Here is a 72,089-nt window from a genome sequence, read left to right as displayed (position 1 = left end):
ACGACTCAAGGTAGGGAGATCTTCAGGGGGCTAGTGTTAGGTTTATTTAAGGGGGGTTTGGGTTAGAGTAGGGGTATATGGGTGGTGGGTTTTAATGTTGGGGGGTTGTATTTTTTTTTACAGGCAAAAGAGCTGATTACTTTGGAGCATGCCCCGCAAAAAGCCATTTTAAGGGCTGGTAAAAGAGCTGGTTACTTTTTAATTTAGAATAGGGTAGGGACCTTTATTATTTTTGGGGGCTTTTTTATTTTATTAGGGGGCTTAGAGTAGGTGTAATAAGCCTAATATGTTTTTTAATCTTTTTTTATTTTTTGTAATTTAGTGTTTTTGTTTTTTTTGTAATTTAGTTTAGTTTATTTAATTGTATGTAATTGTAGTTAATTTATTTAATTAATTTATTGATAGTGTAGTGTTAGGTTTAATTGTAACTTAGGTTAGGATTTATTTTACAGGTAATTTTGTAATTATTTTAACTAGGTAACTATTAAATAGTTAATAACTATTTAATAGCTATTGTACCTAGTTAAAATAAATACAAAGTTGCCTATAAAATAAATATAAATCCTAAAATAGCTACAATGTAATTATTCGTTATATTGTAGCTATATTAGGGTTTATTTTACAGGTAAGTATTTAGTTTTAAATAGGAATACTTTAGTTAATAAGATTTAATTTATTTCGTTAGATTAAAATTATATTTAACTTAGGGGGGTGTTAGGGTTAGGGTTAGACTTAGCTTTAGGGGTTAATACATTTATTAGAGTAGCGGCGAGGTCCGGTCGGCAGATTAGGGGTTAATAAGTGGAGATAAGGTAGCGGCGACGTTGGGGGGGGGGCAGATTAGGGGTTAATAAATATAATATAGGTGTGAGCGATGTTAGGGGCAGCAGATTAGGGGTACAGGGATAATGTAGGTTGCGGCAGTGTCCGGAGCGGCAGATTAGGGGTTAATAGTATAATGTAGGTGTCAGCAATAGCGGGGGTGGCAGATTAGGGGTTAATAAGTGTAAGGTTAGGGGTGTTTAGACTCGGGGTTCATGTTAGGGTGTTAGGTGCAGACTTAGAAAGTGTTTCCCCATAGGAAACAATGGGGCTGTGTTGGGAGCTTAACGCTGCTTTTTTGGAGGTGTTAGGTTTTTTTTAAGCCCAAACTGCCCCATTGTTTCCTATGGGGGAATCGTGCACGAGCACATTTTGCCAGCTTACCGCTACCATAAGCAACTCTGGTATTGAGGGTTGAAGTGCCGGTAAATTCGACTCAACGCACCCCTTTTTGAGCCTAACGCAGCGCCTCAGACAACTCTCAATACCAGCGTTGTTTGGAAGCAGCGGTAGGAAAAAAAGTTGCATTAGCTACGCAGGTCTTTATCGACAAAACTCTAAATCTAGGCCATAATTTCTACAGCCAGGAAGCTGCCTTGCAATACCTTTCCGACCGAAAACTTCAGGGAGTATATACAGAACATCAGACAACTCGCTATGGCAAGATCCTTCACTGTACATGTGCTTTCTTGAGCAGGGGGACCTTGCGGGCACAGCAGGATTTCAGTCCTTCATGGAGTAGTGTGTTACCAATTGTTTTCTTGGTGACTATGGTCCCAGCTGCCTTGAGATTATTGACAAGATACTCCTGTGTAGTTCTGGGCTGATTCCTCACCGTTCTCATGATCAATGAAACTCCACGAGGTGAGATCTTGCATGGAGCCTCAGACCAAGGGAGATTGAAAATTATTTTGTGTTTCTTCCATTTGCGAATAATCGCACCAACTGTTGTCACCTTCTCACCAAGCTGATTGGTGATGGTCTTGTAGCCCATTCCAGCATTGTGTAGGTCTTTAATCTTGTTCCTGACATTCTTGGACAGCTCTTTGGTCTTGGCCATGTTGCAGAGCTTGGAATCTAATTGATTGCTTCTGTGGACAGGTGTATTTTATACAGGTAACAAGCTGAGATTAGGAGCACTTCCTTTAACCCTTTAAGTGCTAAGCCATTTCCCACCTCGGTGCTAAGCTGGATTTGAACTTTTTTTTTTAAACTTTTTAAATATTTTTTTTTTCCAGATCCCCAAGACTTATACAGTTGAAAAGGTTAGGTCTTGGGGGTCTGTAGCTGCTTAGATGCCTGAGATACAGGCTTCTAAGTAGCATTCCCCCATTCCCTATATTGTTCATTGTAAATTTTAAATAAAGTTGTGCGGTGACGTCATCACCTTATTGCGTGTGACTTTCCACATGGAAACATGAAGCCCCAGCGATGCCTGGCACTATAAAGGCCAGATCGCCAGGGTGAGAGTCATTGGGAGCCCCCAGATTGCCCTCAAGATGGGTGAGTGCTAGCGACAACTCTGAGCCGTCGTCAGCACCTGACTGGGACAATTTGTGAAGGCTTAGAGCCGTCGTTAGCACTCAAGGGGTTAAGAGAGTGCTCCTAATCTCAGCTCGTTACCTGTATGAAAGACACCTGGGAGTCAGAAATCTTGCTGATTGATAGGGGATCAAATACTTATTTCACTCATTAAAATGCAAATCAATTTATAACTTTTTTTAAATGCGTTTTTCTGGATTTTCTTGTTGTTTAAATAAACCTACCATTAAAATTATAGACTGATCATTTATTTTTCAGTGGGCAAACATACAAAATCAACAGGGGATCAAATAATTTTTCCCTCACTGTATATATATACAGTGAGGCAAAAAAAGTATTTAGTCAGCCACCAATTGTGCAAGTTCTCCCACTTAAGAAGATGAGAGAGGCCTATAATTTTCATCATAGGTATACCTCAACTATGAGAGACAAAATGTGGAAACAAATCACATCACATTGTCTGATTTGGAAAGAATTTATTTGCATATTATGGTGGAAAATAAGTATTTGGTCACCTACAAACAAGCAAGATTTCTGGCTCTCACAGACCTGTATCTTCTTCTTTAAGAGGCTCCTCTGTCCTCCACTCATTACCTGTATTAATGGCACCTGTTTGAACTTGTTATCAGTATAAAAGACACCTGTCCACAACCTCAAACAGTCACACTCCAAACTCCACTATGGTGAAGACCAAAGAGCTGTCGAAGGACACCAGAAACAAAATTGTAGACCTGCACCAGGCTGGGAAGACTGAATCTGCAATAGGCAAGCAGCTTGGTGTGAAGAAATCAACTGTGGGAGCAATAATTAGAAAATGGAAGACATACAAGACCACTGATAATCTCCCTCGATCTGGGGCTCCACGCAAAATCTCACCCCATGGGGTCAAAATGATCACAAGAACGGTGAGCAAACATTGCATAACTACACGGGGGGAGCTAGTGAATGACCTGCAGAGAGCTGGGACCAACGTAACAAAGGCTGCCATCAGTAACACACTACGCCGCCAGGGACTGAGATCCTGCAGTGCCAGACGTGTCCCCCTGCTTAAGCCAGTACATGTCCGGGCCTGTCTGAAGTATGCTAGAGAGCATTTGGATGATCCAGAAGCGGACTGGGAGAATGTCATATGGTGAGATGAAACCAAAGTAGAACTGTTTGGTAGAAACACAACTCGTCATGTTTGGAGGAGAGAGAATGCTGAGTTGCAACCAAAGAACACCATACCTACTGTGAATCATGGGGGTGGCAACATCATGCTTTGGGGCTTTTTCTCTGCAAAGGGACCAGGACGACTGATCCGTGTACATGAAAGAATGAATGGGGCCATGTATCGTGAGATTTTGAGTGCAAACCTCCTTCCATCAGCAAGGGCATTGAAGATGAAACGTGGCTGGGTCTTTCAGCATAACAATGATCCCAAACACACCGCCCGGACAACGAAGGAGTGGCTTCGTAAGAATCATTTCAAGGTCCTGGAGTGGCCTAGCTAGTCTCCAGATCTCAACCCCATAGAAAACCTTTGGAGGGAGTTGAAAGTCCGTGTTGCCCAGCGACAGCCACAATACATCACTGCTCTAGAGGAGATCTGCATGCAGGAATGGGCCAACATACCAGCAACAGTGTGTGACAACCTTGTGAAGACTTACAGAAAATGTTTGACCTCTGTCATTGCCAACAAAGGATATATAACAAAGTATTAAGATGAACTTTTGATATTGACCTAATACTTATTTTCCACCATAATTTGCAAATAAATTATTTCCAAATCAGACAATGTAATTGTCTGGATTTGTTTCCACATTTTGTTTCTTATAGTTGAGGTATACCTATGATAAAAATTACAGGCCTCTCTCATCTTCTTAAGTGGGAGAACTTGCACAATTGGTGGCTGACTAAATACTTTTTTGCCCCACTGTATATATATATATATATATATATTATATATATATTTTTAGAATTGTTTACAGTATCTATACCAAGAAAAGAGAAAGTCAATTTAAAGGTTTCTTCAAATAACATGCGCTATCTGAACCAAGCAAGTTTTAAATTGGTCAGGATTGGTAAAAAAGAAGTCAATCTTACAAACCGAAGGTAGTTATGAATATTTTACGTTTCAATGTTCTCCAAATAGAAGAAAATGTTGTATTTATTTTCCAGAAATATCTATTGTATTTTTTTCCAGAAATATCTATTGTATTTTTTGTAAAATATATATCTATACCTATATCTTTATATGAATATGTATAGATATAAATATATACAGATACATATAGGAATATCTATCTAAAAATATAAAGAACATTTCCCCTATGTTAAAAACATTGGAAGGTAAAATATTTACAGTAAATACACTATAAAATACATTATTAAATATTAAAATTGATTAAAAATATTTTTTCTTGTTTTCATGTATTTGAGTGCAAAGGGTTCCAAAATATATATACATATGTATATTTGTGTATATATGTGAATACATGTGTGTGTGTATATATATATTCCACTCGTAAGGAGTTTACACAGAACGGCTTTTACTCAGGATCTTTTAGGAGACGTTTGAGCTCTGTCATTACCTCATATGTGATTGAGGTCCACTCTTGTAAGCAGTATATTAAACGACGAGTGTTGCACTTTTTAGAGTAAATAAAAGTTACGGTCTTCCACTATGTGTCTCTTCTGCTTTCCTTACATGTGACACGCAATATGTGATTGGAAAATAACTCAACCATCTCCAAGAAGCTGAGAAGTATGGATTTCCAAGGTCCAACATGGGCTCTCTTCTTGACTGTGTGGCACTTGAAAGAATGAATGATGATTGGGGTAAGGAGTGTAAGTAGGAACCCTGACGGGGGCTTGGCTATTCTTCACTTATTTCAGGATACTGTTTAAGAACGTTTTTTAACACTTCACTGCATTAATGAAATTATGGATTAACAGAAAAGAAAATAACTTTTAATGTGAAATTTTGTTTATTCCTATAAATATAGTTGGTTTTTTTGTAGGGTGCATTTTTATTATTTGCTGGCATCATAGACAAACCAGTGCAGTGAGATTTGCCCAGCAAGTATACGCTGTTGTACTGAAAATTTGTTTCTTACACCTAACTACTGTATGAGTATTAGGAAACATAACATCACAGAGGTTCCCAGTATTACCAATTCTAGCACCCTCCACACTTTTCTTTTATATATATATATATATATATATATATATATATATATATATATATATATATATATATATATATATATATATATATATATATATATAAAGCAAAGCAAAAGCAAAGCAAAAAATAAAAACATAGTTGAAAGAAGACAACCTGTTCATCCGTCAGATATTATTCAAGCATGTCCAGTGTAGTAACATCCTACATATCATGCAACATTCTAATACCTTTATGGCTATCAATTACCTATATACTCAAGCTGAAAATTTTTCAAATCATTGCTTAAACATATCTTGTATATTTATAAAAAAAACACTGAAAATCTAATATGGTATTTAAACCTTTTGGGGTTAGGGTGTCTAAAAGGTATATCCACTTACTTTCTCTTTGAAGGAGTATCTTATCCCTATCACCTCCTCTATTTAATGGAGGGATGTGATCTGTTTTGATATACCTAAGGTCAGAGACCGTATGTTTGTGTTGCAAGAAATGTCTAGCCACTGGTTGCTCTGAGCTACCTGAATGTAGGGCCGCCCGGATAGCAGACCTACTGCTTGTGTTGGAGTGTACTGCATGATGTCACAAGAGGAAGCAAGTGTGGTACAGGATACAGATGAAGTCAAAGGAGCACAGGTGTTTAACTTCACTCATGAGGATGCGGTGCGCATCCGTTTTGATGAGATATCGATCAGAACTAAGAGAGAACAACCGAAGCAACTGTTTAACCATCTATTGAAATTAAAGACTTGGGAAGTGGATTTTAAACTCCACGGATGTTATCTTTCGGAGTACCACAGAAAAATGTTTATACCAAAAGGATTCTGCATCAAAATTATACCATCAATTGGACTTAATTATGCCAACTTCTGTAAAAAGTGGTGTGGCATACTCAATAAATGTTCTCTAGATCTTATACTGCTTGTTGTAGAAGAAGTGGGGCAGGTTCTACAACAAGTAGAGGGTGGGATAAAAACCTTTGAACAAAACCACATACATAAACTAGAAGAGGGTGATTGGCTGAATAAAATGAAACAGCAGGTGGATGAATATGAAGCAGTGCTTATTGCTTTCAAAGAAAAGAAGCGGGAAGTTGTGACTGCAGATTATATAGAACAACGAGTATATAGATAGCAAACAGGGGCAAATAATGAGAGATGCCTACCATTTAGGTAAAGGCGCAATCGTTTATTTAAGCTAAGGACCTTAACCACGGTTGATAGCTCGGACAATAGTTCTGACAATGAAAATGTGACTACACGAATGGCTATGAATAAGTCCACTGTGTCCAATACTGGCATGGCTACTAGATGAAAAAAAGGAAGAGGAGGTGAAGACGGTACACACAGAAAGAGGGAGATGCAAGAATAAGAGGCAGACCTCCAAGACTGTGGAGGAGGAGGTAAAAGAGAGCACTATCATGAATTTGAGCAGCCACCAACTTACACCAGCAGAAAGAAGTGTATTAGAGAAGGGCTTTACTTTTGTACCAACTACAAGATTGGATGAGTTTTCACTACAAGTGGACCTTTATAAGTTTCAAAGGTCAATATCCAGTGAAGAAATGGATAAACTCAGAAGTAAAGCTACATTCGAGCTAAAAAGTAATAACCATAGTATACACATTTTCATGCAAATGATGGGTAATGATTTCAAGGACTATACTAACAAAAGGAAACTGAGATGTCGACAGAATCTAACTCAAGATGAAAGAAAAGCATTGGAGAATCTGAGGGATAATCCTCAATTAGTTATCATGGAGGCTGATAAAGGTGGAGCCCTGATACTACAAAACTATAAGGATTATGGGCAAGAGATGCTGTCCCAACTATCTGATACAGCTACATACAAAAACTTTAGTGGGGATCCTACTAAAGGATTTAAAAAATAAATCGATGTGTATGTATAGGAACTAATCAGCCAGGGCCAAGTATCCAGAAAGCTGGGCAAATATCTGACGGTGGAATTCCCTTCTAATCCGGTATTATATACCCTGCCAAAAGTGCACAAAAATCAGACTAGTCCTCCAGGCAGACCGATTGTGTCTGCAAGGGACTTAATCTTGCAGCCTCTAGTTACAGTTGCGGATAGTCTCCTACAACCAATGGTGAGTAACCCTCTTGGTAACCCTTGATGTAACCAGTTTATACACTGTAACTCCATACCTGGAGAGGGTGTCTCCTATCAAGGAACATCTGTTAAAATACCCTTATATTGGTCCCTCCTCTGAAGTGATATTGGAATTATTACAGTTCTGTTTAAAGTATAATTACTTCAAATTTGAAATGGATCACTATCTACAAATCTCTGGCACAGAGATGGTGTCAAATTTGGCCCCATCGTATGCCAATTTGTACATGGCAGCATTTGAAGAAAATGGAACTCCATTGTTTACAGACCCTAGAGTGGTACTGAAGAGGAGCTGGAGAATTTGTTCAACATCTTGAACTCTGAGAAAACCAATTTGAAATTTAAATTAACATACAGCAAGGAGTCTATAGACTTCTTCGATCTAAGGATTTTTAAGAGTGATAATGGTTTGCAGACAACTCTTAACCAAAAGACCACTGACCGAAACTTGATCCTTGATGTAACGAGCTGTCACCCTCCAAGCCTCAAGTAAGCGTTACTGAAAACGCAATTTAAAGAGTCGTACGAAATAATGCGAATCCACAGAACAAACAAGCACAATTGAGTGATATGTACTCAAAGTTTATGGAGCGTGGCTATGGGAAATCGTATCTACAGGGAGCTTTTGAAGAGTGCCACGGGATGACACAGGAACAAGCATTGCTAAAGAGGGTGAAAACCAGGAAGTTGTAGAGACTGGTATTTTGTACAGAGTTTGCATATGACAAAGTGGAATTTCCAAAGATTATGAAAGTACATTGTGACATTCTGGAAACTGATAATACTCTTCCCTTTAAATAATTTGTTGCTCCAATGATGAACAGAAGGGGCCGATCCATAAAGGACATGATGTTAAGACCCGATTATAGACCCTGCTATATACAAAAAACTTGGATGGGTACTAATAGAAATGGTTGTTACCGGTGTAGTGGGTGCACAACCTGTGGGGATTAACACAGAGCAAATTTTTTGTACACCCATGAAAGACAAAAAAGTATGTGATTAGGTATAGGGTGACGTGTAGGACTAAGTACATTGTGTACATGTTACATTGCCACTGTGGAATGTTCTATATAGGCAAAACCTAAGATGACCTGAGGACAAGATAGTCTGCTATCCAGGTGGGCCTACATTTGAGTAGTTCGGAGCAACCAGTGGCTAGACATTTCTCGCAGCACAAACATATGATCTCTGATAAGATACTCCTTCAAAGAGAAAGTAAGTGGATATACCTTTTAGACACCCTTGCCCCAAAAGGTTTAAATACCATATTAGATTTGCAGTGGGTTTTTTTTCGGTATCTTTACTAAGATACAAACAGAAAATACAGGAAATATGTAGACAATTTTAAGAACAAAATGGCTTCTCAGGCAAAAGTTAGTATTTAGTGTGACCTCCCTAGGCACTAATGACATCTTGAACTCTTTTGAGGAGACTGTCCTGAAGTTTTTTGAAGTCATCTTCTGGTATATTATACCAGGATTCTTTCAGCACTTCCCAGAGTTCTTCTTTATATTTAGGTTGTCTTTTATTTCTTTCTCTGTCCAGGTGATCCCATACGGCCTCTATAATATTCAGGTCTGGACTCTGGAGGCCAGTCCATGACTGTCAGTGTATTATCAGCTGTTTTTCTCTCCAAATATGATTTCACTTCATTAGCAGTGTGCTTGGAATCGTTATCATGCTGAAAAATAAAACCATTCCCAATCAGGTGCTTTCCAGAAGGAATGGAATGATGGATTAAAATCTGTTTGTACTTTTCAGCATTCATGATCCAATAAATTTAGACAATATCGCCAACACCACTGGCAGAAATGCAGCCCCAAACCAGGACAGACCTTCCATCATGTTTCACTGAAGGCTGCAAGAAGTCATTCTTCCATCTTTCTCACAATCTTCTCACATATTGTCAACGATTGGGCCCAAACATTTTAAACTTGGATTTGTCACTCCATATTACTCTTTTCCACCCTGTCCCCCTTCCAAAAAAAGTGGTTTCTTGGCTGCTACCCTTCCATAAAGACCATTCCTGATCAAGCTTCTTCGGACTGTAGAAGAGTCAACTTGGCATCCTGATGAAGCTGACAGATGCTGAGTCAGGTTCTTGCTAAATTTCTTCCGGTCTCTCAAAGAAGAAACTCTGAGAAACTTCTCATCAGATTTTGAAAATTCACTTAGCCTTCCCGTCTTTTTTTTGTCATTGACGTCTCCTGATTCTTCAAATTTCTTTATAAAAGCTTGAATACCACATTTGAGTATTCAGTTTTTTTGCTGAATTCCCTCTGAGAGTGTCCTTGCTGATGCAAACGTACGATTTTATGTCTGTCAAAATCTGTGATCTTTGACATTTTAAATGGAATGATGTTATTTAAAGTTGGTCTTATTATCAAGCTTCCAATGAATTAAACTTATACCACATGTTTATGTAATGCTCAAGCATATCTTGCATAAACCTGGTGTAATAGACCTTTATTACAGCTGTCATTTTGACATAAAATAGTAGGACAAATACAGGTGTTAGCAATGACATTAATTAGGGTTCAATTTTATTTAGGTTTACAAGAGTCAGGTTCCTGCTATTGCTCAATACTTGCCACTTTAGCCTATAGAAGCAGTTTTTTTCTCATATTTTCTGTTTTTTTAATATGCATACAAATATCCTGTATTTTCTGGTTGTATTCTAATAAAGAGACTGAGAAATAATTATATATGGTCATTATACCATTACTAAAACAACACGTTTAAGTGTGTATATATGTATGTATACACATATAAACATAAATACACATGTATACACATACATACAGTGCCCACCACTAATATTTGCCCCCTTGGTAAATATGAGCAAAGAAGGCTGTGAATAATTTACCTTATTGTTTAATTTTTCGATCTTTTGTTAAAAAAATACACAAGGATGCCAATGTTAGAGGAGAGCACTGTATGTATATATACATACACATGTATATGTTTGTATATATACATTATAGCCTTTCCATTCAAATACCTTATCATATACCGCATACCTTTTAACCCTTATAACTTTTTTTAATATTTATATGAATATTTTTTATTAGATAGTGTATTTCTGAGTGTAACTTTTAAATTCAATTTATTTATCTTGCGCTTAACGGAACTTTTTTATTAGCTCTAACCTTAGCTCTTCAGTCGCGCTGCCCTGACGAGTGCAAACTTATTTTACTTTCAACTTGTAATATGCATGCAAATTGATACAGGCACGATAATTTAATATTGCGCACTAACGTTAGTGTGCCACTTGTAATCTAGACCTATACAAGTGCCACATGCACAAGCAAATCAAATAAATACATGTCACTAGCCATGTGCATTCAGCAGTTTTATTCACTGCAGCATTCGGTTCTTTTTGGAGCCAGTTTTCTTCTTGTGAAAGTGCAACAAACCAAGATCTGGATGTTGCACTTTCACAAGAAGAAATACGGCTTCTTCTGCATTAGGCAGTAAATGAAACTGCACATCTCTAATTCATATGAATTGTGAGTTCTCATATTGTTTTAATCCATCCATAGGGGCCGAATTATCATGCTGCGAATGCAGCATTTTCCACTCGAGCCTTCAGGCTCACTGGAAACTAAAGTTAAGAAGCAGCGGTCGTAAGACCGCTGCTCCTTAACTCATCCGCCACCTCTGAGGTGGCGGATAGCAATCATCCTGATTGGATACGATCGGGATAATATGCTGCTGGCATTTATCGATGTCGGGCGGACATGATCCGCTACATTGGATCATGTCCATCCGAAAATTGATAAATCAGCCCCATAATGTCTACTACCATGTTTGATTTATCTTGTCTTGTCAAAAACGAACTGTAACATATTTTATTTTCAGAAACAACCTAATTCTATAGCTTAAAATAAGGCAATCTGAGTAAGACTAATATAAGGTGCTAGCAAAATTGTTAGTGCAAAGCTTATCTTTTCACTTTCCTCCTCCAGGGAAAGGGATAGGTTTTGCCATGTAATGTTAAACACTATTATATGCTAGTAAAGATATTATAAAGGTAACAATTCTACTATCCTCAGACTGCAACATCTCTTACAAAATCTAGGACAGCAGATTTATAATGGAAGGCTGATCGCTATCTTACAAATACTGTTTGGGAATAGCTGGGAGCCTTGTAACTGTTTTTCTTCTTGCTGCTTTGGGTGACCTCATTCCTCACTGTCCACAAAGTTAGGCATATTATATTGATTTAGTGTCTTGACACATGTACCTGATTTATGAGAGTGATTACATTGTTTTATGATGTTTCATGAAAATCCCACACCACAAAAGAAATGTCATCAGTTCTTTCTTTTTTTTCATTCTTACAGACCATGTCATTTATTAAATTGAACTCTTAGAAGTATAAATACAAATATAAAAGTTAGTGATGTGAACCCTTTACGCTGCACAACCCTTACAGCTGGTGCCTGGGTAACCTGTTGCTAGAATTTGTAGTATGAGTTTTAAGAAAAGGGGTGTTATTTATTTAACTGTAGATTTCAATCTTATTGGTAGCCACATATGAAAATTAATTTTCCTGTCACTGGGAAATTGCTTAACACTTCAAAGGTTATCTAGCTGCAACTTTAGTTCCTGTGTACATACACATTTTACAAAGGTATGCAATGTTTCTCTGGACATCTGTGTTGTATTACAATATAAAAAATCCACCACTGTTTAGAAATTTACTGCCACTACCACAATTTCTGCTTATCTAAAACTCCTACACACTGTAAATATCTACCCCCAAACATAGGCCTAGATTTAGAGTTGGGCGGTAGCCGTGAAAACCAGCGTTAGAGGCTCCTAACGCTGGTTTTAGGCTACCTCCGGTATTTGGAGTCATTAAAAAAAGGGTCTAACGCTCACTTTTCAGCCACGACTTTTCCATACCGCAAATCCCCTTACGTAAATTGCGTATCCTATCTTTTCAATGGGATTTTTCTAACTCCGGTATTTAGAGTCGTGTCTGAAGTGAGCGTTAGAATTCTAACGACAAAACTCCATCCACAGGAAAAAGTCAGTAGTTAAGAGCTTTCTGGGCTAACGCCGGTTCATAAAGCTCTTAACTACTGTACTCTAAAGTACACTAACACCCATAAACTACCTATGTACCCCTAAACCGAGGTCCCCCCACATCGCCGCCACTCGATTAAATTTTTTAACCCCTAATCTGCCGACCGCCACCTACGTTATACTTATGTACCCCTAATCTGCTGTCCCTAACAACGCCGACCCCTATATTATATTTATTAACCCCTAACCTGTCCCCCACAACGTCGCAGCCAGCTACCTACAATAATTAACCCCTAATCTGCCGACCGCAAAGCGCCGCCACCTACGTTATACTTATGTACCCCTAATCTGCTGCCCCTAACACCGCCGACCCCTATATTATATTTATTAACCCCTAATCTGCCCCCCTCAACGTCGCCTCCACCTGCCTCCGCTTATTAACCCCTAATCTGCCGAGTGGACCGCACCGCTATTATTATAAAGTTATTAACCCCTAATCCGCCTCACTAACCCTATAATAAATAGTATTAACCCCTAATCTGCCCTCCCTAACATCGTCGACACCTAACTTCAATTATTAACCCTTAAATCTGCCGACTGGAGCTCACCGCTATTCTAAGAAATGTATTAACCCCTAAAGCTAAGTCTAACCCTAACACTAACACCCCCTAAATTAAATATAATTTTAATCTAACGAAATTAATTAACTCTTATTAAATAAATTATTCCTATTTAAAGATAAATACTTACCTGTAAAATAAATCCTAATATAGCTACAATATAAATTATAATTATATTATAGCTATTTTAGGATTAATATTTATTTTACAGGTAACTTTGTATTTATTTTAACCAGGTACAATAGCTATTAAATAGTTAAGAACTATTTAATAGCTAAAATAGTTAAAATAATTACAAATTTAGCTGTAAAATAAATCCTAACCTAAGTTACAATTAAACCTAACTCTACACTATCAATAAATTAATTAAATAAAATACCTACAATTACCTACAATTAAACCTAACACTACACTATCAATAAATTAATTAAATACAATACCTACAAATAACTACAATGAAATAAACTAACTAAAGTACAAAAAATAAAAAAGAACTAAGTTACAAAAAATAAAAAAATATTTTCAAACATAAGAAAAATATTACAACAATTTTAAACTAATTACACCTACTCTAAGCCCCCTAATAAAATAACAAAGACCCCCAAAATAAAAAAATGCCCTACCCTATTCTAGATTACTAAAGTTCAAAGCTCTTTTACCTTTCCAGCCCTGAACAGGGCCCTTTGCGGGGCATGCCCAAAGAAGTTCAGCTCTTTTGCCTGTAAAAAAAAAACATACAATACCCCCCCAACATTACAACCCACCACCCACATACCCCTAATCTAGCCCAAACCCCCCTTAAATAAACCTAACACTAAGCCCCTGAATATCTTCCTACCTTATCTTCACCATACCAGGTTCACTGATGGATCCAGAAGAGCTCCTCCGATGTCCTGATCCAAGCCCAAGCGGGGGGCTGAAGAGGTCCATGATCCGGCTCAAGTCTTCATCCAAGCGGGGCAGAAGAGGTCTTCCATCCGATTGAAGTCTTCATCCAAGCGTGATCTTCTATCGTCATCCATCCGGAGCGGAGCGGCAGGATCCTGAAGACCTCCGACGCGGAACATCCATCCTGGCCGACGACTGAACGACGAATGACGGTTCCTTTAAATGACGTCATCCAAGATGGCGTCCCTCGAATTCCGATTGGCTGATAGGATTCTATCAGCCAATCGGAATTAAGGTAGGAATATTCTGATTGGCTGATGGAATCAGCCAATCAGAATCAAGATCAATCCGATTGGCTGATCCAATCAGCCAATCAGATTGAGCTCGCATTCTATTGGCTGATCGGAACAGCCAATAGAATGCAAGCTCAATCTGATTGGCTGATTGGATCAGCCAATCGGATTGAACTTGATTCTGATTGGCTGATTCCATCAGCCAATCAGAATATTCCTACCTTAATTCCGATTGGCTGATAGAATCCTATCAGCCAATTGGAATTCGAGGGACGCCATCTTGGATGACGACATTTAAAGGAACCGTCATTCGTCGTTCAGTCGTCGGCCAGGATGGATGTTCCGCGTCGGAGGTCTTCAGGATCCTGCCGCTCCGCTCCGGATGGATGACGATAGAAGATCCCGCTTGGATGAAGACTTCAATCGGATGGAAGACCTCTTCTGCCCCGCTTGGATGAAGACTTCAGCCGGATCATGGACCTCTTCAGCCCCCCGCTTGGGCTTGGATCAGGACATCGGAGGAGCTCTTCTGGATCGATCGGTGAACCTGGTATGGTGAAGATAAGGTAGGAAGATCTTCAGGGGCTTAGTGTTAGGTTTATTTAAGGGGGGTTTGGGTTAGATTAGGGGTATGTGGGTGGTGGGTTGTAATGTTGGGGGGGGGGTATTGTGTGTTTTTTTTTACAGGCAAAAGAGCTGAACTTCTTGGGGCATGCCCCGCAAAGGGCCCTGTTCAGGGCTGGTAAGGTAAAAGAGCTTTGAACTTTAGTAATCTAGAATAGGGTAGGGCATTTTTTTATTTTGGGGGTCTTTGTTATTTTATTAGGGGGCTTAGAGTAGGTGTAATTAGTTTAAAATTGTTGTAATATTTTTCTTATGTTTGTAAATATTTTTTTATTTTTTGTAACTTAGTTCTTTTTTATTTTTTGTACTTTAGTTAGTTTATTTCATTGTAGTTATTTGTAGGTATTGTATTTAATTAATTTATTGATAGTGTAGTGTTAGGTTTAATTGTAGGTAATTGTAGGTATTTTATTTAATTAATTTATTGATAGTGTAGAGTTAGGTTTAATTGTAACTTAGGTTAGGATTTATTTTACAGCTAAATTTGTAATTATTTTAACTATTTTAGCTATTAAATAGTTCTTAACTATTTAATAGCTATTGTACCTGGTTAAAATAAATACAAAGTTACCTGTAAAATAAATATTAATCCTAAAATAGCTATAATATAATTATAATTTATATTGTAGCTATATTAGGATTTATTTTACAGGTAAGTATTTATCTTTAAATAGGAATAATTTATTTAATAAGAGTTAATTAATTTCGTTAGATTAAAATTATATTTAAGTTAGGGGGTGTTAGTGTTAGGGTTAGACTTAGCTTTAGGGGTTAATACATTTATTAGAATAGCGGTGAGCTCCAGTCGGCAGATTAGGGGTTAATAATTGAAGTTAGGTGTTAGCGATGTTAGGGAGGGCAGATTAGGGGTTAATACTATTTATTATAGGGTTAGTGAGGCGGCTTAGGGGTTAATAACTTTATTATGATAGCGGTGCGGTCCGGTCGGCAGATTAGGGGTTAATAAGTGTAGGCCGGTGGAGGCGACGTTGTGGGGGGCAGAATAGGGGTTAATAAATATAATATAGTGGTCGGCGGTGTTAGGGGCAGCAGATTAGGGGTACATAAGGACAATGTAAGTAGCGGCGGTTTACGGAGCGGCAGATTAGGGGTTAAAAATAATATGCAGGGGTCAGCGATAGCGGGGGCGGCAGATTAGGGGTTAATAAGTGTAAGGCTAGGGGTGTTTAGACTCGGGGTACATGTTAGGGTGTTAGGTGCAGACGTAGGAAGTGTTTCCCCATAGCAAACAATGGGGCTGCGTTAGGATCTGAACGCGGCTTTTTTGCAGGTGTTAGGTTTTTTTTCAGCTCAAACAGCCCCATTGTTTCCTATGGGGGAATCGTGCACGAGCACGTTTTTGAGGCTGGCCGCGTCCGTAAGCAACTCTGGTATCGAGAGTTGAAGCTGCGTTAAATATGCTCTATGCTCCCTTTTTGGAGCCTAACGCAGCCTTTATGTGGACTCTCAATACCAGAGTTATTTTTATGGTGCGGCCAGAAAAAAGCTGGCGTTAGCTACGGGGGTCCTTACCGACAAAACTCTAAATCTAGCCGATAATCTTCCTCTGAAACCCTATTATACCCCAAACACCGCTCACCTGAATGATCCACTTAATCTAATTATTTTTTGCACACAAAAAAATACCAATACCTCAATGAAACGCAGCACCCAAGGCATTCCAAACACAAGACTCATCAGAGCCACATCCAGCAGTTGGTTTTAAATTTTGAAGAACTCAAGGATTTTTATATTTAACCTCAAAAAATGGAGCTCATCTATCATGATTTAGAGCAGACTGGCCCTGATAAGAAAAAAAAAATCATTAATACTTTTAACCCCAAAAAATTCTTATCAATTTAATAAACTGTGTGTGTTGCAATAGTAGTGTAGCAGTGAGTGCATTTGACTGGAGTCATTCTGGATGATGAAGATATATTTGGTTGTTAATTTTAAAATAAAGAAACTTCTTGGATAGGGTTGTTTATGATGGGGTCATTGCAGAAAGGGTTAGATGTGGAATTTGTTGTGGGATCATGGGTACTCATATGCAAATGCATTGGGATGATTCTGGCAAATATGGTTCTTCAAAAATTAGGTTGTATTGCAGTAGAGAAAATATGAGAGTTTTAGTGATAAGCTTTAGGTTAAGGTGGTTACAATGATGACAAAAAGGTATATTAAGAATGGAGTATTCTTAAAATGGGCTAATTTGGGATTTTTATGTTTATGTTTTCATTGAAATTAACCTATTTTAGACTAGATTACAAGTGGGGTGTTATAATTAACATGCAGAGCATAAACACAATTGTGGGATCACAGAGGAGCTTTTTAAATTACTGTGAATTTGTTTATGCAAACTCTTGGTAATTTACGCTCCCCATATTTTCTGTGGGCAGCATTGAGCGGCAATGTCCGCAATTGCATTTAACACTCAAACTATTTACACAATCTGAAAGTTTACATACAGAGTTTGGTAGCGGAAACAGTTGCACTAAACTACTCTTTTAACCCCTAAACTGCCACACCCCTACATTGCAAACTACCCCTCTACACTATTAAACCATAAACCACCACAACTCCCTTTAAAAAATACCCCACTACCCTATTTACCCATAAACCACCACATCCCCCATTGCAATATATCCCACTGCACTGTTAACCCCTAAACTGCCACAACCCCATCACAAAATACCCCACTACATTATTTACCCCTAAACCGCCAAAACCCCATTGCAAAATACGCTACCATCTAAACCCCCTAACCAGCTAACCTCCCTAACCTAACACCCTCTAATTTAACCCCCCAAAAAATACTAACCATAATTGAAAAAAGTAACCTAGCATTACATTAAAAAAAACTAACGTTACATTAGAAAAAAAAAAAATACTAGTACATAAAAAAAACATAAACTAGTACATAAAAAAACTCCCATTAAAGAAAAAATTACCAAAAGAAACAAAAAAAAAACAGTTATGCCTATTCTAAAGAATAACAATAGCCCTCAGAAGGGCTTTTTGTAGGGCATTGCCGTAAAGTGATTTAGCCACCCACCCCCCAAAAAATTATGTAAAACAAGGGCATTTGATTGGGCATTGCTCATAGAGGGACATTGAGCTATTTTGCTGTAGCCCCCCACCCACCCAAAAAAAAAAAAAAAACATACCCTGCTCTACAGAGAAAAAAAACACCCAAGAAATCTTATCACTAAACCCCAAAGATTGTACTCAACAAAGTTGAATCCGGCCTCTACGTAGTGGTAGCGGTCCATCTTCATCCCAGCGGCAGTGGCCCATCTTCATCCCGACAGCGGAATTCTATCTTCATCCATCTTCTTTTCTTCTTATCTTAGGATCATCTGTCCTGACGTCCTCTACCTGAAGTCACCCTCTGTACACTGAATTTTGAGTGAAAGATACCCCCTTTATATAGGGGTACCCTTGCTTTCAAATTGGCTGCATTTCATTTTTAAATTCAAATCAGCCAATAGAAAAGCTTTTCTTCTATTGGCTGATTTCTGATAGTCTTTTCTAGGTAAACAAGGCTATAGAACACAGAATGTAATGTGATAATTATTTGATTATAAAGTTGTAATTCTTAACAATCTGAGAAGAGACAGGTGCTTAATAAATCTGCCTATACTTTTCTGCCTTAAGTTGTTGACATGCAGTGGTTTCTATTATTACCTTTGATGAAATTCAAAAAAGTTCTCATATTCTGTGACCAAACCAACAAATCTAACAAACATAGACTAAAAGCATGAAATAACATTTCACTGTGAATGGGCTGATCAAAAATAATTTAATACAAAAAGGAGCTGAAAATCAATGGTAAACTAGCTTTTATAAAAAGTTAGTGGCTTACATGGTTGTTTACATTGATGTTGGGTAATTTTATGTGTACTTTTCTAAAGAAATACAAATTCACAAGGCTTATGCTTTTTAATAAATTCCCTGTCATGATAAAAATGAAAGTTTGCCTTTGGGTTAAGCTATATGGTTTGCACACCTTACTTCTGAGACCTCTTCACAGAAATATTTTTACATACTTCAGCTATGCTTTATCCCTGTTATATTAGACATTCTTCCTGATCTGCCTTAAGGAGATAGATTTACTGTTATCTCTTTTATCTGACTTTCCTGTAATACAGCTCTTCTACAGGGATTTTACAATATAATTCAGTAAACAGAATTTTGTTTTTATTTCCCTGAACACTAAATTATACTTGCAAAATACTAAATTTGCTGTTGCTCATATTTGTTATTCACACTGACCTCTTCAGTTATCTGAAAAGTATATGTATGACAAAAAAATGTAGAAACATTAAATAATTACTAGAATAAATCCTAACAGACAGAAACTTTGATATTTGAAAGAGTAGCTATAGATTTTAATGTGAATATTTTTTTAGGAGCAGTAAAACATCATTGGCAACACAACCCGCAGCTTCTCCTATGAAGTTCCACATGGTTTAGAAGAGACTACTATAACAAATAAAGTGTTACAATCATCTTAATAACATAATATAAATACCAGACAAAAGTTAAACTGTATAATTGAGCTTTGAAACATCAAATTGGAATCTCGTATTGGGCAATTGACTAAATGTATAGACATGTTTGAGATTGCTGAGGGTCCTTGTTTTAAAAGTGAGATCATGATCAAAATTAATTGAGCATCGTTGGATTTATATTGTTCACAATTTCATTAGTTGACATTCCTGACCTTACAAGGTTCCAAATAAATGATATCTCACACAACAAAAATGAACCACTAGCAACTTGGAAAACAAATAATTACAACCACAAACTTAGATAATAGCTTTGAAAATGTTTATATGAATGTATGTAATTGTGCAATATGTGGATGTATGTTCTGTTATGGTAAAATAGTCTCTCATTGGATAGAAAACAATTCTCTCAGCAATCACACACGCATGATTGGCCATGGGATTTTTCACATAGGCCTATCATGTAGAATTTATAAAGACCCCATTGTCTGTGTGAAGCATTTTTTCTTGTGCTGGTGTCTTGCTATTTCTAAGGTAGGCGTTTCTAGGACAAAACGTGTCTCAGCAATCTCGCATAAGCAAATCAGGACTGGTCATGGGATTTTTCACTGAGGCCACTCATAAGGAAATCATACTCTATAGCATTTTTGTTTCTTCCTGCACCTGTCTCCCTATTTCTAAGCTGACAATTTTGTCTTGTATGTTCTCTTTTATTATATCTTATGTTTTTTTTCTGTGAGAAATTAGTTTCACAAATGGATTTTTATTGTATTTAAGGCTCCTGCTTGTGCACTAAATCCGCTAGGAGTTAGCTTTTTGCATGTGCCGGGTAGTGCTCATACTACACGTTTAATGTAAACTGTTTTTGCACGAGCGTTAACCTGATACGTGAAAAAAAGCCAAACTCTGAATATCGCATTTGCATTAACGTATTCCCCAATAGAAGTCAATGTAGCAAAAAAGTGGGAAAAAACCTAACATCCTACTCACGGGTAAACCCGATCGCATTCTCTCAAGTGCACTAACTCGTGACATTCCAATAATCTTCGCATTGCTGAATATGTTCTATTTATTAATAAAAATATATTTATACATATATCTGGTGGTATTTTGGTACAATATATATCTATACATTCATCTACTTAACTGCAAAGGGCTCCAAAGCACACATATATATACAGTATATATATATCCAAGGGGAAAGAAAGCACTCACTGGTCTTAGTTCCATAAAGCATAACTTTTATTAGCGTATAAAGTCCATAACGTTTTGGGTCCGGGTCCGGTCCCTTTGTCAAATTGCAGACAGAAAAAACATGCACTGCATGAATTGTTATATATATATATATATATATATATATATATATATATATATATATATATATATATATATATATATACATATATATATATACATATATATATATATATATATATATATATATATATATATATATATATATATATATATAAAACAGTATATGTATATATATATATATATATATATATATACACACACATATGTATTTATGTGTTAATATGTGTATATATGTCTGTAAATACATATATACACATATAAATATATAAACAGACATCCCAACTCTCCCTGAAGTTCAGGGAGTCTCCCTGACTGTAATAGTGACTCCCTGATGCCAGCAAATGGAATGCAATCTCCCTAAAACTCCAAGTACCATGATACAATGTGGCCAAAATCCAGGAAAAGTGTTTCTTTAAGGAATGCCTTTAGTTGCTGGGACATTATAGAACCCTCAAAGCATGCACCAGTAACCAAAAAGCCCCCACTGATTTTAATAAAATAAAAACACAAATACTACCTTATTTACTGCACGCAATTAAACTTTGTATTCTAAAATATTTCAGCATTCAACAAGTGTACGATCACTGGAAAATAGGTTTGTTGTATGTGGTTGTACAATAAAGCTACTTTTTTAATGTGACTTTAGTGGGAAGCTACTTTAATGATAAGTCTCTGTCTTATTTAGGGTTTCAAGGTGTCCAATATATAACTGGGGGGGGGGGGGGCAACGCAGTAGCGGGTGAAGCCACCTCCCTGAAATAAGTTTTTGCAGGTTGGGATGTCTGTATAAATACATATGTACACACATATAAATATATATACAGTATATATATATATATATATATATATAGTATATATATATATATATCAAGAAATAAATACGGGAGAGAAGCATTTGCTATAGGCTAGTATTACGAGGGATGCCGTAATCGGCTCTACCTTGGCTTATAAATAAATGCGGTGCAGACCCTTATAGAGAAATGTAATGTGAAACACAACAAAAGAACTCATCCGGGAAAGTAACCTGGATGAAAAAAGACAGGGATTACAGCACTCTTTTGAGAATAATCAATACTTTACTAGCACAATATTATATGCATAGACTACAAAGGAGTTGGCATATGGGGCCCTCCCTCTATCCACGCACTGCAAAGGAAGGTAACATTCACAATGTGAACATTCAAAGTCAATTTGCAACAAAAATATATTACAGAAAAAATTGGACCTATCAAAATCCAATAGACTAAACCTGACCGGTCAGGGGATGTGCGATACAATTTGCCCAGAAACATTAATACAGCAAAATGCAGAGTTGGCCATAGTAGGACCAGTCACACTTTCTACACCCTGCTGCACACAGCACCCCTGGGCAGGTTAAAACGGTAAGTGGGATCTAAGAAAGTGGTGACAGCCTTACAATAGACGGTATAGAAGTATTAGGCATACCTTGCGAAAATGTACAATATATAAAGTATATTCAGAGGGTAAGTGCGTTTCAAAGATCAACTACACCCTGCTGCATCCGACACCTCACTCAGGAGGTATACACTGTCGGGCAGGTAATGGAAGTGGGATCTAAGTGATCAATGGCGGCACGCCCTCAGGATATGTACATACGTTTGTGAGCCAAACATTAAATCATCATATGAAATGGCATTTGTAAACTTAATATCAAGGTATAGATGGTTAACTGCCTGGAATCCAAGTAGACACATTCAAGCAATAGCGTAGGCACATGCTATGCAAGTAAGCAAAGAAATATGTTAGTGCTAAGCATGCATTCATCCATTATTATTAGGTAAGCTGTGATCCTTGAAAGTTCCTAAGGAAAGCTGTACGCCCTCTCGACAGAGCAGCGTTTGCCAAGGTGCAAAGTTAATGCACAATATCCAGAGCTGATTAGTACAGTTAGTGGCAAGGAATCTAATAACAATATGGAACCATACGGCCTGAGTGAATCAGTAAATTGTAGGCCATGCCAGGTAGCCGTAAATCAATGACAAGTATTGCCAAATGTTGATCCGAACTTCACTTTAGGATGTCTGTAAAGTAACCGCGAAGGCTTGCTGTGAGTTACTTTCTCCGAGATCCACACACGCACATCACGTGATCCGGTCGGCTGGACCTATGCCGACGTGCGTTTCACCCGTGCATCCAAGTTGCTTAACAGGCTTCGTCAGGGCGTAATATCCGAGGTATCATTGTCTCTATATTTATACAGAGAGTATTTAGCGCCTCTACTGACGGGTGAAAATGTTGCAAGTAGATACAGAATGTCAAAACTTAAAAACATAATGTCGATACTTATATTTAAGTAACATGTAAACTTATTTTACTATATGTTACATATTTACAAACACAAGTGTAAATTAGCTATATTGATGTTGCAACCTTAAATTTGACGTTAGTATACTTAGTTTAATTTTACAATGAACAAGACCCTAAGAATATGTATTTACAAAAAACAGGCCATGTCCAATTTATCGTTAAGGCCTGCAGGAACCTAAAATAGAGATCCACCTGCATTCCTTTAGGAGGGGATAATGACAAAATACTCCTCCAAAAGGAATGCAGGTGGATCTCTATTTTAGGTACACAGCCATTGATCACTTAGATCCCACTTCCATTACCTGCCCGACAGTGTATACCTCCTGAGTGAGGTGTCGGATGCAGCAGGGTGTAGTTGATCTTTGAAACGCACTTACCCTCTGAATATACTTTATATATTGTACATTTTCGCAAGGTATGCCTAATACTTCTATACCGTCTATTGTAAGGCTGTCACCACTTTCTTAGATCCCACTTACCGTTTTAACCTGCCCAGTGGGAACCTTTTCACAGGGGTGCTGTGTGCAGCAGGGTGTAGAAAGTGTGACTGGTCCTACTATGGCCAACTCTGCATTTTGCTGTATTAATGTTTCTGGGCAAATTGTATTGAACATCCCCTGACCGGTCAGGTTTAGTCTATTGGATTTTGATAGGTCCAATTTTTTCTGTAATATATTTTTGTTGCAAATTGACTTTGAATGTTCACATTGTGAATGTTACCTTCCTTTGCAGTGCGTGGATAGAGGGAGGGCCCCATATGCCAACTCCTTTGTAGTCTATGCATATAATATTGTGCTAGTAAAGTATTGATTATTCTCAAAAGAGTGCTGTAATCCCTGTCTTTTTTCATCCAGGTTACTTTCCCGGATGAGTTCTTTTGTTGTGTTTCACATTAGATATATATATATACACATACAAATACATATTTAGACGTGTATATGTATGTATCTCTATGTTAAAGTCCTTTACCTGTCTTTTTTTTCTAATAACTGAAATGTCATATCTTTTAGCCTTTAGAACTTTTTTGTGCAATATTTTTTTAACCCCTTAAGGACTGAGTATTTCAGACGAAAACTTCCCTAAAAGACCAGAGCATTTTTGCCATCACTACATTTAAACAGAAATAGAGCCTTTTTTTATATTTACCTATCAAAATTATATATATATATATTTTTAGTAGACAACCCAAAGTATTGATCTAGGCCCATTTTGGTAAATTTCATGCCACCATTTCACCGCCAAATGCGATCAAATAAAAAAAAGTTAACTTTTTCACAATTTTAGGTTTCTCACTGAAATTATTTACAAACAGATTGTGCAATTATGGCACAAATGGTTGTAAATTCTTCTCTGGTATCCACTTTGTTCAGAAATAGCAGACATATATGCTTTGGCATTGCTTTTTGGTAATTAGAAGGCCACTAAATACCCCTGTGCACCACACTTGTATTATGACTAGCAGTGAAGAGGTTAATTAGGCAGCTTGTAGGGTTAATTTTAGCTTGATTGTAGAGATCAGCCTCCCACCTTACACATCCCACCTCCTGATCCCTCCCTGACCCCCCTCAAACAGTCCTATTTCCTCCCCCACCTTACAATTGTCACCGCAATCTTAAGTACTGGCAGAAAGTATGACAGTATGAAAACAAAAGCCTTTTTTATATATATATATATATTTATATATATATATATATATATATATATATATATATATATATATATTATTTTTTTTAAATATACTTGCTACAATGCAGGTTCCCCCCTAACCCCCCAACCTCCCTGATCCCCCCCCAAAAAAAGCTCTCTAACCCTCCCCTCTCTACCTATTTGCCACCATCTTAGGTACTGGCAGCTGTCTGCCAGTACCAAGTTTGCTGCAAATGTGGCTATTTTTAAAAAAACATCGATATAACACAATTTTTTTTCTGTAGTGTAGCTGCCCCCCCTCAATACCCTACCACCCTCCCCCTCCCAGATCCCTTTATGGCGACGATCCCACTGTGGATCCCCCTCATTTCCCCTACCTCCCTCCTTCCCCCTCAGTGACGCCATCTTTATTTATTTATTTTTGTATTATTGTAGCGTGGCTGAGTGGTCCTGCCCACTCCCGCCCTCCTCCCGCCTCCTCCAGCGATGTGCCACCCACCCACCTCCCTCATTGCGCTCCTACCCACCAACGATCGGCACCACCGCTGTGCGATGCAGAGAGGGCCACAGAGTGGCCCTTTCTGCATCTACAACTCTGCAAATCTATTTCAGCAGTGCCCCACTCGTGGGGCATGCAGAAATAGCACAATCTCACTATTCTGAGCGAGATCCGGGCAGAGAGAAGCCCAGGACAGGGTACGTTGCTAGTCCTTAAGGGCATAATGACCAGTGTTGTACAGGGTACAACGCTGGTTGTTAAGGGGTTAAATATGTTTTATTAGATACTGTTATTATGAGTGTAATTGTACTTTTTAATATATTTTTGATGTGTTTTGTGACACTTTTTTGTTTCACAAAAGTTAACCAGAGCTCTGAGGACGCAATATCCTGACGGGTGTTAACTTTATTTGTGTTCAAGCGATCACGTTTACTTTCAATTTGTAATATGAGCGATAAACCTAATGCCCGCAAACACCCATGATAATCCTCTTTTTACTTTTTATTGACCCTGTGAAGGTCCTCCACTTGCTGTTGTGTTTCTATTTCAAGTTTTGTTGTTTTATTTATTTATTTACTTTTTTATTTTACTTTTTCAAAGATTTCTCTTGTGCATATGATAAACTAGGTTGTTTTATAGACAGGTTCTATTATTTTTTTTTAAATTGGTTTGTTTTCAAGGTTTTGTGATGCTAGTGTACTTCAAATTGGATCTTGTTCTGTGAGGTGAGAAGTTGATAGTTACAAGATAGATGCCATTCCACTGACTAAAATGGAGCTGCTCTCACAACTCAAAACAAGGTTTTATTTAATCTAGATCACTGGTTATAAGCCTGTACTCAATTCTCCCCAACAGGCCAGGATTTCAGGATCACCTTGTATGAGGGCAGGTAAAATAACCAGGTTTACTAATCAGCTGATTATTTCACCTCGGCACCAGTTCAGATATCCTCAAAATGTGAACTGTTCGGGAGCCTGAGGGCAGGTTTGAAAACCAGTGATCTAGATCAATGTACTAACTGATGTGATTCTCCAAAATATAAAACTAGAAAAATAAACACAAATACAATCAATTGCAGTTAAAATTAGAAATATGCACGGGTGAAAATTTCAGATAAGAATTTTGTTAAAAATGTATTCTATAGCATTAAAGCCTATGGGAAGCCCTCAAAACAAAACAATCCAAAGATTCATTGCTAACTGGGACACAAACACTTACAGGAACTAGAAACATAGAACATTCAAACAATAAATTGAAATTAAAAGCACCACTACAATCTTTCTGTACATTTTTTTTCTAGTTTGTAGTTACAATAGTTAACTTAGAGACTCAATTCAAAGAAGGGCCAGCGCAGCAGAGGCTGCACCAGCAGGTAGCTTAATTACTGAACAATGTAAGCCTGACACGATTCTATAAATCTAAAACAATACACCTCCAGGAAAGGAGGAGGGCAAACACGTGACTAGAGTCCCTTGGACACAGTGGCCAGCATTTTCCTGAGGATTTGGCTTTGACAGATGATGACCACCACAGAGCAGAAAGGGAAAAAGCAGAAATGGCAGCAGCAGAGTTACTGAACAAGGTAGGTAGGCCTGAAAGTACATACATCTCAAAAATACACCACCAAGGCAGAAGAAGGGCCTAGAGCCCTTTGGAAATGGTGGTAAGCAGTTCCCCAAGGTGGTAAGCAGTTCCATTGTCAAATGATAGCCACAGAGAAGGAAGAGCAGGAGTGGCAGCAGATTTACTGAATTAACTAGGTAGGCCTCTGGTACAAAACGCCCACAAATACACCTCCATGGGAGGAGGATACAGCAGCCACCAGTTTGGTCCAATTATTTACTTTAACAGATGATGACCAACACAGAGCAGGAAGGGCATTAGTAGGAGATGCAGCAGAAATACTGAAGTAGGCCTCTAGATTATAGTACACCAATCCCATAAATACACCTCCAAAGAATGTGACAAGTGGAGTGAAAGCAAAATGGGTAAGAGGTAATACAGTTCTCACATTCCTCACCATCCCACACACCTACTCCTTAAATACATTTTTAAACTATCCTTGTAGACTAAATTCAGAGATCTGTACTGTGAAGTCAGGATCAGACTGATATGCTTCAGGAAAGTTCTTATCTGTGAAAGGCACATGTTGAGCAAAAAGAGGCTGCTTCTTGGGTAATAACTAGCCATAGAACAAGCTATTATGCTATTGTTCGTTCCCAGGTTGAGCGCTTCTCTCTTTTTAATCATGCAAATTATGACACTTAGGGAAGTCTCCCTAAGTGTGATGTGGGAATCCAGACGTGGACCCGTTGCTCAGTGTGCCTAGAGGGATATGGCTGCACCTCACTGACGAGGCTCACAAAAGGCCGAAACGTACATCTGGGGTTTTGCTGTTTCTCTCGTTCAGAGAGGGATTGCTTGGTATTTCAGGGCTGGACTGTACTGTGAAGTCAGGATCAGAGTGATATGCTTCAGGAAAGTTCTTATCTGTGAAAGGCACATGTTGAGCATAAAGAGGCTGCTTCTTGGGTGATAACTAGCCACAGAACAAGCTATTATGCTATGGTTCGTTCCTAGGTTGAGCGCTTCTCTCTTTTTATTTATGCAAATTATGACACTTAGGGAAGTCTCCCTAAATGTGATGCGGGAATACAGACGTGAACCCGTTGCTCAGTGTGCTTAGAGGGATATGGCTGCACCTCACTGACGAGGCTCACAATAGGCCGAAACGTACGTCTGGGGTTTTGCTGTTTCGTTCAGAGAGGGATTGTCTGGTATTTCTGGGCTGAACTGTACTGTGAAGTCAGGATCAGACTGATATGCTTCAGGAAAGTTATTCTCTGTGAAAGGCGCATGTTGAGCACAAATAGGCTGCTTCTTGGGTGATAACTAGCCATAGAACAAGCTATTATGCTATTGTTCATTCTCAGGTTGAGCGCTTCTCTCTTTTTATTTATGTCAATTCAGAGAGCTGTTTGAAAAGTCCTTGGGAAATGTCTTTAATGTGAGCAAGATCAGTATCCAACTTACACAGAAGAGAGAGATCTACTTTGAAAATGCATTGGAAAGGGGAGGGGACTTCAGAGAGATGCACAATGATGTGGAATGTGTGTCAGTACTGCAGCAACCATTGTCTCTTTTTTTTTCCTTACTTGTGTGTATCCCACATATTAGCGAAACATCTTATTGGACTTCCCGGTTGGCCTCCAGCCTGATGTTGTCATCATTATCTCCTGCCTCTATGACATAGGTATGGCATGAAACTAATGGAGGAATCAAGTGAACAAAAATATGTGTAAATACTCCGTTGTACACTGTACGTAGCTGTTCCTCAAGGATTTGTCATTGGCTGATGACCACCACAGAGCAGAAACAGCAGGAGCAGCAGTAGACCACAGCTTTTCTGAAGTAGACTGCACTCTAGATTTTAGTACACCAACCCCAAAAATACACCTTTAAGTAAGGTGAACAAAGATTTTTCAATTCCTGATGCAAACTTTAAATCATCCTTAAACCATCAATTAGTGAAATAAAAACTTACATTTGAATCCTTCTTACGTTGTTGCAATTATTCCTTGGTCTGCTGCTACAAAACCCCATTTTGCTTTAACAAAAATCAGAACCATGTGGTGCAGAAGGATTGCAAGCCACTTCCACAGCAGTGTTCAGGTCATAGCCTTCTTCCGTCATCTGTTGTTCAAGGTGGATGCCTTTCTCGAAAATCATGAGCCAAACAATGTCAATTCAGCACTACAACTTCAGTTTCCCTCATGTCCTCTTTATTTTTATGGGTGGACTTAGAAGATTACTGTTACTGCTACTGGTGCTGCTGCTACTAGTTCTGGTTGGCCGTGCAGATGCTGAAGATTACCCTACTGCTGCTGTCACAACTGCCGATGCTACTCTAGATGATTGAGCTGGAGGAGCAGACAATGGCATTCAAAATAATATTTGACTTTGTAAAACAGAGCCAACAGTGTGTGTCCCACTTCCGCTCTTTAGACAAGTAGAAGCAGACATGAACTCAGCATTGGTAGTGCGGGTACTATTGGTGGTGGTTGTGGTGGCAGCAGCCCAAAATATAGTACTTTCTGCCAAACTAACAATTTTATGATGGAATTATATTATCATAGAAGGATTTGTTTTGGTTGGTGCCCCCACTGCAATAGCAATTATGGTTTCTATTAGATGAGGGTACACTGGATTTAGGATTATTGGTCATAAGACATATGGTCATAGCTATATAGTCATAAGGACTTTTGGTAACAAGGACTTTTGGTCACAAGGACATTTGGTCACAAGAACTTTTTTTTTTTAAATAATTTTTTTTATTGAGGTTAAAATAGCATATACACAACAGTCTCATCAACAGGTTACACTTCACAATATACATTATACTGACATGACATCATTTTAGGCACCTCATTTTTTGAATCTTGTAGGTTCGCAATGTCCTCAGACAAACAGGTCCAATCAAGGGACCAGAAACTAAACAAAGCAATTGAGGGCAAGTTAATGGAGATAATAGTAAATATTGCAGTTTCAGCGTATACAGGGTAAATACAAATTATGGAATGAACACACAACGTCAAAACAGAGAAGTATAAGGAGGGCACCAATGTAACTCTGTAATTCGGCAGTTAATAAAAGCGAGGTGCAGTACAGTCCTCAGTTACTATTTTAAACCAAGTTATCTATTAACGCTGAGCAGTTATAAAAGTATAAACATTATTAAGACTATTTTCATGGGTACACTTCAGGGAAGCAGGAAATCATGAACAAGCTTAAATTTCCTGTATTGGAACCCCGAGAGCCATTTTACATAAATGCTGGGAAAGACTGGGTCATGGCTCTGTGGGTTGCACAGAGACTACTATACTCTGTCAAAAAGATATGCAGAGGAGAAAGGATTAAACCGCAACCACACAAGAGTGGTGGGGGGCGGAGGGTAGGTCAATAATATCATATCCTTCTTTTGCTAATTAACATATCTAACAAGTTAAACAACCCTGGAATCACACTAAAAAACATAGAATATTAATATAGTAACTTAACATCATTTAAAACTGGTCACGAGGGTAGTGGTTAAGTGAGACTCACGGTTCTATGTGATGGAGGCTAAGTCAATCTACCAAAGAATTTTCTTAACTAAATAATAAACCTATAACACAGAATAGCAAATAGTACACAGTTAATATGTACGACCGGTTGGTCTCTGAATCCAGATCCCTATACTAGAGTATAAAGCAATCTGTGTAGATTTGTGTGCTATGAATAATAAAAAACTATACTCTTAGTTAGTTATACCATAGTTATAGAGTAAGTTGATGTCACCCTCAGTTACAGGACTGCAGGGCTGCTCAATTAAACTCACAAGTACACCATAGGGAAGGGCTGGGAGCTATTAGGTGTCCATCTGCATAAATATATAAACCATGGGGCCTCTCTCAAGTAAGGGTATGTGCTCAGCTAGGTGAGGGTTCATAGATCAGTGTGTGCAGCTAAATAGAGAGACATCGAAAACATTAACTAAAACATATTATAGTCTCTTGAAGTATGCTCATAGGAAATTACCCGCACTAAAGTTAATCATTTATCTGTGAGGCAATGCGTTATAGGCTTTCAACTATAAAATGGTAGACATCCTCACAGAACCCCCAATGAACCCATAGTAACTTGTCATGCTGAGATTTTCTACTGTTTCATAGAGCTCTGCAAGAACTTGAAAAACTGCTCTGTCTTATAATAACTAACAAGAAAGGTCTAGGGGCAAATAGTAGTAATTTTCCAAATAAGAGGGAAACATAACAATTACATGTTTAGACCAAAGGTAGTCAAATAGGCAATTAGGATAAAAAGTCTCACATCTCCATTGAACTAGAGTACACTTAAGATTGCTGAGGCCATAAAGCAAGACGGTCATAACGCTGAGACTGTAAATTCAGACCTCATGGTCGTCATGTAGAACTGCAGTTACAGGGCAAAGTCATCTGGCCGAATTTGGCGAGTGCTGCAGAAATTACATGCCACATACTTCTACAGCTTCAGTACAGACATTCAGCCCACTCCAGCTTTCAGACAGTGCATTACCGTAAAGAGAGTCCCTTTGTATATAGCTAGCTGCCATGAGCCGCAATTAGTGCAGGGCCCCAAGTCCAACCAGGTATTGACAACTAGCTGCCTCAATAGTTGCAGCCAGGCTCTCTCCAACATTGCTCCCCTCTTCCAATACTCAGTCACTCCGGTAGGAAAGGAAACCCCAAAGCAGTGCAGCTCAGCAAGCTGCTCCAACCCTATTTCTGAACTGCCTTGTCCACTCTGAGGGCTGACACCTTGTTATGTGTATCCGGGCGGCTCAAGGGCCTCACCCGCAGCCTCTATCTCTCCTCGAACTGTCAGGTAGTCTACACTCTGCTCCCGACGGTCAGCCATATCCCACAGGGGAAAAGCGGGCAGCAAGCACCATCGACCTCCGTTATTTGGAGTAGCTTCTGGAGGGCAAACAACTCCTGCTGAGGGTGAATTTTGATGACTGTTAGTCTGAATAGTGTCCCCACATGCGTCTTCTCCCACACCTTCTCCTTCATAGAGCACAGTATTTTTCCGCTCTGTATCCTGCGGTCTGACGGTTGAGAGTAGCTGATCGAATCTACTCATCAGTCTCTGGTCATAGTCCTGAAAAAGGGCCAATATAGCCAAATGAAGATACTCCATGCTCGTGACACATACAAAAGAGCCAGCTCCGCCCCCCCGTCACAAGAACTTTTGGTCATAGAACATATGGACATTTGGTCATAAGACATTTGGTCACAGGACATTTGGTCATAGAACACTTGGTCATAAAACATATGGGCATAGGACATTTGATCATAAGACATTTGGTCATAGGACATTTGGTCATAAGACATTTGGTCATAGAACACTTGGTCATAAAACATATGGGCATAGGACATTTGATCATAAGACATTTGGTCACAGGACATTTGGTCATAATTCATTTGGTCATAAGACATTGGTTAGTAATGTAACAAATTAGAGCTTGTCATCCCTGCATCAGGAGGTTCCTTTATTTGTGCTTATATAATATTCATGTATGGAAATTACTTCAATAAGGTCTCACTATATAACTTAGGCACTCTCACCCATTCTCATGCTGCTGCCCTTGTGCCTAACACTAAATTCAAAGGTATCTACAGTGAGAAAGTTATCTTCAGACCCTATGTTATAATATGGAACTTATTAACTAAAGTCAGAGGCCCTCTCAAATCTTACTAAGTGCCATATGCACCGATGCACTGCCATAAGCACACATACACACACAGATACACTGTCATATGCACTCACACACAGGCACACACTGATACACTGTCATATCCACATATGCACACATACACACACAGATACACTGCCATATGCACATATACACACAAGTGCACACACAGATACCCTGCCATATGCACAACTACACACACAGGCACACACTGATACACTGTCATATCCACATATGCACACATACACACACAGATACACTGCCATATGCACATATACACACAAGTGCACACACAGATACCCTGCCATATGCACAACTACACACACAGGCACACACAGATACACTGCCATATGCACATATACACACAAAGGCACACTCAGATACACTGTCAAATGCACATATACACACAAGTGCACACACAGACACACTGCCATATGCACACATACACAAGCAGACACACACAGATACACAGCCATATGCACATATACACACAAAGGCACATTCTGATACACTGTCATATGCACATAGGCACACACCCATAGGCACACACAGATACACTGCAATATGCACACACACACACAGGCACACACAGATACACTGCCACATGCAAACATACACACACACAGATACATTGACATATGTACATACACATGAAAAACACTACATAGGTATACATTTATGACATACCCAAATATATGCATATAATGATACACACACAGTTATAAAAAGACAGTACATGTAGATGTACATCTAGTTACACAAACAGATGAACTCAACACTTATGCACACAAAAAATAATATAAGCTTAAAGTGATGGAAAATGCAAGGGTTAAACAAATGCTAGGATTTACCATTACTGAAAATAAAGTGGAGTTTAAAGGGACACTGAACCCAAATATTTTCTTTCGTGATTTAGATAGATCATGCAATTGTAAGCAACTTTCTAATTTATTCCTATTATCAATTTTTCTTCATTCTCTTGCTATCTTTATTTTAAAAAGAAGGCATCAAAGCTTTTTTATTAGTTCAGACCTCTGGATAGCACTTTTTTTATTGATGGATGAACTTATCCACCAATCAGCAAGAACAACCCAGATTGTTCACCAAAAATGGGCCGGCATCTAAACTTACATTCTTGTATTTAAAATAAAGATACCAAGAGAATGAAGAAAATTTGATAAAAGGAGTAAATTAGAAAGTTGCTTAAAATTTCATGCTCTATCTGAATCACAAAAGAAAAAATTTGGGTTCAGTGTCCCTTTAATTAATCAACCATGTGAAAAATGGTGCTAAACTCATCAAGGAACATCAATTTCCTTCAATTAGGTGACATTTGCATCTCTGAACCAATAGTCATGCGTATCAATGCTTGGATTTAACATCACTTTATTAAAAATGTACTTAGGCATAGAAGGGATTAACAAACAGCTATAGAAACAATATACAAGTTGTTTGAGAAACTACCTAATTTAGGACTTGTTTCCATTGAGCCATAATTCTGTTTGCTTGCACTCGCAAACCGATAAATAAGTAGTCGGAAGCAATATTGTTTATCGACTGCTTCCAACAGCCTGTTATAACCCAATTTCGGCAACTGGACTCCAGCTGCCGAAAACATTATCGTATCCCATACAAAGTATAGGAAGCCGCTAATCTTTAAATTATACCCGGTTTTCAATGCCCACGCAAACCGTAAATACACTGTCGGAGGCTGCCAATACACTAACACAAATTACACCCAGCTCAACTAGGTGTAAAACAGGTAAAAGGTGCTCTTTGAGACCTTTTTCCCATTGAAATCTAACCCGACACGTCAAAACCCCTCTATCCGCCATCCCCCCCACATTGCAACTTATAATAAATGTATTAACATCTAAACCGCCATGCCCCACAATGCAAACTAGCTATTAAAACTATTAACCCCTAATCTGCAATGACCCACAATGCAAACTATTTATTTAAACTATTAACCCCTAATCTGCCATGCCCCCATATTGCAAAGTATCTATTAAATCTATTAACCCCTTATCCGCAATGCCCCCACAACGCAAACTAATCCGCCATTAACCCACATCACAATTAACCTAATAAATCTATTAACCCTAAACCGCCAAACCCCACAATGCAAATAACTAATTACTAAGACCCCTAACCTAACACCTCCTAAATTAACCCCATTACATAAATTAAAATAATCCTAAATTACCATTAAAATAAAAAATCTAACATTACTTTTAAAATAAAAAAACTAAATGTAAATTAATCTTAAATTACAGAAAATAAAAAGTCTAACATTACATAAAATGATAAACAAAATTATCAAAAATAAAAAAAATGAAACCTAATCCTTATGAAAATAAAAAAGCCCCCTAAAATAAAAACACCCCCTAATCTAATACTACATTACCAATAGCCCTTAAAAGGGCCTTTTGTAGGGCATTGCCCTAAGTTAAACAGCTCTTTTACCTGTAAAAAAAAGTTCCCCTAACAGTAAAACCCCCGACCCACCAAACCCCCCAAAATAAAAAAAATAACACTAAAAAATCCTAAACTACCCATTGCCCTTAAAGGGTCATTTGTATGGACATTGCCCTTAAAAGGGTATTCAGCTCTTTTTCAGCGCCCAAATCCCTAATCTAAAAAAATAAATAAATTTAAAAAAAGCCTAACTGTAAACCCCAGATAGTTACTCACTACTCACGGTTCCTGAAGTCCGGCAGCAACCTCTTCTATTTTCATCCAGGACCGCGGAACTGAAGACCGGCGACCACGGAACTGAAGACCGACGACCGTGGAACTAAAGAGCGGCGACCGCGGAGCCATGGAGCGTGGAGGGTCATCTTTGTACGATCGCCGCCGTACACTGAATAGTGAATTTAAGCTACGTGATTAAATATGGCGTCCCTTGCATTCCTATTGGCTGACTGATCTTCAAATTCAAATCAGTTGCAATAGCATGAGAGCTACTGAAATCCTATTGACTGATTTAAACAGGGAAAGGGAAGGTGTGGTTCTACTTTTTCCCTCTCTCTGCATATACATAGCACAGGGCTTTAGACCAAGGAAGTAATGGAAACCTTCCACTGTATTTGTAGGGTAGGGTTGCTCAGGAGGGGGATTACAGAGCAGAAATACTCTTACTTCAAAACAAAGCTGCACATGGCAGCAACAAAATAAATTAAAAAAAAAATGTTTGTTTATTTCATATTTCTTTGTGTTTTGATTTTATAACAACCATTCCTAAATGCAGCAAGTGTCCTGGGCAGTTGAACCACCCCTCAAAATGGCCATGAGGAGGCTTACTCAAGTAGAGCCAATACACTGCACCCATAGTTGCCAACATTTAAAAAAAAATTTCCAGGGACACTTTGCAGCAGAGCAAGCAAGCGGGTTACTGGAGTATTGACGACCTACTGTTCAACTGCTCCGCCCACTCAGTTCTGCAATCAAAACACACCCATTTGAAAGTAATAGTATAATTTAGCCTTATCCATAGTTTATTATACAGATTACAGCAGCAAGCTCTTACACCTACCCAGTCTCTGGAACACATTCTGGGCATATGGTTATTTTTATAACACAGCATCAAAATTAGAAAGACAAATAATATGTGAACCCATTCAATAATAATAACAATATTCCATTAGGAATGAATTATATTTAAATAATACACTATATCTATTTATCATCTATCTATCTGTATATGTGTATGTATGTGTATATATATGCAAACAACAAATGTTGGGCAAAGGAGATTTTCAGGGACATTTCCAGGGACAAAAAAAATCCAGGGACTAACAACAAAATCCAGGGACTGTTGGCAACTATGTGCACCATGCTATCCTTGCAATGCACCTTATATCAGCATGGCCTAGTTATTGATAAAAGAGTTTAAGGCCAGATGATTTTTTTTTATTTTAATCTATTGATTAACATAAAATAAAAAACTATCATTTTAAGAAATAACAAAAAATAAACAACTATATTTTAAAGAAATAGTAAAGGCTGTTTAAGAAAAAAATTAATAGATTAATATAAAAAAATGGACAGGACATATGGTCATAGGACATATGGTCATAAAACACTTGGGGGCCTATTTATTAATGTGCGAGCGGACATGATCCGATATTGCGGACATGATCCGATATTGCGGATCATGTCCGCCGCACATCGATAAATGCTGACAGCATACGCTGTCTGCATTTATCATTGCACCAGCAGTTCTGGTGAACTGCTGGTGCAACGCCGCCCCCTGCCGCCAGCAAGCTGTGTCAATCAACCCAATCGTATTAGATTGGGTTGATTTTCGGCGATGTCTGTCCGCTGCCTCAGAGCAGGCAGACAGGTTATGAAGCAGCGGTCTTTAGACTGCTGTTTCATAACTTGTGTTTCTGGCGAGCCTGAAGGCTCGGCAGAAACACGGGGCTTCACGTTCCATAAGGAGCTTGATAAATATGCCCCTTGGTCATAAGACATTTGGTCATAGGAGATTTGGTCATAAAACATATAGTTATAGGACATTTGGTCATAAGACATATGGTCATAGGACATTTGTTAATAGCATATTTGGTCATAGGACAATTTGTCTTAAGACTTTTTGAGCCCTGATATTACTATGATCAATAGTGACCATTTGTTTTATGACCAAATGTCTTATGACCAAATGTCCTATGACCAAACGTCCTATGACCATATGTCTTATGACCAAAAGTTTGATGACGAAATGTCTTATGACCAAATGTCCTATGACCAAATGTCCTATAACCAAAAGTCCTATGACCAAAAGTCCTATGACCATATGTCTTATGACCAAATGTCCTATGACCATATGTCTTATGACCATAAGTCCTTATGACCAAAAGTCCTTGTGACCATATGGCTATGACAATATGTCCTATGACCAAATGTCTTATGACCATTAGTCCTAACAACGGTACACCATCCTGTGATATATGTAACACTGATAGTGCACTAGTGACAGTATAGGCGACAGATGTGCATTGTGTGCAATGTAGCCAGCCACTGAGAAATGATTATTATTATATTTAATTATTTTTGTTGTTATATTTTACACCCAAAATAAAAAGTTTGCTACATAACTACTATTGGGATGTAGAGGGCCTGTAGCAAGCTGCTAGTAGCCATGGTGATCCCACTGCAATAGCAATTATGGTTTCAATTAGATGAGGAGTAATATAATTTGCTATAGAAAACAATTTTTTAAAAATTATGCAGCAATGTGCACTAACTACAAGAACAAAAAAAATTTGAACACCGGTTTATTGTTACATGAACACTTTTTTTAGCCAATGAAATGTAGGAGGCCTATATATCAGCCACAGTCTATAATCCCACTGCAATATCATAAACTAAACATATAGGCCTCTAGTTATCAACGCGTCTACCTACCTGCCATCGCCGGCCCCAATACGCCCACCTAAGCTCGACCTGAATAAGCTCGCCAAAGTTATCAAAAAAGCTGTCAAAAAGCCGCGCACCAAGTACGGGGCGATGAGCAGCAGACTGTGATAGTTATCACTCACCCGATCTCACTGCTCTTCGTCTTTTTTACAGATTTATTGATAAGCTGTCACTAAGTACCCACACTAAACTACACTGTTCTACCCCCTATACCGGCGCCCCCGGAGCCCCCCGCAACTAAATAAAGTTATTAACCCCTAAATGGCCGCTCCTAGACCCTGACGCAACTATAATAAATTTATTAACCCCTAAACCGCCACTCCCGGAGCCCACCGCCACCTACATTATACCTAGTAACCCCTATCCTGCCCCCCCTATGCCGCCACCTATAATAAATTTATTAACCCCTATCCTGCCGATCCCGGACCCCGCCGCAACTAAATAAATTGTTTAACCCCTAAACCGCCGGCCCCGGACCCTGCCACCACCTATATTAAACTTATTAACACCTAATCTGCCCCCCCTACACCGTCGCCACCTATAATAAATTTATTAACCCCTATCCTGCCCCCCCTACACTGTCGCCACCTATAATAAAATTATTAACCACTAAACCTAAGTCTAACACTAACCCTAACACCCCCCTAACTTAAATATTACTTAAATACATCTAAATATTATAACTCTTATTAACTAAATTAATCCTATTTAAAACTAAATACTTACCTTTAAAATAAACCCTGATATAGCTACAATATAAATAATAATTATATTGTAGCTATCTTAGGATTTATTTTTATTTTACAGGCAAATTTCAATTTATTTTAACTAGGTACAATAGCTATTAAATAGTTATTAACTATTTAATAGCTACCTAGTAAAAATAAAGAGACATTTATCTGTAAAATAAAAACTAAAAGGAAAGTCCCAACTAGTCCTTTAGAAAAGATTAGCCCCACTAAGGTTTTAACCGGACAATTTACTTATTCAAGTTACCCTCAGGAGTGCATCAAGGTATTCAAGGGGCCTCAGTATTTGAGTAGACAGAATTTTATCTGAATATTATTTTATAAAATGCAAACTGATATCAAATTCCCCCAAAATAAACCAGTGCCTGCCAGTGTGCTCAGCATATGACAAACAGTCCGTTGATCTCGAAAGTACAGTCTATAAACTCACATGTACGGCCTCTACTTGTATCATCATTTGTTTAATCACACACTTGGAAAGTTAATCATACAAAATGTCCCAGTTATACTCGGTTATACAGGTTACTCAGATAACATTTCTCACCAGCTATGGATATCCTGCTCTCCCAGGCTACAGCCTGTCCACCAACGCGGAACGAGCGCACCTCTAGCCGGGCTTCTCCTTCAACAGTGTTTCCTGTATTGAGTAACGTCCTGTTAGCCAATAGAAACAAGATGGTGACGTATCCAACGTGTCACGCCACTCCGCCAATGGTAATCCGACTGATTGACGTTTCCCTCTTGTCATCCGTCAGTAACCAATTAGGGCGTATTGAGGATATCCAATGACCATCCAGGGTTCAGCCTCAACTTGCGATATTCCGTTGGTAAACAAACAGGGAGTAATAAAAATACTTGCCGTAATGAGACAAATGTAGATAGTGAGGCTTCACTGTACACACACAGGCATAGGTATTGAGAGCGGCCCCTATATGAAAACTGAAGAGGGTAATCTTTGCTTCCTCCTCACTGAGGGTAACTCCGGTGGGCTTAGCAGATGGTGCTGGCTTGTGGTAAAAAATACACAATAAAAAAAAAAACAGGAAAGCATGCCAAGCACCAAAAAATAATAAATAAAAATCGCACTTTATTAGTATTCCATTAAAAATATATTATTACAAAGTTCCGCGTTGGTGGACAGGCTGTAGCCTGGGAGAGCAGGATATCCATAGCTGGTGAGAAATGTTATCTGAGTAACCTCTATAACCGAGTATAACTGGGACATTTTGTATGATTAACTTTCCAAGTGTGTGATTAAACAAATGATGATACAAGTAGAGGCCGTACATGTGAGTTTATAGACTGTACTTTCGAGATCAACGGACTGTTTGTCATATGCTGAGCACACTGGCAGGCACTGGTTTATTTTGGGGGAATTTGATATCAGTTTGCATTTTATAAAATAATATTCAGATAAAATTCTGTCTACTCAAATACTGAGGCCCCTTGAATACCTTGATGCACTCCTGAGGGTAACTTGAATAAGTAAATTGTCCGGTTAAAACCTTAGTGGGGCTAATCTTTTCTAAAGGACTAGTTGGGACTTTCCTTTCAGTGTTATAAATTTAAGGTGGAAGGTGGTAAGCCACTTGTGCCAACTAGCCTGTCCAACATGCAGCAAATCCAAGATGAAGCAGTAGTAGTATTCTACTCCCTAAAGAAAGCTGATGAAAGAGATGTGGACAATAGAGAGATTGACCAGATTTTTTCACAGGATAGAAACAACTACGACTTGCCTATGTTATTTGACGATATGGAACGGTTGCTAATTAAAGAGAAAAAACTTAAATGGGATATATGGACTCTGGAGAAATACTTGGCTTTAAATATGATACCGAGAGGCCTCAGGGTCAATAAGTTCCCTACCTTTGATACAGAGGATACAGAATTTATAGAACTGTGGAATACTGTGCTTAATGATTGTTCTTATAGATTGATGAAATTGTTAAATACCTATAAGTCTAATATGTTATCATCTACACGATCTGAGATTGTGGAGGTGCAGTTACTTTTGAATACCTATTCTAGCACAGTGGATTATCCCAATTTTGATAAGGTTTTGCAACGTACCATATCAGAGGTGAAAAGTGAGATAGTTAACATCAAACACACTAAATTCATTAGAGATAAGGCAGACTATGGCCTAGATTTGGAGTTCGGCGGTAAAAGGGCTGTTAACGCTCCGCTGGCTTTTTTCTGGCCGCACCATAAATTTAACTCTGGTATCGAGAGTTTAAACAAATGCTGCGTTAGGCTCCAAAAAAGGAGCGTAGAGCATTTTTACCGCAAATGCAACTCTCGATACCAGAGTTGCTTATGGACGCGGCCGGCCTCAAAAACGTGCTCGTGCACGATTCTCCCATAGGAAACAATGGGGCTGTTTGAGCTGAAAAAAAACCTAACACCTGCAAAAAAGCAGCGTTCAGCTCCTAACGCAGCCCCATTGTTTCCTATGGGGAAACACTTCCTACGTCTGCACCTAACACTCTAACATGTACCCCGAGTCTAAACACCCCTAACCTTACACTTATTAACCCCTAATCTGCCGCCCCCGCTATCGCTGACACCTGCATATTTTTTTTAACCCCTAATCTGCCGCTCCGTAAACCGCCGCAACCTACGTTATCCCTATGTACCCCTAATCTGCTGCCCTAACATCGCCGACCCCTATATTATATTTATTAACCCCTAATCTGCCCCCCTCAACGTCGCCGACACCTGCCTACACTTATTAACTCCTAATCTGCCGAGCGGACCTGAGCGCTACTATAATAAAGTTATTAACCCCTAATCCGCCTCACTAACCCTATCATAAATAGTATTAACCCCTAATCTGCCCTCCCTAACATCGCCGAAACCTAACTTCAATTATTAACCCCTAATCTGACGACCGGAGCTCACCGCTATTCTAATAAATGTATTAACCCCTAAAGCTAAGTCTAACCCTAACACTAACACCCCCCTAACTTAAATATAATTTTAATCTAACGAAATAAATTAACTCTTATTAAATAAATTATTCCTATTTAAAGCTAAATACTTACCTGTAAAATAAATCCTAATATAGCTACAATATAAATTATAATTATATTATAGCTATTTTAGGATTAATATTTATTTTACAGGCAACTTGGTATTTATTTTAACTAGGTACAATAGCTATTAAATAGTTAAGAACTATTTAATAGCTACCTAGTTAAAATAATAACAAATTTACCTGTAAAATAAATCCTAACCTAAGATATAATTAAACCTAACACTACCCTATCAATAAATTAATTAAATAAACTACCTACAATTACCTACAATTAACCTAACACTACACTATCAATAAATTAATTAAACACAATTGCTGATCGGAACAGCCAATAGAATGCGAGCTCAATCTGATTGGCTGATTGGATCAGCCAATCGGATTGAACTTGATTCTGATTGGCTGATTCCATCAGCCAATCAGAAAATTCCTACCTTAATTCCGATTGGCTGATAGAATCCTATCAGCCAATCGGAATTCGAGGGACGCCATCTTGGATGACGTCCCTTAAAGGAACCGTCATTCGTCGGGAGACAACGGAAGAAGAGGATGGATCCGCGTCGCCTGCTTCAAGATGGACCCGCTCCGCACCGGATGGAAGAAGATTGAAGATGCCGCTTGGAGAAGATGTTTGCCGGTCCGGATGTCCTCTTCTTGCCGGATAGGAGGAAGACTTTGGAGCCTCTTCTGGACCTCTTCAGCACCGGATGATGGATCGCCAACCCCCGCTTGGGTTGGATGAAGATGTTGGAGCCAGGACGGATCGGTGAACCTGGTATGGTGAAGACAAGGTAGGAAGATCTTCAGGGGCTTAGTGTTAGGTTTATTTAAGGGGGGTTTGGGTTAGATTAGGGGTATGTGGGTGGTGGGTTGTAATGTTGGGGGGGGTATGGTATGTTTTTTTTTACAGGCAAAAGAGCTGAAATCCTTGGGGCATGCCCCGCAAAGGGCCCTGTTCAGGGCTGGTAAGGTAAAAGAGCTTGTAACTTTTTTAATTTAGAATAGGGTAGGGAATTTTTTATTTTGGGGGGCTTTGTTATTTTATTAGGGGGCTTAGAGTAGGTGTAATTAGTTTAAAATTGTTGTAATATTTTTCTTATGTTTGTAAATATTTTATTATTTTTTGTAACTTAGTTCTTTTTTATTTTTTGTACTTTAGCTAGTTTATTTAATTGTATTTATTTGTAGCAATTGTGTTTAATTAATTTATTGATAGTGTAGTGTTAGGTTAATTGTAGGTAATTGTAGGTAGTTTATTTAATTAATTTATTGATAGGGTAGTGTTAGGTTTAATTATATCTTAGGTTAGGATTTATTTTACAGGTAAATTTGTTATTATTTTAACTAGGTAGCTATTAAATAGTTCTTAACTATTTAATAGCTATTGTACCTAGTTAAAATAAATACCAAGTTGCCTGTAAAATAAATATTAATCCTAAAATAGCTATAATATAATTATAATTTATATTGTAGCTATATTAGGATTTATTTTACAGGTAAGTATTTAGCTTTAAATAGGAATCATTTATTTAATAAGAGTTAATTTATTTCGTTAGATTAAAATTATATTTAAGTTAGGGGGGTGTTAGTGTTAGGGTTAGACTTAGCTTTAGGGGTTAATCAATTTATTAGAATAGCGGTAAGCTCCGGTCGTCAGATTAGGAGTTAATAATTGAAGTTAGGTGTCGGCGATGTTAGGGAGGGCAGATTAGGGGTTAATACTATTTATGATAGGGTTAGTGAGGCGGGTTAGGGGTTAATAACTTGATTATAGTAGCGCTCAGGTCCGCTCGGCAGATTAGGGGTTAATAAGTGTAGGCAGGTGTCGGCGACGTTGAGGGGGGCAGATTAGGGGTTAATAAATATAATATAGGGGTCGGCGGTGTTAGGGGTAGCAGATTAGGGGTACATAGGGATAACGTAGGTGGCGGCGCTTTGCGGTCGGAAGATTAGGGGTTAATTATTTTAAGTAGCTGGCGGCGACGTTGTGGGGGGCAGGTTAGGGGTTAATAAATGTAATACAGGGGTTGGCGGGGTTAGGGGCAGCAGATTAGGGGTACATAAGTATAACGTAGGTGGCGGTCGGCAGATTAGGGGTTAAAAATTTAAATCGAGTGTCGGCGATGTGGGGGGAGCTCGGTTTAGGGGTACATAGGTAGTTTATGGGTGTTAGTGTACTTTAGGGTACAGTAGTTAAGAGCTTTATGAACCGGCGTTAGCCAGAAAGCTCTTAACTCCTGCTATTTTCAGGCGGCTGGAATTTTGTCGTTAGAGCTCTAACGCTCACTTCAGAAACGACTCTAAATACCGGCGTTAGAAAGATCCCATTGAAAATATAGGATACGCAAATGGCGTAGGGGGATCTGCGGTATGGAAAAGTCGCGGCTGAAAAGTGAGCGTTAGACCCTTTAATCACTGACTCCAAATACCGGCGGTAGCCTAAAACCAGCGTTAGGAGCCTCTAACGCTGGTTTTGACGGCTACCGCCGAACTCCAAATCTAGGCCTTAGACAGTAACAAAATATATATTTGGAATAAGAGCCAAAGGTCCCAATTCAGGAGGTCCCAGAATTTTTCCAGAGGGGGAAGACGCAATAGGGGGAGAAGATCTAGAGGCAGAAGAACAGTTAGATTTTCTGAGAGTGAGGCTGACTCAGGTGGGGATAGTACACAGTCAGAGAATGAGGATGGTAATTTTTCACAAGAAATTGTTGATATTAACACAGAACTCAACAGAAATGGGGGTCATATGTACCAGCAGAGTAGGAGTGGTAATAGGGCAGGCTCTGGGAGAGGTAGAATAATCTACAACTCCTCACGATCTAGGGGTTGCTAATTAAAGAGAAAAAACTTAAATGGGATATATGGACTCTGGAGAAATACTTGGCTTTAAATATGATACCGAGAGGCCTCAGGGTCAATAAGTTCCCTACCTTTGATACAGAGGATACAGAATTTATAGAACTGTGGAATACTGTGCTTAATGATTGTTCTTATAGATTGATGAAATTGTTAATTACCTATAAGTCTAATATGTTATCATCTACACGATCTGAGATTGTGGAGGTGCAGTTACTTTTGAATACCTATTCTAGCACAGTGGATTATCCCAATTTTGATAAGGTTTTGCAACGTACCATATCAGAGGTGAAAAGTGAGATAGTTAACATCAAACACACTAAATTCATTAGAGATAAGGCAGACTATGACAGTAACAAAATATATATTTGGAATAAGAGCCAAAGGTCCCAATTCAGGAGGTCCCAGAATTTTTCCAGAGGGGGAAGGCGCAATAGGGGGAGAAGATCTAGAGGCAGAAGAACAGTTACATTTTCTGAGAGTGAGGCTGACTCAGGTGGGGATAGTACACAGTCAGAGAATGAGGATGGTAATTTTTCACAAGAAATTGTTGATATTAACACAGAACTCAACAGAAATGGGGGTCATATGTACCAGCAGAGTAGGAGTGGTAATAGGGCAGGCTCTGGGAGAGGTAGAATAATCTACAACTCCTCACGATCTAGGGGTCAATCAAGTCAGCAAAGAAGGTATCAGCCTACATCTGATTATCACTATACTCCGGCTCAATCTACCAATAATATGGCACAGAATAGGGATGATGAGCTAGTACAACTGGAGCAGGTTTTTCAGGTAGGCCATCACCCCAGGGAAGGGGGAGGTACTACCATACAGGGACCCCAACAGGGGAGGTATCCAATCCATCACGCCAGACGAGAGCCCTGTCCAAGTACATACCGTCATAAATTTATCAAACCACATTCTAACTAACTATGAGGAGAGGGTGCTGTCTCTTGGTCTGGGTTTTGTACCAACAGTTAATTTCAACTTGTTTAAAACAATGCTGGATTTTAATAGATTTATTCGAAATCTAACTTTACGTAAGCATTTTTCAGGTGCAAACACAGACCAGGAAGTAGCAAATACTGAGAGTACAATTCAAAGAGATATCCGTCAGGAACTTGATTTTCTTGAGACATGTGATCTCATTACTCTGGAGGAGTTGGGGAGAGAGGGATTGCCAAGATCGGAGGAGGTAAACCCTGATAGGGTCAAAAGATATAAAAACCCCTCTACCTTCTACCCCATCCAGAGTAGGGGCAATATAATCGAGACTTTCTATAAGAGGGTAGAATCAGATTTGAAACATCTATCCTTGTCCCAGACTAGTTCCATGAGAAATATGTCATTAAATGAAAGAAAAGCCCTTAAATCTTTGGAAGAAAATGTGGAAGTGGTTATAAAACAGGCGGACAAGGGGGGCTCAGTGGTCCTCCTTAACAGATCAGATTACATCAAAGAAGCCCTAAGACAGCTGGAAGATGTGGAAAATTATCAACATTTGAGTCAGGATCCTACTAATAGATTCCAGAGAGAACTTATGCACCTTCTGGATGGAGCAGTGGAGGATGGACTTTTGGATGAGAAAACCTTTAAATACCTCTTTGTGGAACATCCGGTCATCCCCCTGTTCCATCATTTTCCGAAGGTGCATAAGTCACTAGAAGATGTCCAGGGTAGACCCATAGTGAATGGTATAGGGTCTATGCTGGAACACCTTTCGGAGTGGCTTGATGGAGTCCTCCAGCCTCTGGTTAAGTCACTCCCCAGCCATGCCAGGGACTCTAAGCATGTGTTGAGTTTGGTTGAAAACGTACCTTGGGAACGAGATTTTGGATGGCTCTCTGTGGATGTTGTTTCTCTATATTCCACAATACCCCATGAATGGGGCATAAAATCAGTGACATATTTTCTGAAAGAGAAAACAACCCACAGCGACTTGTTCATTACCTTTGTAGTAGATGCCACCCATTTCCTGTTGACCCACAACTATTTTCGGTTTGAGGGGGAGTTCTGCCTGCAGAGACGTGGGACCGCTATGGGAGCAAAGTTTGCTCCCACCTACGCCAACCTATTTATGGGTTGGTGGGAGCGGTCCCACGTCTATGCGGCCGGTAACCCCTTCAGACCAAAAATCAGATTGTATATCCGCTACATAGATGATCTTCTATTTATATGGAGGGGAAACATGGAACAAGCACGCAAATTTGTAGACTACTTGGGACAAAACGAAGTGAATCTAAAATTCACATTTGAGTATAATAAGGATCAGGTACATTATCTGGACCTTGAGTTAAGAGGCTGGTCTTCGGGTAAGGTTTCCTCACAAGTGTATAGGAAGCCTATCTCAGGGAATAGCCTATTGCATGCAAGGAGTTGCCATCCCAAACACATGCCTTACTCTGTGGCAAAGGGCCAATTTGTGCGTATTAAACGCAACTGTACTTTACCCCAAACCTATGTCACTCATGCAGATGATCTGGAAGAACGCCTGCAACAAAGGGGCTACAGTAGAAAAATCATTAAGAGAGCCAGAAATGAAGTAAATAATATGCCACGGGAAACCCTCTTAAAGGATAAACCCACTCCAAAAAAGAGTACAGATAACACATTAACCTTTGTGACAGATTATTCAGCCCAGTATACACAGATTTGTGGTATAATCCGCAGCCACTTTCAACTACTGGTGGCTGATGATGCTCTCACAGAAACGGTTAAAAGAGGTTGCAGGTTTTCCTATAGGAGGAATAAGACTATAGGTAACCTCGTGTCCCCTTCTCAATTGAAAAGACCTAGACTTGAGATGGGAGCTGCTTCCTCTTGGTTAAGTCATAGAGGAACATACAGGTGCGGATATTCACAATGCAAGGCATGTGAGTACGTACAGGTTGGTACCTCTTTCACTTCAGCAGTGACTGGGGAAACCTTTGATATCTCCTCTTGTGTCAACTGCAGATCTACATATTGCATCTATCTCCTGTGGTGCACGTTGTGCAATTTGCAATATGTAGGATTGACCACTAGGGATGTCCGCTCTAGAATACGCGAACATTTGTCCACGATTCGAGTAGGTAAGAGTAGTACTACATTGGTAACCCACTTTGTACAAAAGCATGACAAAGATTGTCATTCCCTTAAATGGATGATTATTGAAAAGGTACAGCACGAAAAGAGAGGAGGGAACCGTTTTGATGTCCTGTCAAGACAAGAGATGTATTGGATATTTAGGCTCCAAACTAAGAGACCTTGGGGCCTAAATTCAGAATACGATTTCATTAATTATTGGACGTGAGGGACTAATCTAGTTCAACATATTACCCGTGGGTCTTAGGTTCATCTACAGCCATGACAATGACATTGCATTCTGGTTATATTCTGTAAATATGTAACATACTAGTTTGTAGGGACCAAGTAAGCAGGTATTAGTTTTACTAGACTATGTATTTAACTAATTAAATCCAGTTCTTACACTGTCCTCTAGTCATAGGCTCATTTATTAATACTGAAGACAACACTAGTGTATAGGGACCAAGGAAACAGGTATTAGTCTAACTAGCCTGTGTATCTAATTAATTAAATCTAGCTTTTTACACTGTCCTCTAGTCATAGGCTCATTTATAAATATTGAAGATAACCTCTTTTACTTTAGGGATCAAGTTTATAGGTCTCAGGGTTTTTTGAGGTTAATCTATTTGTATCTATTTGTATCTATTTATTTAAATATATCTAGATTGGTATATTGTCCTCTAGTCATAGGCTCATTTACACTTATCAATAGGCTCGGTTGGTGTTATTATCCTCCAAAAGATATATTATTAATCTGTGAGACTCAAATAGGATTACTATCTATCTAAGTGGTTGATATCGCTTTTACACTAATTTGGGGTTATGAGTATAAAACAAGTGCCTTTAGTCATGGGCTCACTATAACTTTTTTGTCATTTTTTGTTATCTTAGGTTGAATATGTTAATATACTTCCTTTCACCTATTACTGTATAATGGGACTGAAGAACTATATATCAGTATTTCCTTTTAGACAATTTAATTCAATTTGGCTATAACTTTGAATTGTGTACTGCAATATGTATTTCCCATGAGCATTTAGAGTTGAGTCAGTCCTGTGACAATATCATGTTTGTAATTGTATTTATGCTATTTAACATCTCTCACCCCATTTGGCCATCTAAAGAAATTATAAAGGTGATTTAGTTATAAATCATGTAAAACTAAATACAAAGGTGCTTTAAATGTTTGGGGCACTGTACCTTTAAATTTCAATTAGAAGACCAACCAATAGTAATAGAACACTGGGTATTTAAATCAATGTACTTTTAGTGGTTTTATGGACTATGAGTATGGCTCTCCTAGCCGAAACGCGTTAGTCTGTTTTGTTTGGGGGTCCCCCCACATTCTCTCTCTTTGTAATAATATATTTTTAATGGAATACTAATAAAGTGCGATTTTTATTTATTATTTTTTGGTGCTTGGCATGCTTTCCTGTTTTTTTTTTTTGATTGTGTATTTTTTACCACAAGCCAGCACCGTCTGCTAAGCCCACCAGAGTTACCCTCAGTGAGGAGGAAGCAAAGATTACCCTCTTCAGTTTTTCATATAGGGGCCGCTCTCAATACCTATGCCTGTGTGTGTACAGTGAAGCCTCACTATCTACATTTGTCTCATTACGGCAAGTATTTTTATTACTCCCTGTTTGTTTACCAACGGAATATCGCAAGTTGAGGCTGACCCCTGGATGGTCATTGGATATCCTCAATATGCCCTAATTGGTTACTGACGGATGACAAGAGGGAAACGTCAATCAGTCGGATTACCATTGGCGGAGTGGCGTAAGTGACACGTTGGATACGTCACCATCTTGTTTCTATTGGCTAACAGGACGTTACTCGATACAGGAAACACTGTTGAAGGAGAAGCCCGGCTAGAGGTGTGCTCGTTCCGCGTTGGTGGACAGGCTGTAGCCTGGGAGAGCAGGATATCCATAGCTGGTGAGAAATGTTATCTGAGTAACCTGTATAACCGAGTATAACTGGGACATTTTGAATGATTAACTTTCCAAGTGTGTGATTAAACAAATGATGATACAAGTAGAGGCCGTACATGTGAGTTTATAGACTGTACTTTCGAGATCAACAGACTGTTTGTCATATGCTGAGCACACTGGCAGGCACTGGTTTATTTTGGGGGAATTTGATATCAGTTTGCATTTTATAAAATAATATTCAGATAAAATTCTGTCTACTCAAATACTGAGGCCCCTTGAATACCTTGATGCACTCCTGAGGGTAACTTGAATAAGTAAATTGTCCGGTTAAAACCTTAGTGGGGCTAATCTTTTCTAAAGGACTAGTTGGGACTTTCCTTTCAGTGTTATAAATTTAAGGTGGCAGGTGGTAAGCCACTTGTGCCAACTAGCCTGTCCAACATGCAGCAAATCCAAGATGAAGCAGTAGTAGTATTCTACTCCCTAAAGAAAGCGGATGAAAGAGATGTGGACAATAGGGAGATTGACCAGATTTTTTCACAGGATAGAAACAACTACGACTTGCCTATGTTATTTGACGATATGGAACGGTTGCTAATTAAAGAGAAAAAACTTAAATGGGATATATGGACTCTGGAGAAATACTTGGCTTTAAATATGATACCGAGAGGCCTCAGGGTCAATAAGTTCCCTACCTTTGATACAGAGGATACAGAATTTATAGAACTGTGGAATACTGTGCTTAATGATTGTTCTTATAGATTGATGAAATTGTTAATTACCTATAAGTCTAATATGTTATCATCTACACGATCTGAGATTGTGGAGGTGCAGTTACTTTTGAATACCTATTCTAGCACAGTGGATTATCCCAATTTTGATAAGGTTTTGCAACGTACCATATCAGAGGTGAAAAGTGAGATAGTTAACATCAAACACACTAAATTCATTAGAGATAAGGCAGACTATGACAGTAACAAAATATATATTTGGAATAAGAGCCAAAGGTCCCAATTCAGGAGGTCCCAGAATTTTTCCAGAGGGGGAAGACGCAATAGGGGGAGAAGATCTAGAGGCAGAAGAACAGTTAGATTTTCTGAGAGTGAGGCTGACTCAGGTGGGGATAGTACACAGTCAGAGAATGAGGATGGTAATTTTTCACAAGAAATTGTTGATATTAACACAGAACTCAACAGAAATGGGGGTCATATGTACCAGCAGAGTAGGAGTGGTAATAGGGCAGGCTCTGGGAGAGGTAGAATAATCTACAACTCCTCACGATCTAGGGGTCAATCAAGTCAGCAAAGAAGGTATCAGCCTACATCTGATTATCACTATACTCCGGCTCAATCTACCAATAATATGGCACAGAATAGGGATGATGAGCTAGTACAACTGGAGCAGGTTTTTCAGGTAGGCCATCACCCCAGGGAAGGGGGAGGTACTACCATACAGGGACCCCAACAGGGGAGGTATCCATCACGCCAGACGAGAGCCCCGTCCAAGTACATACCGTCATAAATTTATGAAACCACATTCTAACTAACTATGAGGAGAGGGTGCTGTCTCTTGGTCTGGGTTTTGTACCAACAGTTAATTTCAACTTGTTTAAAACAATGCTGGATTTTAATAGATTTATTCGAAATCTAACTTTACGTAAGCATTTTTCAGGTGCAAACACAGACCAGGAAGTAGCAAATACTGAGAGTACAATTCAAAGAGATATTCGTCAGGAACTTGATTTTCTTGAGACATGTGATCTCATTACTCTGGAGGAGTTGGGGAGAGAGGGATTGCCAAGATCAGAGGAGGTAAACCCTGATAGGGTCAAAAGATATAAAAAACCCTCTACCTTCTACCCCATCCAGAGTAGGGGCAATATAATCGAGACTTTCTATAAGAGGGTAGAATCAGATTTGAGACATCTATCCTTGTCCCAGACTAGTTCCATGAGAAATATGTCATTAAATGAAAGAAAAGCCCTTAAATCTTTGGAAGAAAATGTGGAAGTGGTTATAAAACAGGCGGACAAGGGGGGCTCAGTGGTCCTCCTTAACAGATCAGATTACATCAAAGAAGCCCTAAGACAGCTGGAAGATGTGGAAAATTATCAACATTTGAGTCAGGATCCTACTAATAGATTCCAGAGAGAACTTATGCACCTTCTGGATGGAGCAGTGGAGGATGGACTTTTGGATGAGAAAACCTTTAAATACCTCTTTGTGGAACATCCGGTCATCCCCCTGTTCCATCATTTTCCGAAGGTGCATAAGTCACTAGAAAATGTCCAGGGTAGACCCATAGTGAATGGTATAGGGTCTATGCTGGAACACCTTTCGGAGTGGCTTGATGGAGTCCTCCAGCCTCTGGTTAAGTCACTCCCCAGCCATGCCAGGGACTCTAAGCATGTGTTGAGTTTGGTTGAAAACGTACCTTGGGAACGAGATTTTGGATGGCTCTCTGTGGATGTTGTTTCTCTATATTCCACAATACCCCATGAATGGGGCATAAAAGCAGTGACATATTTTCTGAAAGAGAAACAACCCACAGCGACTCGTTCATTACCTTTGTAGTAGATGTCACCCATTTCCTGTTGACCCACAACTATTTTCGGTTTGAGGGGGAGTTCTACCTGCAGAGACGTGGGACCGCTATGGGAGCAAAGTTTGCTCCCACCTACGCCAACCTATTTATGGGTTGGTGGGAGCGGTCCCACGTCTATGCGGCCGGTAACCCCTTCAGACCGAAAATCAGATTGTATATCCGCTACATAGATGATCTTCTATTTATATGGAGGGGAAACATGGAACAAGCACGCGAATTTGTAGACTACTTGGGAAAAAACTAAGTGAATCTAAAATTCACATTTGAGTATAATAAGGATCAGGTACATTATCTGGACCTTGAGTTAAGAGGCTGGTCTTCGGGTAAGGTTTCCTCACAAGTGTATAGGAAGCCTATCTCAGGGAATAGCCTATTGCATACAAGGAGTTGCCATCCCAAACACATGCCTTACTCTGTGGCAAAGGGCCAATTTGTGCATATTAAACGCAACTGTACTTTACCCCAAACCTATGTCACTCATGCAGATGATCTGGAAGAACGCCTGCAACAAAGGGGATACAGTAGAAAAATCATTAAGAGAGCCAGAAATGAAGTAAATAATATGCCACGGGAAACCCTCTTAAAGGATAAACCCACTCCAAAAAAGAGTACAGATAACACATTAACCTTCGTGACAGATTATTCAGCCCAGTATACACAGATTTGTGGTATAATCCGCAGCCACTTTCAACTACTGGTGGCTGATGATGCTCTCACAGAAACGGTTAAAAGAGGTTGCAGGTTTTCCTATAGGAGGAATAAGACTATAGGTAACCTCGTGTCCCCTTCTCAATTGAAAAGACCTAGACTTGAGATGGGAGCTGCTTCCTCTTGGTTAAGTCATAGAGGAACATACAGGTGCGGATATTCACAATGCAAGGCATGTGAGTACGTACAGGTTGGTACCTCTTTCACTTCAGCAGTGACTGGGGAAACCTTTGATATCTCCTCTTGTGTCAACTGCAGATCTACATATTGCATCTATCTCCTGTGGTGCACGTTGTGCAATTTGCAATATGTAGGATTGACCACTAGGGATGTCCGCTCTAGAATACGCGAACATTTGTCCACGATTCGAGTAGGTAAGAGTAGTACTACATTGGTAACCCACTTTGTACAAAAGCATGACAAAGATTGTCATTCCCTTAAATGGATGATTATTGAAAAGGTACAGCACGAAAAGAGAGGAGGGAACCGTTTTGATGTCCTGTCAAGACAAGAGATGTATTGGATATTTAGGCTCCAAACTAAGAGACCTTGGGGCCTAAATTCAGAATACGATTTCATTAATTATTGGACGTGAGGGACTAATCTAGTTCAACATATTACCCGTGGGTCTTAGGTTCATCTACAGCCATGACAATGACATTGCATTCTGGTTATATTCTGTAAATATGTAACATACTAGTTTGTAGGGACCAAGTAAGCAGGTATTAGTTTTACTAGACTATGTATTTAACTAATTAAATCCAGTTCTTACACTGTCCTCTAGTCATAGGCTCATTTATTAATACTGAAGACAACACTAGTGTATAGGGACTAAGGAAACAGGTATTAGTCTAACTAGCCTGTGTATCTAATTAATTAAATCTAGCTTTTTACACTGTCCTCTAGTCATAGGCTCATTTATAAATATTGAAGATAACCTCTTTTACTTTAGGGATCAAGTTTATAGGTCTCAGGGTTTTTTTGAGGTTAATCTATGTGTATCTATTTGTATCTATTTATTTAAATATATCTAGATTGGTATATTGTCCTCTAGTCATAGGCTCATTTACACTTATCAATAGGCTCGGTTGGTGTTATTATCCTCCAAAAGATATATTATTAATCTGTGAGACTCAAATAGGATTACTATCTATCTAAGTGGTTGATATCGCTTTTACACTAATTTGGGGTTATGAGTATAAAACAAGTGCCTTTAGTCATGGGCTCACTATAACTTTTTTGTCATTTTTTGTTATCTTAGGTTGAATATGTTAATATACCTCCTTTCACCTATTACTGTATAATGGGACTGAAGAACTATATATCAGTATTTCCTTTTAGACAATTTAATTCAATTTGGCTATAACTTTGAATTGTGTACTGCAATATGTATTTCCCATGAGCATTTAGAGTTGAGTCAGTCCTGTGACAATATCATGTTTGTAATTGTATTTATGCTATTTAACATCTCTCACCCCCATTTGGCCATCTAAAGAAATTATAAAGGTGATTTAGTTATAAATCATGTAAAACTAAATACAAAGGTGCTTTAAATGTTTGGGGCACTTTACCTTTAAATTTCAATTAGAAGACCAACCAATAGTAATAGAACACTGGGTATTTAAATCAATGTACTTTTAGTGGTTTTATGGACTATGAGTACGGCTCTCCTAGCCGAAACGCGTTAGTCTGATTTGTTTGGGGGTCCCCCCACATTCTCTCTCTTTGTAATAATATATTTTTAATGGAATACTAATAAAGTGCGATTTTTATTTATTATTTTTTGGTGCTTGGCATGCTTTCCTGTTTTTTTTTTGATTGTGTAAAATAAAAACTAACCTAAGTTACAATTACACCTAACACTACACTATCATTAAATAAATTATTCCTATTTAAAACTAAATACTTACCTGTAAAATAAACCCTAAGATAGCTACAATGTAATTAATAATTACATTGTAGCTATTTTAGGATTTATATTTATTTTACAGGTAACTTTGTATTTATTTTAGCTAGTTAGAATAGTTATTAAATAGTTATTAACTATTTAATAACTACCTAGCTAAAAGAAATACAAAATTACCTGTAAAATAAATCCTAACCTAAGTTACAATTAAACCTAACACTACACTATCATTAAATTAATTAAATAAATTAGCTACAAATAACTACAATTAAATACAATTAAATAAACTAACTAAAGTACAAAAAATAAAAAAAACTAAGTTCCAAAAAATAAATAAAAGTTACAAACATTTAAAAAATATTACAACAATTTTAAGCTACGGGCCTTTTGCGGGGCATGCCCCAAAGTATTCAGCTCTTTTACCTGTAAAAAAAATACAACCCCCCCAACATTAAAACCCACCACCCACATACCCCTACTCTAACCCAAACCCCCCTTAAATAAACCTAACACTACCCCCTGAAGATCATCCTACCTTTAGCCGTCTTCAGCCAGCCGACCACCGATGGAACAGAAGAGGACATCCGCAGTGGCCGAAGTCATCATCCAAGGGGCGCTGAAGAGGTCTTCCATCCGATTGAAGTCTTCATCCAGGTGACGTCTTCAATCTTCATCCATCCGGAGCGGAGTGAAGCCATCTTCAGACGAGCCGACGCAGAGCCATCTTCTTCCACCGATCAGCCAATAAAATGCGAGCTCAATCTGATTGGCTGATTGGATCAGCCAATTGGATTGAACTTCAATCTGATTGGCTGATTCAATCAGCCAATCAGATTTTTCCTACCTTAATTCCGATTGGCTGATAGAATCCTATCAGCCAATCTGAATTTGAGGGACGCCATCTTGGATGACGTCCCTTAAAGGAACCTTCATTCGTCGTCTAGTCGTCGGGAGAAGAGGATGTTCCGCACCGGAGGTCTTCAAGATGGAGCCGCTCCTCGTCAGATGGATGAAGATAGAAGATGCCGCTTGGATGAAGATGTTTGCCGGTCCGGATGTCCTCTTCTTGCCGGATAGGAGGAAGACTTCGGAGCCTCTTCTGGACCTCTTCTTGCCGGATAGGATGAAGACTTTGGAGCCTCTTCTGGACGGATAGGTGATACCAGGCGTGGTGAAGATAAGGTAGGGAGATCTTCAGGGGCTTAGTGTTAGGTTCTTTAAGGGGGGTTTGGGTTAGATTAGGGGTATGTGGGTGGTGGGTTGTAATGTTGGGGGGGTATTGTATGTTTATTTACAGGCAAAAGAGCTGTTTTCTTTGGGGCATGCCCCGCAAAAGGCCCTTTTAAGGGCTGGTAAGGTAAAAGAGCTGTAAACTTTTTATTTTAGAATAGGGTAGGGCATTTTTTTATTTTGGGGGGCTTTGTTATTTTTTTAGGGGGCTTAGAGTAGGTGTAATTAGTTTAAAATTCTTGTAATCTTTTTTTATTTTTTTGTAATTTAGTGTTTGTTTGTTTTTGTAATTTAGTTTTGTTGATTTAATTGTAGATAATTGTAGGTAGTTTATTTAATTAATTTATTGATAGTGTAGTGTTAGGTTTAATTGTAACTTAGGTTAGGATTTATTTTACTGGTAATTTTGTAATTATTTTAACTAGGTAGCTATTAAATAGTTATTAACTATTTAATAGCTATTGTACCTGGTTAAAATAAATAAAACGTTGCCTGTAAAATAAATATTAATCCTAAAATAGCTACAATATAATTATTCATTATATTGTAGCTATATTAGGGTTTATTTTACAGGTAAGTATTTATCTTTAAATAGGATTAATTTATTTAATAAGATTTATTTTATTTCGTTAGATTTAAATTAAATTTAACTTAGGGGGGGTGTTAGTGTTAGACTTAGCTTTAGGGGTTAATACATTTATTAGAGTAGCGGCGAGGTCCGGTCGGCAGATTATGGGTTAATACTTGAAGTTGGGAGTCAGCGATGTTAGGGAGGGCAGATTAGTGGTTAATACTATTTATTATAGGGTTTTTGAGGCGGGAGTGAGGCGGTTTAGGGGTTAATAACTTTATTATAGTGGCGGCGAGGTCCGGTCGGCAGATTAGGGGTTAATAAGTGTAGGTAGGTAGCAGCGACATTGGGGGGGGGGGGCAGATTAGGGGTTAATAAATATTATGTAGGTGTCGGCGATGTTAGGGGCAGCAGATTAGGGGTACATAGGGATAATGTAGGTTGCGGCGGTGTACGATCGGCAGATTAGGGGTTAAAAAATTTAATTATAGTGGTGGCGATGTGGGGGGACCTCGGTTTAGGGGTGCATAGGTAGTTTATGGGTGTTAGTGTACTTTAGAGCACAGTAGTTAAGAGCTTTATGAACCGGCGTTAGCCCATAAAGCTCTTAACTCCTAACTTTTTTCTGCGGCTGGAGTCTTGTCGTTAGAGTTCTAGGGCGCGATCCGATATCGATCGCAGTTTGCGGCGCAAGCGAGGGAACCGGCGTCGCCCGCAGTTTCAGCTCGCAACTCGAGCTATCCCATATAGGTCGCCGTCAGATGCTAACGTGCCGTAAGTCTGACAAACCAGCGATGTCCAGAAATCTGCATAAGTACAAATTTCTGGCGTCGCCAGTGACTTGCGCCACGTTAGAATCTGCCGGCGCCTATAAAACCTGACTAAAGTTTAAAACACCCGCACTGTCTAACACGCCTCCCTAACATAGCCCGCACTGTCTAACACGCCTCCCTAACATAGCCCGCACTGTCTAACACGCCTCCCTAACATAGCCCGCACTGTCTAACACGCCTCCCTAACATAGCCCGCACTGTCTAACACGCCTCCCTAACATAGCCCGCACTGTCTAACACGCCTCCCTAACATAGCCCGCACTGTCTAACACGCCTCCCTAACATAGCCCGCACTGTCTAACACGCCTCCCTAACATAGCCCGCACTGTCTAACACGCCTCCCTAACATAGCCCGCACTGTCTAACCCTCTATCCGCTATCCCCCCTCACTATCCTAACAATAAAAAAGCTATTAACCCCTAAACCGCCGCTCCCGTACCCCGCCGCAACCTAATAAAGTTATTAACCCCTAAACCGCCGCTCCCGTACCCCGCCGCCAGCTATATTATATCTATAACCCCCTAAAGTGAGCCCCTAACACCGCCGCCATCTATATTAAAATGATTAACCCCTAATGTAAGCCCCTTACACCGCCGCCATCTCTATTAAAATGATTAACCCCTAATTTAATCTACCTACCCCGCCGCCAGCTATATTATCTATATTAACCCTAAGTATATTATAGTTAATATAGGTATTACATTATATATATTAACTATATTAACCCTAATTATATTAGGGTTAATATAGTTAATATAGTTACTATAGTATTTATATTAACTATATTAACTCTATCTAACCCTAACTAAATTTATATTAAATTAATCTAATTCATTTATAAACTAAAATGTTCCTATTTAAATCTAAATACTTACCTATAAAATAAACCCTAAGATAGCTACAATATAATTAATAATTACATTGTAGCTATGTTAGGGTTAATATTTATTTTACAGGTAAATTGTTAATTATTTTAACTAGGTATAATAGATATTAAATAGTTATTAACTATTTAATATCTACCTAGTTAAAATAATTACCCAATTACCTGTAAAATAAATCCTAACCTAAGTTACAAATACACCTACACTATCAATAAATTTAATAAACTACTAACATCTATCTAAAAATACAATTAAATTAACTAAACTAAATTACAAAAAAAAAAAAACACTAAATTACAAAAAATAAAAAAAAGATTACAAGATATTTAAGCTAATTACACCTATTCTAAGCCCCCTAATAAAATAATAAACCCCCAAAATAAAAAAAATTCCCTGCCCTATTCTAAATTCAACAAATTTCAAAGCTCTTTACCTTACCAGCCCTTAAAAGGGCCTTTTGTGGGGCATGCCCCAAAGAATTCAGCTCTTTTGCATACAAGAAATACAATACCCCCCCCCCCCCATTACAACCCACCACCCACATACCCCTATTCTAAACCCACCCAAACCCCCCTTAAAAAAGCCTAACACTACCCCCCTGAAGATCTCCCTACCTTGTCTTCACCACACCGGGCCGAACTCCTGATCCGAGCCGGGCGATGTCTTCCTCCAAGCGGCAAAGAAGAATTCTTCCTCCGGCGACGTCTTCCTCCAAGCGGCAGCAAAGTCTTCATTCTTCCGGCGGCATCTTCAATCTTCTTTCTTCGCTCCGCCGCCGCGGAGCATCCATCCCGGCCGACTGCTAAACTTGGAATGAAGTACCTTTAAATGACGTCATCCAAGATGGCGTCCGCCGAATTCCGATTGGCTGATAGGATTCTATCAGCCAATCGGAATTAAGTTAAAAAAATCTGATTGGCTGATTGAATCAGCCAATCAGATTCAAGTTCAATCCGATTGGCTGATCCAATCAGCCAATCAGATTGAGCTCGCATTCTATTGGCTGATCGGAACAGCCAATAGAATGCGAGCTCAATCTGATTGGCTGATTGGATCAGCCAATCGGATTGAATTTGAATCTGATTGGCTGATTCAATCAGCCAATCAGATTTTTTTAACTTAATTCCGATTGGCTGATAGAATCCTATCAGCCAATCGGAATTCGGCGGACGCCATCTTGGATGACGTCATTTAAAGGTACCTCATTCCAAGTTTAGCAGTCGGCCGGGATGGATGCTCCGCGGCGGCGGAGCGAAGAAAGAAGATTGAAGATGCCGCCGGAAGAATGAAGACTTTGCTGCCGCTTGGAGGAAGACGTCGCCGGAGGAAGAATTCTTCTTTGCCGCTTGGAGGATGACATCGCCGGAGGAAGAATTCTTCTTTGCCGCTTGGAGGACGACATCGCCCGGATCGGATCAGGAGTTCGGCCCGGTGTGGTGAAGACAAGGTAGGGAGATCTTCAGGGGGGTAGTGTTAGGCTTTTTTAAGGGGGGTTTGGGTGGGTTTAGAATAGGGGTATGTGGGTGGTGGGTTGTAATGGGGGGGGGGGGGGGATTGTATTTGTTGAATGCAAAAGAGCTGAATTCTTTGGGGCATGCCCCACAAAAGGCCCTTTTAAGGGCTGGTAAGGTAAAGAGCTTTGAAATTTGTTTAATTTAGAATAGGGCAGGGAATTTTTTTTATTTTGGGGGTTTATTATTTTATTAGGGGGCTTAGAATAGGTGTAATTAGCTTAAAAATCTTGTAATCTTTTTTTTATTTTTTGTAATTTAGTGTTTGTTTTTTTTTGTAATTTAGTTTAGTTAATTTAATTGTATTTTTAGATAGATGTTTGTAGTTTATTTAATTTATTGATAGTGTAGGTGTATTTATAACTTAGGTTAGGATTTATTTTACAGGTAATTGGGTAATTATTTTAACTAGGTAGATATTAAATAGTTAATAACTATTTAATATCTATTATACCTAGTTAAAATAAATAACTATTTACCTGTAAAATAAATATTAACCCTAACATAGCTACAATGTAATTATTAATTATATTGTAGCTATCTTAGGGTTTATTTTATAGGTAAGTATTTAGATTTAAATAGGAATATTTTAGTTTATAAATTAATTAGATTAATTTAATATAAATATAGTTAGGGGTGTTAGTGTTAGATAGAGTTAATATAGTTAATATAAATACTATAGTAACTATATTAACCCTAATATAATTAGGGTTAATATAGTTAATATATATAATGTAATAACTATATTAACTATAATATACTTAGGGTTAATATAGATAATATAGCTGGCGGCAGGGTAGGTAGATTAAATTAGGGGTTAATCATTTTAATAGAGATGGCGGCGGTGTAAGGGGATTAGATTAGGGGTTAATAATTTTTATATAGGTGGCGGCGGTGTAAGGGGTCAGATTAGGGGATAGATAAGGTAGATGGCGGCGGTTTTAGAGGCTCACAGTAGGGGGTTAGTTTATGTAGATGGCGGCGGGGTCCGGGAGCGGCGGTTTAGGGGGTAATAACTTTATTAGGGATTTCGGGGGGGGGGGGGGATCGCGGTTGACAGGGAGATAGACATTGCGCATGCGTTAGGTGTTAGGTTTATTTTAGCAGATCGCGGTTGACAGGGAGATAGACATTGCGCATGCGTTAGGTGTTAGGTTTATTTTCTAGTTAGTTTAGGGAGTTACGGGGCTCCAATAGTCAGTGTAAGGCTTCTTACGGCTGCTTTTTGTGGCGAGGTGAAAATGGAGTAAGTTTTCTCCATTTTCGCCACGTAAGTCCTTACGCTGCATATTGGATACCAAACTGCGCGGGTTTGGTATACCTGCCTATGGCCCAAAAAACTGCGGGCGACGGCAGAAATATACGCGCGTAACTTCTAGGTTACGCCGTATATAGGATACCAAATCCGCGCAATTATTGGCGTCGCCGGCTTTTGCGGGTGACGATTTTTATCGGATCGACCCCCTAATGCTCACTTCAGCCAAGACTCCAAATACCAGCGTTAGAAAGATCCCATTGAAAAGATACGATACGCAATTGACGTAAGGGGATCTGCGGTATGGAAAAGTTGCGGCTGGAAAGTGGGCGTTAGACCCTTTCCTGACTGACTCTAAATACCAGCGGGCAGCCAAAACCAGCGTTAGGACCCCCTAACGCTGGTTTGGATGGCTAACGCAGAACTCTAAATCTAGGCGTTTGGAAATAAACAATTTTACACTTTACTGTCCCTTTAACTCTCTTTAGAAGTTCTTTTCTGTGAAAGGTGCAGTTGGGCTAAAAGAGGCTGCTCCCAGGTGGTGCCTGCTAAAGAACAAGCTAGTGAGCCACTATTTGTTTCTGGTTGAGCACTATCAGTTTAACCAACCATAACCAACTCAGGGTATATATAAACTGAACTGTATATATATATATATATATATATATATATATATATATATATATATATATATATATATATATATATATATATATATACATTACATACATATATGGATAGATATACTGTGTGTGTATATACTGTAGATAGATAGGTAGACAGATAGATAGATAGATAGATAGATAGATAGATAGATAGACACTGTGTGTGTGTGTGTGTGTGTGTGTATGTATGTATAAATATATACTGACTAGATAGATAGATAGATAGATAGATAGATAGATAGATAGATAGATAGATAGATAGATAGATTGTGAGTTTATATATATATAATGTAATTGAACATTCAATGCTGCATATTCAGCTCCACAAAGATCACGACTGTTGTCTGCATCACAGTGATTTTCTTTTTCTCAGAGCAGGTCAGACTGAATTTTTCCTTTTTCTTTCATTAATGTATAGTAATCTGAGGTAGACTAGTACACAGTGTTACTTTCATTGTATGTTTGACAGAGCATTTATTGTGCTGCATAGAAACAAAAAAGGGACACTAATAGCTATTTTAGAGGCATAAATTATAGATATGAAAAAAGAAGTAAACAAATTTGACAAAAAAAAATGTTTAACTCTATAACACCAAGAGCAGGCGATGAAAGAGAGATAAGGTGATTCTTATTTTGAAGCTTAAAAAAATGCTAGTAGGGAGTCTTGTGAGTTGTAAATTATAGCAGTAGACAGAACACAGAACAGGATGAAAACATATATTAGCACATTTGAGGTATGGATATTTTACATTATACCAAATTTCTGGCAGCAGAAAAGTAGACAATATACAGCATCGATCTGAAAAAGTGAGGAAATTGAAAGTGAGGATTCAATTCTGATACTAAAATAAAAGGCAGGAAGACCTGCAGGGATTATGGTGTTATTAAGTATGATAGAATAGGGCTCATTAAATGAATCTCTTGTTGGAATTATGAGCAGATAATATATTTTTGACGTTTTTAATCTGAAGCATCTCACAGTCACCTGAAATAAAAGAGTCTCTCAGACTTGAGATTGTCCTGACATGGGAGGTTAAGTGTTGACAGGTAAAGTGTTATATTTTATGTAAGGACAAATTATATTTTTATTAGTGGTAGTAGCAGTATATATAATATATAATAATAATCATAAAAATAATAATAATGAGAATATAACCACGGCTATGGAATACCAGCAAATTTGGCAAGAACTATATCAACAGATCAACAATAAAAATGAATAATGACCGCTGAAAACAAAATAAGATACATCAACTTAAAGGGACATGAAATTTATAGAGCTTGCAGTTTTAAGACACTTTTAAATGTACTTCATTCTGTTGGTATACTGTGTTGAAAAGCATACCTAGATAGGCTTAGGGGTAGCAGTGCACTACTGGGAGCTAGCTGGTGATTGGTGGTTACACACATATTTATATGCAAGCAACAGTGCAATAATAAAATGCTCTAGCACATTACATTTTCCTTTTGCACTTTTATGTCCCTTTAATCTCATACAACCATGTCCCTCCCAAAACTGTAAACCACGTAACTCATATTACATTAAACCTAAGCTCTTTATAGAGCTTCAACTATTCTTCCACAAGATGTTAAATGGGCACGTCACTAATGAACACTTGCCATTGTAAACTCAACCTTTGATTGTAACATTTCTTGCTATGGATTAATACTTATTTTTCTAAAGGTTGAATTTTATGATGAATTGGTTATCTTCTAAACCACAGTATATAATAGCTATTGGCCACTAAAGGGCAAATGGTATTCAAAGTTCCATTACAGTGTTAAAATGACATGCTCTTACCCGTAATTATAACACTATAATGGCCATTTCTTAAAATAATTGAAAATTATGTAAATGTTAAAAATATTTACAGGCTAAAGCAATCAAGATAAGCAATTATGTAAATTTTAAAGGGACACTCAAGTCAAAATTAAACTTTCATGATTGAGAGTCTTTTTATATTTACACTTTTTGTGCCATCAGCACCTACTGAGAATGTACAAGAATTCACAGAATATACCTATATACATTTGTGATTGGCTGATGACTGTCACATGATGCTGTGGGAGTGGGAATAAATATAACTGAAATTTATGACAAAAGAAATGTACAGATATTGTAAGATTTCAAAAACAAAAATCTGTTACAAATTGACAAAGAACTAATACTCTCCTTAGTGGTGAACTGCTGCCTTCTTATAGTCTCTCCCAAGGGACTGCGGGTAATATCTGAATGTGATTACAGATGGCGCAGTTCCTAAATATTCACTCAGGATATGCAGATATCTTTGGTCTCTGGTGACAAAGGAAAAACGGCTTTATATACGTATATATACCAAATTATATCTGTTTTTACTTGTTTTTACTTGGTCTTGAAAAAGACGTTGTAAACGTTGAAACGAGTTGAGCTAATATTAAAGCTTTGTTCATTTTTGTCTACATTAACGTGCTTTTTTCCTTTTATATATATATATATATATATATATATATATATATATATATACAGGGAGTGCAGAATTATTAGGCAAGTTGTATTTTTGAGGATTAATTTTATTATTGAACAACAACCATGTTCTCAATGAACCCAAAAAACTCATTAATATCAAAGCTGAATAGTTTTGGAAGTAGTTTTTAGTTTGTTTTTAGTTATAGCTATTTTAGGGGGATATCTGTGTGTGCAGGTGACTATTACTGTGCATAATTATTAGGCAACTTAACAAAAAACAAATATATACCCATTTCAATTATTTATTTTTACCAGTGAAACCAATATAACATCTCAACATTCACAAATATACATTTCTGACATTCAAAAACAAAACAAAAACAAATCAGTGACCAATATAGCCACCTTTCTTTGCAAGGACACTCAAAAGCCTGCCATCCATGGATTCTGTCAGTGTTTTGATCTGTTCACCATCAACATTGCGTGCAGCAGCAACCACAGCCTCCCAGACACTGATCAGAGAGGTGTACTGTTTTCCCTCCTTGTAAATCTCACATTTGATGATGGACCACAGGTTCTCAATGGGGTTCAGATCAGGTGAACAAGGAGGCCATGTCATTAGATTTTCTTCTTTTATACCCTTTCTTGCCAGCCACGCTGTGGAGTACTTGGACGCGTGTGATGGAGCATTGTCCTGCATGAAAATCATGTTTTTCTTGAAGGATGCAGACTTCTTCCTGTACCACTGCTTGAAGAAGGTGTCTTCCAGAAACTGGCAGTAGGATTGGGAGCTGAGCTTGACTCCATCCTCAACCCGAAAAGGCCCCACAAGCTCATCTTTGATGATACCAGCCCAAACCAGTACTCCACCTCCACCTTGCTGGCGTCTGAGTCGGACTGGAGCTCTCTGCCCTTTACCAATCCAGCCACGGGCCCATCCATCTGGCCCATCAAGACTCACTCTCATTTCATCAGTCCATAAAACCTTAGAAAAATCAGTCTTGAGATATTTCTTGGCCCAGTCTTGACGTTTCAGCTTGTGTGTCTTGTTCAGTGGTGGTCGTCTTTCAGCCTTTCTTACCTTGGCCATGTCTCTGAGTATTGCACACCTTGTGCTTTTGGGCACTCCAGTGATGTTGCAGCTCTGAAATATGGCCAAACTGGTGGCAAGTGGCATCTTGGCAGCTGCACGCTTGACTTTTCTCAGTTCATGGGCAGTTATTTTGCGCCTTGGTTTTTCCACACGCTTCTTGCGACCCTGTTGACTATTTTGAATGAAACGCTTGATTGTTCGATGATCACGCTTCAGAAGCTTTGCAATTTTAAGAGTGCTGCATCTCTCTGCAAGATATCTCACTATTTTTGACTTTTCTGAGCCTGTCAAGTCCTTCTTTTGACCCATTTTGCCAAAGGAAAGGAAGTTGCCTAATAATTATGCACATCTGATATAGGGTGTTGATGTCATTAGACCACACCCCTTCTCATTACAGAGATGCACATCACCTAATATGCTTAATTGGTAGTAGGCTTTCGAGCCTATACAGCTTGGAGTAAGACAACATGCATAAAGAGGATGATGTAGTCAAAATACTCATTTGCCTAATAATTCTGCACTCCCTGTATATATATATATATATATAATCTTGCTTTCACCTCATTTGAGTTTCTCCTTGTCCTCAGCTTGCTTGAATACAGTTGAGAGGTTCTCTTCAAACGGGCTGACATCACGGATCTTATGGAGTGAGTATACTGCACTCTTATCATTTGGTATATATACGTACATCAAGCCGTTTTTCCTTTGTCACCAGAGACCAAAGATATCTGCATAGCCTGAGTGAATTTTTAGGACCTGTGTCATCTATAATCACATTCAGATCTAACTTTGAAATTTGTCAGAAGAAAATCTACTACTCATTTGAAGTTCAGACACAATGATATTGCATTTTCTTGTTATCATGCATGTGTTGATTGTGCAAATGTACTGTATTTTCTGGTCCTCTAATAAAAATTTGCATTTTATTCAGGTTTTTTCTTTTTTTTTAAGATTATGTATGGATATAAGAAAATGAGACCCATAAATTATTATTTTGTTAACAACATACACATTCAGTGAATAAATTAGATTGTGTCACATATATGGGATTGTTTTGTCTGATATCTTTGAAACTTAAAGGGTAGATTCATGGACACTTGTTAGGCTGCCAAGGAGCCTCTTCATTAAAGCGAGATCATGTTTGAAATTCATTGGGGCTCACTTCACATCTAGTGCATGACATTTTTCACCGCAAAGTATCGCTGACAAAGCACAATAAGAAGAACTGCAAACACTTTGGAAACATATTTGCAAAGGGGGTACTATAAATATGTGTAATTCTTAAATAATCACGTCTGTCTTGTTATGGTCAAGTAACGTCACTGGATAGAACGTATTTCCCTCTGCAGTTTTGCAGACACAAAATAAAAGCTGACCTTGGATGTTCCGGGCATTCTTGAGGCATGGTCAGTATATTTCACCTAAACTGTATGCAATATTTAGAAAAATGTAACAGCACTCGTGAAGTATCTCAAATCACAACCTAGGTCAAATTTGTCATATTTTTCATTTTATTTTATTTTTCTTGAACTTTTTTCAAGTTTTTTTTTCTGTGCACAGTGGATGTTGTTTTTTACATTTTTATTTGTTTGATAATGTTTTAAAACATTTTTGTGATGTCAGTCGGTATCCTTGGTAGTGGAAGACATTCTATGTAGTGAGGTGTGAACGTTTTGTGAGATAGATGGAGTTGATCTCACCACTCGCTGCTCTCATGAGGGCAGGTACAAATCTTTCTAAACCCCACAATTTTTGAGAGGAGCACACAGATTTCAGTTTCGGATTAAGGTTGCTATTAAACCTTAAAGCACTTTAGGCAGAATATCACCTATATAAGTTGAATGTATTGTCTACTCAATATATTTTACAGAAAATACATATACATCTAAAACACAAGAGTAGAAGATAATTATTATATTATATATATAATTTTTATTTGTTTGGTTAATAAAATAAATCATTTGTTTAAAAATATGTTCATGTAACATGTATTGTGAATAATAATTCCATACAAACTATGATATCAAATATTATATTATACTGATAAAAATATACAGCCATTTAATAAATATGCACATAAGGGCCTCCATTACATATGCAGCGTCGCCCGCAAAAGCGGGCGACACCAGATTTTACGCGATTTTGGAATTACATATACGGTGTAGCATACAAGTTACGCGCGTATATTTCACCCGTCGCTTGCAATTATTACTCCCATAGGCTAACATGGGAACGCGTCGTAAATTGGTATCCAATATCCAGCGCAAGGCCTTACGTGGCAAAAATGGAGAAATCTTACTCCATTTTTACCTCGCCATAAAAGGCAGCCGTAGCAGGCCTACAAAAATAACACCTAACGCATGCGCAATGTCTATCTACCTGTCAACCGTAATCCCCCACCACAATAACTAATAAAGTCTATTAACCCCTAAACCGCCATCAAACCCACACCGCAAGTAATAACTAAATTATTAACCCCTAAACCGCCATAGCCCACAACGCAATAAACCTATTCAAGTATTAACCCCTAAACCGCCATAGCCCACATAGCCTATTAAATGTATTAACCCCTAATATGCCACCGCCAACGTCGCCGCCACTATAATAAAGCTATTAACCCCTAAATCTAAGTCTAACCCTAACACCCCCCTAACTTAAATATTATTTAAATAAATCTAAATAAAATTACTATTATTAACTAAATTATTCCTATTTAAAACTAAATACTTACCTATAAAATAAACCCTAAGTTAGCTACAATATAATTAATAATTACATTATTGCTATTTTAGGATTTATTTTTATTTTACAGGCAACCTATTTTACAATAGTTATTAAATAGTTATTAACTATTTAATAGCTACCTAGTTAAAATAAATACAAATTTACCTGTAAAATAAAACCTAACCTAAGTTACAATTACACCTAACACTACACTATCATTAAATAAATTAAATTAATTAACTACAATTACCTAAAATTAAATACAATTAAATAAAATAAACTAAAGTACAAAAAAAACACACTAAATTACAGAAAAAATTTTACAAAAAGTTTAAACTAATTACACCTAATTTAAGCCCCCTAATAAAATAAAAAAGCCTCCCAAAATAATAAAATTCCCTACCCTATACTAAATTACAAATAGCCCTTAAAAGGGCTTTTTGCTGGGCATTGCCCCAAAGTAATCAGCTCTTTTACCTGTAAAAAAAGATATACAACCCCCCCAACATTAAAACCCACCACCCACACACCCAACCCTACTCTAAATCCCACCCAATCCCCCTTTAAAAAAACCTAACACTACCCCCTTGAAGATCTCCCTACCTTGAGCAGTCTTCACCCAGCCGGGCACAAGTGGACCTCCAGAGGGGAAGAAGTCTTCATCCGATCCGGCCAGAAGAGGACATCCAGACCTGCAGAAGTCTTCATCCAGGCGGCATCTTCTATCTTCTTCCATCCGGAGCAGAGCGGGTCCATCTTGAAGACATCCAATGCGGAGCATCCTCTTCCATCCGACGGTGACTGAAGAATGAAGGTTCCTATAAATGACGTCATCCAAGATGGCGTCCCTTCAATTCCGATTGACTGATAGAATTCTATCAGCCAATCAGAATTAAGGTAGGAAAAATCCTATTGGCTGATGCAATCAGCCAATAGGATTGAGCTCACATTCTATTAGCTGATTGGAACAGCCAATCGGATTGAACTTATTATTTTGGGGGGCTTTTTTATTTTATTAGGGGGCTTAGATTAGGTGTAATTAGTAACTTCTTGTAATTTTTTTTATTTTCTGTAATTTAGTGTGTTTTTTTTGTACTTTATTTTATTTAATTGTATTTAATTTTAGGTAATTGTAGTTAATTAATTTAATTTATTTAATGATAGTGTAGTGTTAGGTGTAATTGTAACTTAGGTTAGGTTTTATTTTACAGGTAAATTTGTATTTATTTTAACTAGGTAGCTATTAAATAGTTAATAAATATTTAATAACTATTGTACCTCGTTAAAATAAATACAAACTTGCCTGTAAAATAAAAATAAACCCTAAGCTAGATACAATGTAACTATTATTTATATTGTAGCTAGCTTAGGGTTTATTTTATACATAAGTATACAATTAGTTTTAAATAGGAATAATTTAGTTAATAATAGTAAATTTATTTAGATTTATTTAAATAATGTTTAAGTTGGGGGGTGTTAGGTTTAGGGTTAGACTTAGGTTTAGGGGTTCATAACTTTATTATAGTGGCGGCGACGTTGGCGGCAGAGGCAGATTAGGGGTTAATACATTTAATAGGCTATGTGGGCTATGGCGGTTTAGGGGTTAATACTTGAATAGGTTAATTGTGTTGTGGGCTATGGTGGTTTAGGGGTTAATAATTTAGTTATTACTTGCGGTGTGGGTTTGATGGCGAATATAGGGGTTAATAGTTTAAATAGGCATATTGCGTTGGGGGGTTGTGGGTCTAGGGGTTAATACATTTAATATTAGTAATGAGAGGGGGGAATTGCGGATATAGTGGTTTTACGTGTCTTATTTTTTATGAGGCGTGTTTGATTTTTAAGGGAGATTTGTTATTTTATTTACTTTTCTTAGGCGCCGGCAGTTTCTAAAGTGCTGTAAGTCACTAGCGACTCCAGAAATTTGTATTTACGCTCATTTCTGGACATCACTAGTTTATCCGACTTATGGCACTTTAGCATCTAACGGCGCAGTATATGTAATACCCCAATGTGCGAGGTGAAATTACGGACGGTGCGGGTTCCCACGCTTGCGCCGAAACCTGCTCCGTATATGTGATCGCGCCCAAGATTTTCACAACACTGAACTAAATATATTAGCAACTAAAATATATAAATATATATTAATGTCCCATATCCATATGAACATACATAAAAATGTATACCTTTCAATGTGCATACATTTTTGAAGTGTTGCAAAGATATTTTTTTCTCTTATATATTAAGAATTAAGGTATTTTTTAACATAACGATTAATATAAACATTATGTAAATGATCTCTACAAATTTGTGGTAAACTCTCTACAAAAAATACTTTAGCCTCCAATTATGATATGCAAAATCAAAATTTGCAACTTGTTCTAAAGCAAATGTGTTTCACTAGTGTGTGTAAATATAGTGTTTGCTTCCTCTAATTTCAATAAGTGAACTTTGGTGGGGGATTATAAACAATAATTAGGCTGATTTTTATTATTTTTGTTCTACATAGCCAGGCCACATCTTTTAACTATATTTAGTGACTAGTGAGCACATTTAAGATAAATAATCATATCTCCAGATCTAAAGTTATTTCCAAAAAAATCAGATATTCTTATTCGTGGGTCTCTATAATATTTAATCCAATATTGGTTGTGAAATCGTTTTAAGTTTATAATGTTCTGGTTTTGAAAAACATTGTTCCACAGGGATTGTGAATAGAATTGCCTGTTATTTTTTTACTGATCCTGTCCAGACAACATTAGATGTAATGCAATGTTGAGGTTTTATATATCCAGATCTATTCAGCATATTTTTACTAAATAAAGCTGAGTACTCGGTTTCATAAAATAGATCTTCCTGTTACATTCCATAAATATTACTGCACTAACAATGCATAAGATATTATGTTTTACATCTTAGAAACTCAGAAAATACTGAAACCACTATGACTTTCTGACGAGGAAATTGACATATTCTTACCAAAATTTAAGTTGCCATCTACTATTATTGTTATTATCATTAATTTGTAGAGCACCAACAAATTCCGCTATATAGAGTAATAAACATAGGTATAATATATAAAGGTAGCATTTATAGGAGACATATGCGTAGAGTGCCCTGCCTAGAGTTGCACTGTTGTAAGTCATCTCTCATGAATGTGATCTACAAAATAGCAGGACTAGTAGACTTAGATTCTAAGAGGGTTCAAGAAGATGACAAAAGAAAAGGAGAGGCACTGGGGTAAGACAGGTTAGTGTGTATTGTATGCATCCCTGAACAGTAGAGTCTTTATGGAGCACTTGAAACTGTGAAAACTAGGTGAGAGTCTTGTGGAGAGAGGAAGAGAGTTTTACAAAATAGAGGCCGTAATAGAGAAGTCCTATAGGCGTAAATGTGAGGAGGTAACAAGAGATGAGGAGAGAAGGAGGTCAGGAATAGAGTGAGGAGGATAGAAGGGAGAGTATCTGGAGATGAGGTCTGAGATATAGGGAGATCAGTGTTAAATGTTAGATTCAGGATTTTGTGTTTAATTCTGGAGGCTAGAGGAATCCATTAAGGAGAGACATGTAAGATCAGCCTTTCAGAAGCATTCTTTATGGATTGTAAAGGAGATAGATGGCAGCTAGGAAGACAAGAGTGGATGGTGTTGCAATAGCCAAAAGTGAATTAAAATCTTTGTTCTGTCTTGTGTGAGGAAGTTGGCAATTTTAGAGATGTTTTTATGAAGCAGCAGGAACTGGTGAAAGACTGGATGTGAGGAGTGAAAGTATGACCCGAAGACATTAGATATGCGGGGTTGGAGTAATTATGTTATGAACAGTTATGGAAAGATGGGGATTGAATATTTTAAAGAATGGTGGAACAAAATGTGCTCAGTTTTGGAGAGATTTACCTTAAGG

The sequence above is a fragment of the Bombina bombina genome, chromosome 2, assembly GCF_027579735.1.
Source record: "Bombina bombina isolate aBomBom1 chromosome 2, aBomBom1.pri, whole genome shotgun sequence".
In the NCBI taxonomy this organism is placed as follows: Eukaryota; Metazoa; Chordata; class Amphibia; order Anura; family Bombinatoridae; genus Bombina; species Bombina bombina.
This window is presented reverse-complemented; position numbering follows the sequence as displayed.